The sequence below is a fragment of the Rhamphochromis longiceps genome, linkage group LG8 (assembly GCF_057381845.1).
Source record: "Rhamphochromis longiceps isolate RC_006_pf linkage group LG8, R_longiceps_female_GT1.1, whole genome shotgun sequence".
Lineage (NCBI taxonomy): Eukaryota > Metazoa > Chordata > Actinopteri > Cichliformes > Cichlidae > Rhamphochromis > Rhamphochromis longiceps.
In genome coordinates, this window is record NC_140564.1 from 13,182,852 (window position 1) to 13,236,139 (window position 53,288).

The 53,288-nt window shown below is 43.1% G+C and overlaps 2 protein-coding genes across 7 annotated transcripts; one reads left to right on the forward strand and one right to left on the reverse strand.

The window, feature by feature from the left end:
- Positions 1 to 1,436: 1,436 nt before the first annotated feature.
- Positions 1,437 to 29,021, reverse strand: tnrc6ba (trinucleotide repeat containing adaptor 6Ba). Of its 5 annotated transcripts, none has more exons than XM_085415781.1 (22): positions 28,886 to 29,021; positions 26,522 to 26,611; positions 25,890 to 25,911; positions 25,116 to 25,553; positions 21,570 to 24,485; positions 17,136 to 17,300; positions 16,724 to 16,920; positions 16,177 to 16,251; positions 15,822 to 16,028; positions 15,501 to 15,620; positions 15,175 to 15,300; positions 13,911 to 14,081; positions 13,324 to 13,443; positions 12,995 to 13,184; positions 12,634 to 12,801; positions 12,380 to 12,526; positions 10,617 to 10,760; positions 9,848 to 9,940; positions 5,600 to 5,803; positions 5,238 to 5,305; positions 4,239 to 4,378; positions 1,437 to 3,681 (listed from the first exon to the last, which is right to left on the reverse strand). In XM_085415781.1, the coding sequence occupies exons 2-22, from the start codon at positions 26,576 to 26,578 to the stop codon at positions 3,114 to 3,116; spliced, it is 6,336 nt and encodes a 2,111-aa protein (XP_085271907.1). In that variant the 5' UTR covers positions 26,579 to 26,611; positions 28,886 to 29,021; the 3' UTR covers positions 1,437 to 3,113. The 5 variants fall into 5 exon arrangements, with proteins under 5 accessions (XP_085271907.1, XP_085271909.1, XP_085271906.1 ...); XM_085415783.1 differs by lacking the exon at positions 28,886 to 29,021 and adding an exon at positions 28,233 to 28,520 and having other exon boundaries at positions 26,522 to 26,608; XM_085415780.1 differs by lacking the exon at positions 28,886 to 29,021 and adding an exon at positions 28,233 to 28,520.
- On the forward strand, positions 28,540 to 35,466 carry LOC146663184 (uncharacterized). 2 transcript variants are annotated; one of them, XM_085415787.1, is made up of 7 exons: positions 28,540 to 28,831; positions 28,910 to 29,119; positions 29,235 to 29,417; positions 32,010 to 32,141; positions 32,284 to 32,388; positions 32,471 to 32,620; positions 32,732 to 35,466. In XM_085415787.1, the coding sequence occupies exons 1-6, from the start codon at positions 28,684 to 28,686 to the stop codon at positions 32,602 to 32,604; spliced, it is 912 nt and encodes a 303-aa protein (XP_085271913.1). In that variant the 5' UTR covers positions 28,540 to 28,683; the 3' UTR covers positions 32,605 to 32,620; positions 32,732 to 35,466. The 2 variants fall into 2 exon arrangements, with proteins under 2 accessions (XP_085271913.1, XP_085271912.1); XM_085415786.1 differs by having other exon boundaries at positions 28,541 to 28,831; positions 32,471 to 32,600.
- The last annotated feature ends 17,822 nt before the right edge of the window (positions 35,467 to 53,288 follow it).

The following is a 53,288-nucleotide window of genomic DNA, read 5'->3' on the forward strand; positions in this document are numbered from 1 at the left end:
AACTGCTGATCTCTAGGGTTTACAGAGCATGGTCTGAAAAAAAGAAAATATCCAGCGAGCAGCAGTTCTCTAGATGACAATGTTGTGTTGATGTCAGGGTAGAATGGCTAGACTTTGAGCTCAAAGGTAGGCAGAAAGATTTCAAATAACCATATGCTATGCATGCATCTCTGAATGCGCAATACACATACACACAAAAGACCACGCCAGGTACCACTCCTGTCAGTTAGGAACAGGAAGACTAGGGGATCGATCAGAGCTGGACAACTAAAGACTGGAAAACAGCTGGTGTTGTGAGTCTCAATTTCTGCTTCAACATTCAGACATGAGAGTCAGTTTAGTGTAAACAACATGAAAGAATCAACCCATTTTGGCTTGTATCAGTGGATCACACTGGTGTGGTGTCCATCTACAGTGTACCCATCTTCTGATGGCTACTTCCAGCAGGATAAGGCACCACATCAGATCACCTCTAACCAATTTGGTTGACTGTACTCCACTCACCAGATTTCAATCCAACGGAGCATCTTTGGAAGGTGACGGGAAATCGTGGATATGCAGCTGACAAGTCTTCAGTAGCTGTGCTATCATGATAATATGGACCAAAATCTGTGGAATGCTTCCAGCACCTTGTTGAATTTGTGCCATGAAGAATTACGGCAGTTATGAAGGTAAAAGTGGATCCAACCCAGTAGTAGGGAGATCTAACAAATAAAGTGTCTATTCCAGTGTTTTCACAGTTTTTATCATTTAGATTTTATTTACTACATTAAAAATAAATAAATAAAAGTATCAGGCTGACATTCCTGTTTACTGAAGATTCATTTTATCAATTGAGTATCTAGCTAAAGAAAAAATAGCTAAAATCGAATTGTTTTGATTACAGGGTTGACTAATGACCCAACATTTTGATGCCATCTGACATTTCACCCCTGGAAATGTCAACACTTCATTTTATCCTATTAAGACATTTGATAGTGAGATCATAACTGGCGTATGATTTAAGTCAAAAGATGTTTTGTGAGTTCAGTGACCATGACCTTTTTTTTCTTTAAATGTTCCTTCCTATGTCAGAGAAAATCAATTTAGTTCATCAAATCGTAGACAAAAATACTTAGAAAACAAAATCCTGAAAGCACAAATAACAGTCTATGCCACCCTCGACTTCTCAAGAAAACTACTCAGAGGCACAAAGTGAAAAAAAGACAGTGCTTCAATTCAACCTTTATTATCTTGTTCTTTTCTGCTTTAAATTAATTTCCTCTCCTTTTATGTAACATCTGAAACAAAGGAAAACATCCTGAACAGGAGTGATAATAAAGACTGACTTAATTTAAAATGATACATAATAAAAAGAAACACAGTAAAACATAAAATGTCTTTAACGTGTCTGTAAAACACTGTTTCCAGCTCAGCTTGGTATGGTAAGATGTGGCATCTTAATAAAAATGCCTTCGGTTGGTTGCTTCGTCTTAAAAACAAAATATTCTCTTATTGCATTTAAAAGAAAAATATATATAAACGGAAACAAAAAGCGACTAAAAACACAACTTAGGAGACAAATGCAATAGTGCCAATGTTTTTGAACTTTTTAGCTATCACAACATCCAGTCAAGCACGCAAAAATGTGTACACACACGTACACACACGTACACACACACACACACACACACACAGTCTTTCTCTCAAATGTAAGCTGTCAGATTTACATCTATTCACTTCCCTGACTGGAGAAGATCAGTGTTCAAAGGCAAGCACGCACGCACACACGCGCACACACACACACACGCGCACACACATGAATCTCTCATGGACAAGAAAAAAGAAAAAAAGGAAAATAAACATTCAATGTTGCAGCAATAACACAGACACTCCCGATATAATTGTCATCATAATCACATCCTTCTCCATTCGGTCGTAACTGTCAACACTCAGTTCATGCACACACAGGCAGGCAGGAGGGCACCTTGTACAGCGAGTAAATATGTGATCATAGTCACCATTACATCATGACAATATATAATAACCAACTTGATTTCTTGAGTAAGAAAAAATACAATAGCGAGGTCAGTGTTTGAAGGGCAAATAAGAGGACATCTCTGGATTTCCACTGTTTTTTTCCACACATTTCTCATTTCTTCTAAAACAGAAAACAAACTGATAAACAACCAACGCACATCGACAAGGAGATACAATTTTGCTTGTCAAATATAAGAGCAGTGTGTAACTGATGAAAAGGTGTGACGACGCTGTTGACATGGAGGGTGGGTGGCCGCTGGGTGTTAGCCAAGGCCACTGCTGCTGTAACATTTAATTGTTCTTTAAGGTCTATGTAGTTGTGTTGTAGCTCTGTTTCAAACATGGAGGGATTTGTGGAAGGATGCGTCAACAACAAACCCAGAGGCATATAGTGCAAGTTTGGCTAATGTTGTTTTTTTTGTTTTGTGTTTTTTCCACCCTGGGTCCCATAGTGATGGCATATTCCCACCAATGTAGACGTGTCGGTACCTACTAAAAAGACTCTTTCCTTTTGCGCATCTCAAACGTTGCTGATCGTCCATTTGACTCAGTAGTGTGGCGCTGTCCCAGATTTTTTATAAAGTCCCGATCCTTCCCACTCTTAAGCTTCCAAAAGTGGGAACTCCGAAGTACGCCAGCCAGGTCTAAGAGGGCTCAGTCTGCATGTCTGACTTTTGAGATTTGACCATTAAATAGCAATATAAAATTAAAAAAAGTGGCACACTAAAAACAGCAATAGCTAAACTTGTTGACGTGTAGGACTCTGGCTGAGCCTGTCTACAGTGCATGCCTGAGTGATTGGGTCTCTGAATGCAGGTGTGTGGTCTGAAGTACAAAGACAAAGAGCTATCCAGTTACGTCCTAAAGAGTTTAATGGATTTCACCTTTTTCCCCCGGTTCAAGTTTTACTGTTGTCTTCATTTAAAGTTAGGCGGTTTAATGTCTGTGTGAAAGTAATGTGTGCATGTAGCTTGTGTGTAGTATGACTGTTGAGTGTCTATGTTGGATGACCAGTGTAGCTTTTTTTTCTCCACGTCAATGCAGAGCATGACGTGTTTCACCTTAGGTGTAAAACGTGTGTGTCAGCTGGCCCCTCAGATAGAGTCGCCCCCCCCGCCCAGGAGGTCCCCTGGAAGCAGCGAGGCGGGGCTGCCCATCTGGTGACGATCCTCAAGCGCCGGAGAAGCCCAGAGGCTACTGCTGGGGTACCCTGTCCCCCCCATCCCACCCACACTTCCCCACAGACCCTGCCTTCCGGCCTCCACACCTCCGGCCCCACCTATCCCGGTGCCGTTGGTGCTCCATTGGGTGAAAATGCCCAATCCGGGCCCCTGGGTGGCAGACTGGTCCGACGAGCTGCCTGTGCTTTCTAGACTTTGCCATGCAGAACTGGAAGACCCAGCTCCTCCATTTCCTGCCCCTCCGACTGTGGAAGCTCCATCTACTCCTCCTACCCCACCGTTTCCTCCTGCTCCACCTCTTTCACAGCTTCCTCCGTTACTGTTAGCCCCAACTATGGAGGCTGCTGTAGGCCCGGAGCCTTGGGAGCCGGCTGCAGCTCCTCCGCTTCCTGCTCCTCCAGCCTGGGAATGTGCAATGTAGCGAGCCACATCTTCCTCACTCATAAACTCCGCTAAGATGGTTGTGTTACCCAAAACACACCTGGGGTAAACAGAAAGTCCGTCATACACTTGTAATGAATGAAGGGCCTCAAAAGGCTTTTCAGCCTCAAAATGAACTGCAAACGAAAGTTTAACACTCAGTTTGTGATGTATAGTCTACACAACTGTGAAACACACAAAGTGAAACTATACCAGAATATGGTTTGCTACACATCACGTTTGCGAGCAAGTGAAAATGACTAGGCTTGTTCTTTCTGCAGGATCCAGATCACCTCTAAACTTCAGAACTTTATTGTAAAAACAACACTTAATGGTTTAACACTTTTCCAGGGATCAGTAACAGGGATCTTTGCAACTCTTGAAAGTCAAGCGTTATGATATTTTACAGAGAAAATGCTCAATTATGAAACAAACTAGGACAATATAATGCTGACCTTTAGATTTACTGGTAGATGGTTTTTTGTTGACGGTGAATAAAGGCAAGCTAGCCATTTGCTACCACTTCTAGTCAACATATTAAGCTAAGCCAAGATGCTACTTTAGTTTCTTTTACTTTAAGATTTACTTTAAAAAGATGTTATCAAAATAATTCCTTACATGTGAAGTGCACTCTGAGCCTTGGCTGCCTCTTGTCTGGAGCTGTAGCGAATCAGAGCAGTGCCCTGGGTCAGGCCAAGGTGAAAGGTCAACAACGGCCCGTGCTGCATGCAGATGGTTCTCAGAGTGGATCCATCAATCTGTAGTAAAAAAAAACCAAAAAAAAAAAAAACAAGCAGACGAAAGATCTTAAAAGGACAGTAATAGGTTAAGATGTCAAACAGACTGGGATTTTTAAATGTGCTATGTTTCAAACACTGAAACACAGCACTGCCAAAATCAGGGGCAACCATGATGGACCTTCACTGCAGTTTCAGGCTGTCTAAGTAGATTCTGTTGGGCTGGCTATAGAGATAGGTGGTGATTTCTGCGGTTCATAGAGAATCATGTAAGTCTGGATAATAATCACAGGTCTGTTTGGTGTGTCACAAGCATTTAGCTCCAGCTAAGATAGCTTTGGGGATCACTAGACCTTACAAGGTGTGCTTCCACAACAGCACCACACCAAGAATTAAGGAAGGCAACAGAGATGGTGATCATGAGGCCTTTAAAAAATATATATATAACTAAATAAATAAATAAATAAAACATTTGTTTAAAGATGCTTTGGGTGGTCAATACTGGACTCCATGTTCAGCAGAGAAATTTAGTTCAATTTTATTTATGCAGCGCCAAATCACAACTGTTGCCTCAAAGCACTTTAAGTTAAAGACTCTACAACAATACAGATTATTTAGAGGACTCAGTTCTACTTGTTCAGGCACATGATCAGGATTGGACGAGAGACCTCTCTGATCTGGCCTGGGAGTGGGAGTGCTAGAGATACCCCAAGAGGAGGTGGAGGAGGCTGCTTTAGCCTCAGCTCCCACTGCCGCTAATACAAATGTGAAATGGACTAATCAGTTTGAATTAATTAATAAATAGTTTTATTTGTTTTCTTCTCTGCATTTTGAGAAATTCTTTTTCTGCAGATCTGCCTGAATGTGTGTGTTTGTGTACCTGTGGCGTGAGGTTGCTGAGCACCAACCAGCAGGTTTCTCGAGAGCTGCCGTCACTCCAGGTCGAGCCTGCACAGAAAAGAAACCGAGGAGAAAAGTGGTCTTAGTAACAGGAGTCATCCATGGAGTGTCACTTTATTTTTCCTCCCAGTTTCTCAAAATAAATGATGAACAACTTTCCCACTGCATGAACTGAGCCTCACTTAATCTTCCAAATGAAATATAAATGGATTCTTTAGCTCAAAATAACACTTTCAGTAATCAAAGACATTTTTTTTTAAATCTCCTGACTAAACATTTTTAAAAATTACTGCGTTCAAAGACAAAAACCAAAACAACATGAAAAATTAGTCACAGCGTTACCAGTGCTGTTCGAGCCACTACTCCAGCTGCGGGCAGCCAATCGAGGGGCTCCTCCTGACCAAGGGGAAGGCGATGGCTGCTTTTGACTGGCTAGGCCTGGAGGTGGGCGGGATAACTGGGTCTGGCTGCTGCCACGACTGGCTTTCCAAGACTTAGGTCCAATGGGCTCTGGGGGCCAGCTGGTCTTGTATTCTGTGTACTTTGCTGTAGGAGACAAAAGGACACAGGCAAGACGGAGACTTTAAAATATCTGCAGACAGTGGATTAATGTAAGGAGCAACACATATATTCCATATTCTTTTAACTGGTTCATTACAAAGCTACTCCCTGATGTCCATGGTTTTCCAGGACTAGAATTTTCTTTTTTTTTTTCTTTTTCTTTTTTTTTAAATGACATCAGAAACAGCAGTATGCGACATTACGTGATGGCAGAGCTTCAGTTCATCCTTTGTCATTTTTTTTTTTTTTTTTTTTTTTTTAAATAAATAGGACAGGGGGAATGAATGAGAGAAAGAGGGGGAGAGAAAGAAAGAAAACCAAAGGGGAGAAGAGACGGTGAGAAGGGGGGGGAAGAGAGAGAGAAAAAAAAAAAAAAGAACTCCTGGGTCACCTGTATGGAGAAAAAAAACAAAAAAAAAAACAAACAAACAAAAACAAACAGAGGAGACAGCAAACAACAAAGAGCAACATAATAATAGAGAAAACAAAGCACCATCACAATAAACTAGCTAGTCATAGATATCAATATTTACTAAATAATAAACGATATTGTGCAGCACGCAAGATAGACAGCGCACAGTGTGCTTTGAGGCAGCAGCCAAGAAAGCTTTAGTCCGCGTCTGTGAATACCCATGTGTGCATACCTGTGTGGATCAGCATGCTTGCATTCCAAAGGTTTCTCCATGTAATGATCTGCTAGGGAGTGTGGGGGGGCCACAGCCCCGTCCTCCAGGGTGTGAAGCGGGTATGGAGGAGATCAAAACTCCAGACATCCAGAGGCCCCCAGAACACAAGAGACCATGGAAGACCAACAGAGGGGCAGCCGCGCCACTGTTCCAGTAAGAGCTGAGGAGAGTCCCAGATGAGGGCTCGCCCAGCAGCCGCGGAGCAGAAGCCAGGGGGAGTTGCAGTGACGCGCCCGTGAGCTCCGCCGGCCCCCAGCTGTGCCTGAGTGACCGAGCCCCAGGCCGAGAGGCCGGGGGCACCCCACCTCCAAAGGGGCCCGAGCGAGCCCCAGGCCCCAGGCCCCGACAAGCGGCCGCCAAGGAGTGAGCCGGTGTGTACCCGGACGCCCACCCCCAGACACAAAGAACCACCAACACACCGACACCTGAGGGAGTCCGCCACCGGCAGGGGAAGTGGTGGTGGGTGGAGATAGGCCTCCAAACCTTGGAGGGCCTGAGGTGTCCCCAGAGAGGTGGCGTCTGATACCCAACCTGACATATAGACACAGACATACAGGCACACACAGACACAAACATCCATTCCCACCCTCATGCTCTCATATGCACTCACTCCACACTCAACCAACGTGGAGACAGACATAAAGAGACGCTGTACACACGATCACACTCCCCAAGCGTACTCTACAAACTGGGTCTAGGTACCCTTGCCCCTGGAGGGGGGAATTGCACCCAGACCCAGGTGGTGTTACCCTTTTCCCTGCGGTGGGGAGAGGCAGACCACCCCAACTCTGCAGCAGCAGGGAGGCCCCACACCCCAGACCGCAGTCGGACGGCCAACTCCTCCTACTAGCCCTCCCGCTCCAGCAGGCCGCAGAGAATGGGGGTGGGAGAAGACTCCAAACCTCCCTCCACCCGCTCATTGTAGTGTTGATGCATATGTGTTCTAAGGTGCAATTAAAACCCAGGAGGGCATGGAGCTACCTGCCAAGGAGCAGCAGGTAAGCGCATAGTCCCTCCTGCTAGCCCTCAATGACTAAGTGTATTTAAAATTGAGAGGTGGGCAACGACGTCAGGGGTGAGGTATACACCCTGATGGTAATTTGGACTCCGTGATTGTGCCCACCCCCAAGATCCTATATGTATGTGTAATGAGAGTGTGAATAATGTGAATGTCTAAGTTGTGGGATAAAATTGAGGCAGAGGCAGCCAGAAGGGGACGGGGGGGGGGGGGGGGGGGGGAGCCTCCTCTGCACCCTGGTGACATACCCCCACTCCAAGGCCCTGCATGTGTGGGTGGTTGTGGAGGAGCGGGAAGAGGGAGGCAGCTGGAGATGGGGAGGGAAGGAAGGGAGGGGCAGGTAACCCCTCCCTGGGGCCAGCTCCCCCGCTGACCCCAGTAGGCACTCCCACCCTCCGCGACCCGCCAGGGAAGGGGGGCCCCCCGGCTCCACAGAGCCCTGGACAGTCCACCCAACCCCACCACAGAGAAAACTGCACCCACCCCACCATCCACACATCTTCCAGACTACATAAGACGGTAAACGCCCAGGCTGAGATCTTCCTCCACCTCTCCTGTATCTCCCCCTCCTGCAGAGAGTTCCTGAAGAGAAGAAAGCTCCTGCAAGATGTGACCATCCCCCCCACCAGTTGAAGAGCCCCCCAGGCGGCTCGACGCACCGGCGGCACCCTGCTCCAGGGCCGGGCCCCCATGCACCCACCCGCCCACAACCCCGGCAACACACCAACCAGGACCCAAGCCCCCGAGGCCCGGCCCGGGCCCCAGCCCAGAGACGGAGCGCCCCCAGAACCTCACGCCCATCCCGGACCCACCCAGGGGCAGCCAGGTTGCCAGGTCAGTAACCCACGTCCGTCAGCACAGACCCTCCCCTAGCCCCGCTGCACGCAGCCGCGAGGAAACAGTCACCTGAGAGCCAACAGAGCCCCCAACCGGACGTGACCGCTACCCCGGGTTGAGCTCCCCAAGGAAGATGCCTCCGGGGAACCCCCCGACGCCCTAAGCCTGTCCCTACCCCCTCACCAATCACAACAGTGAAGGCGGGACCAAACTATGACCCCCCACCCCCACTAGGTGATGGAGCTGATAAAAGGGGCCCAGAGCAATTGATCTAATGTGGTGGCAGAGGCTGTGTCAAGACTAATGTAATCTAATAGATAATTTCTATATTGGTTAGAATTAAGATTATTTTTATTTTTCCAGTTCATGAGGACTGTTTTCTTGGCTATGCATAGGGCAGTGAAGATCATATGGGCTATATTCTTTTCTGAAGTGACATTATCTAAGCTGCCCAGTAGACACACTAAGGGGGAAGTTGGGATGTTACATTTCAGACACTTTGATAAGTCTTCACATATCTCGCGCCAAAACTTTTGCACTGGTGGACAGAACCAAAGAGCGTGGATGTAATTGTCTGGTGTATTGCCTTGACAGTGTGAGCAGTTGTTGGAAGATGTAAAGCCCATCTTGAACATCCGATGACCTGTATAGTGCACTCTATGAAGTATTTTGTATTGTATTAATTGCAGACTGGGATTTTTAATTAATTTAAAAGTTTTTAAGCAAATCTGAGACCAGAAGTTTTGGTCTAGGTTGACTGATAAATCTGCTTCCCACTTTGCAGTAGGAAGGGATATTGATTCATCTAATTTAGAAAGTGTTCTGTATATTTTAGATAATAATTTGGGGGATTTAAGAGTAAGAAAATGTGCCGCACTTAGTGGTGTTTGTAATTCAACTTGACTGAGGTTAAATTTCTTTTTTACTATGGATTTAATTTGTTGATATTCTAAAAACCTTGTCTTGTTGATCCCATATTGTTCAACTAGTCTGTCAAATGGAATAAATTCTGTTCCCTCTAATATATGTTCTAAGTATTTAATTCCTTTACAACTCCATTCTGGGAAATTAATCATATTATTGTTTTGTAATATGTCAGGGTTATTCCAGATAGGTGTACGTTTGCATGGGATTAATGAAGACTCCGTTATTTTTAGAAACTCCCACCATGCTGTTAGAGAAAAGCTGATGGACTAGAATTTTCTAACATATTTAAGTGCCGTCCAGATTTCACTGCAAATTATCCAAGTATCTGCAGAATAACATTTAAACCTGAATCTGTTAAAATTGTGACCTTCAAAGCAATCAAATCCAATTCAAATGTATATTGGAAATTCTTTCACTGCTTCATTTACTTTCTCTTCTTGTAGAGTTTATTAAAAACCCGACAATTCACTATTACCAGAAATTATGAAGTAAAAATACAAACGTAGATAAATTAACCAAAAGCCTAGAAGGAAGATGGTATATATTCATGTGTATGGTTACCTGAGTTGTGTGCGTTGTTGAGAGGACTGTCTGAGGCACTGTAGGGCCAGGCACCAGGTGAAGGCAGCAAGGTGTTGAGAGGAGGGGTGGAATCTGCATACAAAGATAGTGAGAACCATAAAATGAATGATCATAAACGATGCAAAAACAGCCTCCATGGGTAACATATGTAGAGCTAAAGTTGCACCTTTCCAATGTCAAACTGCTTTTTATACATGCCAAGTGAACATCAGCAAAATTTGGAAAACAACATATGAATCCAATGAAGATTAATTTTCTATTTCATGTCATAAAGCGCTGAATCACCACAAAAGTGACACTCATGACACTTTTTATACCAAAGTTACAACAACATCCTGGAAAAAACCCAGTGACTCTCTCCGACTATGAAATCAATCACAGTGGAGGAAAACAAAACCTTCCTTTTAAACCTTTAGGAAAGCCATTAGTTTCAGTTTTAAGCACTTGTTTCCAATTAGTCAGATAAGGGAAAACACAAGAGGGAAAAATCTGTGTCAGCAGGCTGCGACCAAGTTTACTGTGAAAACAAACCCACTTGCACTGGCAGTAAAAACACTGATCTATGTGAAAAAACTAAATTGAACGTTCTCATACCTGCTCAGTAATGCAGATGAGATGAAAAATATAATTTTGGACTGCGCCATTGTGCAAAAAGGAGCCACAACTCCCTGTTTATATCTTTACTTGGTAGCAAAATATGAGGAGTGGTATCCATAAGAGTATCGGGTGTAAACACGCAAATGCTAACCTGTATTGTCTTGTAACAATTGGTGCTCTGTATCATTGAGAGTGGGTGGCACTGTGTTTCCCATCATGCTCCCTGGGGTCATGTAGGGGTCAGACTCAGGGTCAACACGGTCAATTCCTTTCCATGGCACACCAGGCTGGAACTCTAAAGAAAAAACAAACATGTGGTCCGTTAAAGCCTGAAAAGCCTAAACTTTAACCCTACAGGCTTAAAGAGGACATGAAACAGCACAATTTAGTTGGTTTTACACGAAATTAAGAGTTGTTCTTTTTTTCTGTTCATAGTAAATTACAAGTGGTTAGCTTATTACAGAGGGGAAGAAAGACAAATTAACAGGTAGTTGGCAGAAGATGGCGCTGACAGATGATTTGACAAGTTACCTTTGACACCTTATGGTTTATGTTTTCAAGCCAGTAAGCATGAAAGACATTTATGACAAAAAATTGCTCAAATAACAATTGGTGCTATACGGAGGTGTAGAGAGGTTGAGAAACACCACCTTATACAGGTATGGTAACTGCACAGGGATGCCACCCTAGCTCTACCCACCCTTACCAGATACTCTGCTGTGAGAGGGATATTTTGGGAGAAGCAACATGCTCGCTTTGTGAAGTCTGTGTGGAGACAGCCAACAGCAGGTACACTTATGCTAACAATAGCTTGGCTTTAGTTGAAGATGTCGAACTAAACTGACATTTTTTTAAAAGTTGCTCATTTTAAGCTGAAAATCACATCCACAGATGTTGTTTCAAGTGTTCAAAACTAGTATACCTGCTAGTTAGTAAACTACTTTGCAAACTTGCAGTAATTGGCAATTAAGTCAGGAGCACAGACTCTAAAGTGACCATTGGGTAACCGCTATTAGTTAAACGGCTAAATTCACATATAAGACTATTTTAAGACTTCGATTTTGTTGAAACAGAAGCTTTACTGTCCTCCTGAAATGTTGTTTGGTGTTGTGAATGTCATCTACTTTTCATGTGGACAGCTGGCAGTGACAGTGATGAAAATAAAATGTAACAAAATTAAGCATTGTGGTTATTCTTTTCACAATCATTTACTGAGTGTAGTCTATTAGAATCATGCTGAGTACAATGATCAAACTTAATTTTTTTGGCTTTTATTAATACTAATTAATTACTGTTTATAGCACTACCCGGCCATCTCCTTACAGCGCACAGCTAATTCTTGTGTTAGCTGGCCAGGTGGGACAATCTGTACACCTAACAAGGCAAAATTAAACAGAGGGGCCAGCCTTAGACTTCAGCTTGTTAGTCTGAGCCACCCTTTTCTGCACACAGTCCTCATTTATAAAGTGCTCTATAAACTCTAGCATGATGGCTAATGGGTAGATTCTCCCATTTCAGCTCAGCTGGCATCAACAAAGAACCACTTAAGAGAAAAGAGAAAAACTCATTGCTGTACTGAAGTGACCCCCTTAAAGTACTTTTTAGTTTTGGTTTCCTTGTTTTCCACTGGGTTAATGGTTCTGTCACTGTTTAGCTGACATAAACCAATGGTGGGCTATTAACAGCAACCAACCAACACAGTGATGTCACTGATGTCAAGATTTGCTCTAACAACTAACTTAAAACACTGAATTTTTAAATCTAGTTTCATAGACTGATAATGTATGACAGCTTTTTTTTTAAAGCAGGTGTCTATGATTAAAATTAGAGGTAATACATGTTGTGTTTCACGTCCTCGTTACATATAGTGCACAAATTTGATAATCATCATCTTGATTTAAGGTAGTCACTAACCAGGGGGCCAGCTTGGTGTGGAGGCAGGCTTGGCACACATCTTGTTGCCAGGGGTGCGATGCCAACTGTCACTCAGCCCTTCTCCAACCATCATGTCATACTGCGCATATGGTGAGCCCCCTGGCATCTTTATGGGGGTGACAGGACCTGGTAGGTAGGAAGAGAGCGATCACAGTAAGATGCGACTTCACAGCTAATCTTAACCCTTTCTGCCTGCACTATGAAATTACTTTCAAAAAAAGTTATAATCTCACCATTTTTATGAAACGCATTCTCAGATGAGGAAGTGTCTGGAGAACAGTTTCCCTCCATCATCCACTTGAAACGGGACTGCTGACCCCCTAGGTCCTTCATGGCTCCAGGCCCCCCCACCACAGAGCCACCCAGGTCCAGACCTGTAAGGTTCACCCCAGATCCAAACCCTGAAGAGAAATATTACAAAGGTTATTTTGTTTTAACACATATGTAGTAAAGTGAATCCACAGCTGCCATAAAACAAAAAACAAAAAAAACCAACCTACACTACATTCAGTTAATTTCAAAATTAAAAAATGTTTCAGTTTCATTGTTGAAACAGTTTTAGGATATTTTTTTATTTAAAAAGTAATTGTTTACCAGAGTATGGTCCTAGATTTTTTTGGTGCAGGTCAGCCACAGATGGTGCCAGGCCTGGGTGGGACATGGGATCAGCCACAGGCAGTTTAGGACCCCCTCCTCCACCATGGTGGGAGGGGGATAGTTTGGAGCTGCTGCTTAACCCCCCGACCTGCCTCTGCTGCTGGAGCACCGCCATAATCCTGGCCAGCTGAGATGATATAACAAAAAACAAGAACAATCATTGAAGAGGTGGAAGTAAAAAACAAAAACAAAACAAAACAAAACAAGAAGAGAGAAGTGTGTGTGTGTGTGTGTGTGTGTGTGTGTGTGTGTGTGTGTGTGTATACCTGCTGAGGGTCAGTCTGCTGACGTGTGTTTGGTGTGAACTTCCTCTGGTTTTGCAGTAGCTGCTGCTGCTGCTGTTGTTGTTGCGGCTGCTGCTGCTGTTGGAGGAGGAGCTGACAAGCCTGAATGGACATTAAAAAAGATGCAAAAGGACGTGAGATCGCAACATAAAGAAAAAAGAATTAAGAGCAATATTTTTGGAAGTTCACTGTACAAGCCAGAAAAAAAAGAGAAAAAGTTTGCTTCAAGACCAGTTTTAGGTCACATTTTGTTTTGCATCCTTCACACTGCAAAAGTATTTGAATGGATTTTACGGTTTCAGTGTTATAACAAAAAAAATTAATTTCCTTCTAGCTATTTGGCTACATAATTTCATATATATGCTGACTGTGTCACACAAATTATGCATGAAAATTAGTCACACATATGAGAAAGTAACAATCAGAGGGAATGACGCCTTGGTAACGGTGGTGTACGAAAAGTACAGATCAGATTCTCCAGTGGCTGCGTACAGCCTTGCCTATGCCCTTAGCAGATGTGTGCTGGAGCCCTGCAGTAGCCTTCAGAGACATATAATGCTGCTTCTCACCAGCTGAAACTGGATGTGGGGTGGGTAGATGCTGCTGAGCATTGCAATATGCTGGGGGGACAGCTGCGGAGGGAACACACCTCCCCCAACTCCTGCCACCCCTCCCACACCACCAACTCCCCCCATGTTTCCACTGGGAGGGGGCATCTGCTTCAGCACAGAGCCTGGCACCTAGAGACAGACAGCAGACGGGCACACCTGTTACCAAAGAAACATTTTGCTTTCCTGTAACTATAAGCAAGTACATTAGCTTCTTCCTGATCAACATTCAATCCCTTTACATGGTCTCATCAGTTGGTGACAGAGATGCACTGACTGAAAGCTTCATGAAATCTTTTCCAGTCTGAAACACTGATTTTTTTTTTTTTTTTTTGGTAAAAACTAAAACTGACTACATACATAATATTTCTAACTTTTAAAAGAAATTGTAATGTATGGCCATATTAAAATATTAACCATTTACTAACTCTTATAGTCTCGCTAAGTGCAGGGTGTTACAAGGCTTTTGATCGCTTTCACTTAAATGAGAATGTTAAGCAAGAGTTGCTTATTGTAAAAAATGAGAGATGACTGGACACCAACCAAGTCTACAGACAGATCAGCAGATCTATGAACATGAGGAATGATGTATGCTACATTAGCATATTACTTTTTACTTAAGACTCATTAAGTAATTACATAAGTAATGTATGTATCCATGTATGTATGTATTCTAACCGTACTAAACTGAGCAATGCCAGAAAATGCAGGGCTCTAGAATATGAGTATTTTGTTACATAACACCAGCTACAAGGCAAATCTGGCTTACAAAGAAAAGTACAGCCTTTACAGTTTCCAAGTTGAAATCATTCTGCATTTGTATCAGCTACATCCGATATAAACAATAAAAACAACATGGCACAAAATGAGAATGGTTTAATGTATGACGCAGATGTCAAACTAAATTTACACCACATAGCCCACTTTGATCTTCAAGTGGGCTAGATCAGTTACTCTCCCCTTTCTAATAGAGTAAAGACATTTAAGTAAACATTTAGTGCCTGAAATGTCTTAATATAAGAAGATGAAGTACAATTTCAAAAACAGGTCTCAGTTTTTCTAAATAATAAATGTGAAAACTTACAGAATAAGTTCTGGTAGCTCATTGCCAAGACTATCCAATATTTAAAACAATAATAATAAACTTTTATCGTAGATAGTGGAAAAACAGGAACTTTTCTGTCATTTAAATTTAAATCTATTAAATAAAAAAAAAATTTAATACCTGAGGTGACAGGAACTGATGAGGCACTTGCGCTCGTATCCCTGGTGACTGGTTTATCTGCGGGATACTTGGCTGATGTCTGGACTGAGCCATTCCTCCACTACTGCCAAAGATATTGTGACCAGCCTGCGATCAAACACAGAAAATTAAATGTCAGATGACCTACAGTGGAGGATGGAGTATGTGAAAATCTTAAAAAATTAAGCCGAATGTGACAGAAGGTGGATGTAAAACTTTTCATATTTATGAACATCTAATGAAAACAGAAGATTTATACAAGGACTTTAAAGACATTAGGGCAGAAACAAAAGGAGTGATTATCTTACTTGTCTAAAGGGGATAGAGTGGTTGAAGAGGGAATGGGGCTTGTAGACAGAGGGTGGAGAGTACAGAGAGCAAGGACCCTCCTCCCCAAGGCACCCATCCTGATTGATCAAAGGCAATGTCTGTCACAGTGACAGCCAGTGGAAGACCAGTTTTGGTGGTATATTATGGTGTAGGGGAAGTTTGAGGAAAGGAGAAATGAGGCAAATGGAACAGGCAGGAAGAAAAGGTAGAATCACAAGAGGAAAAAATTATGATAAAAGACAACATGTTATCTAGACATGAAAGACACGAGATACAAAGACATGGTAATGAGGCATCACCTTGTCATAATAAGCCCCAGCATCCCCAGGTGCTGCCTCTTTGGAACCAGGAGGACGATAAGACACCCCCACACCTCCTCCTCTTCCTCCCTTCCTCATGTCTCCATTGTAATCAGTCATTCCCATGCCTCTTTTATCCATCTCTATTTTCTTCTCCTGGATAGAACCTGAAGTTGGGTCAATGTTTGGGCCACTGGGATCATCATTCTGTCCAACAAAGAAACCCAATTTCACCATCATGAGCACTGCTTTTAACACTCACTGCACAGAACACTATAACGTGTCAAATGTAATTTATGTTAATTTTTAGTATGAATTCCTACCACAACAAGAAGTAAGAACGTTTCTATCTTACCATCAACCCCATGTTAGAGAACTGTCTGTTAATGGGGCCCATCCATGACTCTCCTCCACCAGCTTTCAATTGGCCCTAAGAGACAAATACAAGGAGAGCAAAGGAAATGACTTTAAAGATTTTTTTTGTTATAAGAATTCACAATAAAAGCATTCCAATTGTGGGACTAATTCACGTAAGTATGTTTACTCGCCTCTGTCAGTGCGCCCCAGGGCAGCTGTGGCTACAATGTAGCTTGCCATCACCAGTGTGTGAATGGGTGGATGACTGAATGTAGTGTAAAGTGCTTTGTGGTCCATAAGGACTAAGTAAAGGGCTATACAAATACAGGCCATTTACCATTTATTTTATCTCTCCTAAGGAATGTTGACAAGACTAAATGATGGCTAAATAAATATATTAAAAAAAAAAAAAAAATCATGAAATTACTTCAAATAATTTAATTGTTTTTTTTTTAATAAAACAGAACCTGTTAAGGACATCTGTCCTTCCACTTAATAATTGATTTTTCCTTTACAGAGATCAATTTTCCCCAACAGTAACCCACCTTACTGCTGGGCTTCTTCCCACTGTGGCTCTGACCCCAGCCACCATTGCTTCCCTGTCCCCAAGATGACCCACTTCCCTGGGAGCCAGTACTATTCCACATGCCGCCACCTTCCTCCTCATCCTCCCAGCTTGGGTTACGTGATGCTGCCACAGGGCTCTCTTTGTTCCCCCAGCCATCTTGCATAGTCTTTGAACCTGCAGAATAAAAGTTACAAGCCATTATCAGATTATGATTAAAGCCATTAGAAAATGACATTTATATAAATACAAACACTTTAGTTGTGTGTCTACTGCATCATGCATCATAACAAAACCCGGTACAACCAATGCAAACCTCAAAATCAGACTGTATGACTAACACTTGCGATTCGTTTCAAAGACGTGGTTTCGTTTAAAACTGATTTTCTGACCAGATTTGATGGGATTTGAAGAAGGGTTTCCCCAGCATGTTGTCTTTCCTCCAGCATCATCAGGGTCTCCCCAACCAGTCGGAGCATCACTAGGCTTCCCCCAAGCTGCTGTGCCATTGTCTACTGTAGGACTAGTTGGGGAAGTGCTCCCCCAGCCTGATGGACCTGCAGATACACATGGGCATGGTTAAGGTGAGAAACAAGAAAGAGGCTTCTTTTAATCAATGTTTATTTGTTTGTTTTTACAGGGGAAGTAAAAAAATAAGAGTCTACACAAAGGACACTTCTTTGAACAGTTCATGGCTTCATGTGGTCTGGCTCACTGATCCAAAAGTCAAAGTGTTTTGTCTGCAACCATACTGGCTTCCGCTATCAGTCAGCAATGACGCTTCACTGCTACTGTGGTTCCACAGTCACGACTGCAAAAACGTCAAGCTGCTGCTTGGTTGACTACTTTCCCATGGCTGAGCTGCTATCTTATAACACTAAACTTCAGTGATGACCTATATAGGGCTGCCACAAACGATTATTTTGATAGTCGACTAGTCACCGATTATTTTTGCGATTAGTCGACTAATCAGATCATCATCCATTAGACGTAAAACTACAGCTTATTGCACCAGCAGCATCTGCTTTTATATAACTATCATTAGCTTACAGCTTTAAGTGTGTAAGGTCTGTGCTAACTAAAAATAAAGACAAGATGATAGTTTATTAAATTTTAATGAAATTTGCAGATTGTTTCGGTGAAGTTTAATAAACTCCTTGCTATCTAAAATATAACAGGACACTGGAGTATATTCTGGAGCATCTCACACTTCTGATAATCAGCTGTCTGCTTGACGTTTATTCAGCTGTGTAAAAACTATAACTTTAATCTCAGACAAACTGATTTACTCAGGAACAAATAAAATACTAAAAAAAAAAGCCAAACAATAACATTTTAAGTTATCTAAGTGACTTATATATATTTAACCTGATTAGCGAAAGACGGCGGTGGGTTTGAAAACGATTTGCGGGGAGTCCGGTGTTCTCACGGCGCTAGTGAGCCTAGCCCCCGGCTCGCTAACGAGCTGGTGGGTAACAGACATCTCTGAAAACGTCGGAGCGCTTTTGAAAATATGTGGTGTCCTGGTAAACTGAGCAGATATTTGAGGTTTACACAGCTACATTCTCACCTGAAAATATGTTAAACGTTTATTTTGTGACCCAGAAAGAATAATAAGAGTAATATTAAAACTAACTAGCTGCCGCCATTGTTGGAAACTGAGCTGGGCTGCGCTATGAATTCTGGGACACAGCTGCTGCTTCTTCTTCTTCTTCTTCGGGGTTTAACGGTAGCTGACATCCTTGTACATGCAATGCTGCCATCTTCTGTTTCAGTCCGTTATTACACTCTTAAATCCTGCCACTTATTCCTCTTACAAAGCTTCAAACGACGCGTCGACTATTAAATCAGTCGTCGACGATTTTGATAGTCGACGTAATCGTGACTAGTCGACAAATCGTGGCAGCCCTAGACCTATATAACAGTTGCTCTAGCTGTCCCATTAAAACTGCACATTCAACAGTGGATTTCTGATTTGTTCACTTCATTCAAACAGTGATTTTTGGTGGCAAACTTCAGCTTCTTCAAATTGCTGTTTAAGCAATGAACAAATATCAATTTATACAAAGCAATTATACAGAAAACTGTTTTGTTTTGATTTCAGTACATTTAACATAATATCCTTGTGTTTAACCACAAGAAAATCTTACTAACCAATGGGATCACTTTTATTCCAAAAAAGATAAAAATAAATCATAGCACAAATCAGACCTTTCTCATTTTCACATTACAATGTGTAACAATGTATAAGGTGTGAACGAGTTCAGCAACTCTGGCTATAAAAAAGACAACAAAAACAAAACAAAAACAAAAAACAAAACAAAAAAACAACCAACAATACCTGATCTAGTTCACCTAGACACAATGCTTTCAAAGGAAGAAATGTTTCATCACTCATCTAAAGTGAAAACAATGCATTCAGATTAACTGTATCGGCTTTATCTGATCTAAAGTGGTCTGACCTCCACTTCAAGACTTCGCTGCAACAAGGCAACACTTCCTGCACAGAAACCCTGCTTGTGAACCACTTGAGAGTTTAAAATCCTCCAGTGTATACAAAATGGTCACCATTCAATTTAAATTTGGGGAAAGATAAAAGTCAAAGGGAACAAAAATCTGGTGAGTCGAGTGGGTGGTGATCAACAATGATGACTGGTATGCACGTGTGCCAGTGTACAAAGACACAAACTAAAGTTAAAGTGGTTTGTGCCAAATGCATTTCCTCAGATTAAAGGCTTTTTCACACCGGGTGCGTAAAATCTATATGAATATTTTTCTGCATTAAAAATATTTTTCAGGCTCGCCCATTCTTAATGCAGCCAATCACAACAATTGTGTATTTTCACTGATATGGAAATAGGGCTGCTCGATTATGGCAAAAATGATAATCACGATTATTTTCACTGAAATTGAGATCACGATTATTTGACGATATTTATTTAACCCTTTAAGACCTACTATAGAACCAAGTCCACCAGAGCTTATATATATATATTTTTTTACATGCTGTAGTGCCATTTGTGGGAGCATTTCAAGTTGCTATACATCAATACAACTGTTATAGCCCATATTTTAATAATATGTATGCATTAAGTCCATAGTAACTACATAAATTGCAAAAAAGTGCAATAAACTACAAAAAAAAATTGAAAATCGCTTTTGTTTTGTTTACATATATTTCTACTTGGAGAAATTTAAGAGGCTTATCCCTCAAAACTTTAAAAACAATAAAGTTGCAAAAAATTGTTTACAACAACAGGAAATTTATTTTGAGTGTCTTCATAGTTTTATTTTGGAGATACAGCAATTTTTATATACTGCAGGAAAAACAAAAAACAATCCTATGATGCAAATTTGCAAAGAAAACAGCATGTGCATCATTTCACTGTGGGAAGTGTTACGAACAGCTGATAGGAACGGCAAAGCGTGTTTCTGGAATATTATGTTTTTGTTCCTGCAAGCGCTTTTTATGCAATTTTTGCAAAGCTATATGTGGAACGAAACCGTGACCGAGGACAAGCTGATGGCATCAGATGTAAGTACAACTCCTCCGGTTTCATATGCAAAACAAATTATTGCGCTAGCTTACACGGTTCAGGTTCTACAGGGATTTAAAAATAGTTACGCAAAACGGAGCGTGCTGCTCTGACCGGCTTTAAAGGGTTAACAATGACTTTAAAAAAATAATATAAAATAGTGTGCAACACCACTGAAGTTTTTTTTTTTTTTACCTCTCTTTTCAACCAACGGCAGTCACTCTCCAAATAACTTCTGCTTAGCTTTCCGAGCTTCCCTCGGGTCCTCTTAATCAGCGGTCTCCAACCTTTTTTGCGCCACGGACCGGTTTATGCCCGACAATATTTTCACGGACCGGCCTTTAAGGTGTCGCGGATAAATGAGGGAGGGGCTAATAATCGGCTCAGTCATTTTTAATGATCGTTGAAAGCCCAGATCGTAATCGTGATTAATTGAGCAGCCCTATATGGAAATAATAAAATGATACCATTTTACCTCAGACACACAGCTAAACACACTCGGCTCTCTGAAATTGTGTTCCCAACTCTGCCAAGAAGTGTTCAAACTCGCCTATGACATCCTTTCATACGTAAGAAAGCCGTGATACATCTTCAACTCCTGGATCAAACCATGAAATTCTCCCTACTCCTGCCTTCCTGTGAGAACTGGATGAACCAAGAATTTGTTTCTTCATTTTCTTGTTTATAAACATCAGGACCAGCTCTTCATCACTTCATGTCAACCTCATTTTTTATTTCAGTCTTTAAAAAAAGAATTCTACAAAAATGCAACGCGCTTGGTGTGTATACAGGTTATTTGGCTGGTTCTGATCCGTAGAATTCTGAATTTCGCATTGTTTTTTTGCGCAGCACGTTCAGTGAGTAATGTCTTTATGCAGACTTGAGTCTGACCCTGAGGGAGACTAATTCAAAATGCACAAATAATAAACAGTGACAGAAATGATAAGCATGCGGCAGGTTGCATTCAGGTTTGAAAACTATAACTATACCACTAAAAAGTCCTGTTTGGAATCTGAGGCCAGCTATGATTACCAGCAATGATTCTCAATATCTAGGACAGATCAGTTTCCTCCATAAGTTTATCACTGCTCTTTGAGTACACTTTGACATGATGGCGGAAATGCAAACAGTCAGATAAAAGAAATTAACAGAGGTGAACAGGGAGACGAACTGGAACAAGAAATTGATAAAAAAAAAAAATTATCAGGTATTGTTGTGGATTTGTATGGGTTGAGTTATGGAACTTATGATTACACCCTGGTTAGTTAAATTAAATTCCTAATAACTTACCCATAGCGGAAGACTTCCCAGGTCCAGTGTTGAAGTCTCTGTTACCTCCAAGTGCTGCAGTCTGCCTGCTGGGCTGCTGCTGCACTGGAGGTCCCTGCTGTTGCTGTTGCTGCTGCTGTTGCTGCTGCTGCTGCTGTTGCTGCTGCTGTTGCTGCTGCTGGGCCTGGGCCGGGCCCTGGGCCTGGCCCTGGACTGCATGACCACTGTTCTTATCCCACAGGTTGACCGGTTTGTAATGATCTGGGTCTCCCCATGCTGATGTTCCATCATCTACTTCATTCTTCCGGCTTATGGACTGCGGCGAGGGTTCCTCCCAGCCGCTTGGTTCAGATCCACTTCCATCTCCTCCAGGGACACCAGGGATGGGCCCTGAAGTCCAGCCTGAGCTTTGGTTCTGATTCTGGGCTTGAGAGATGAGTTTCCTCCCCCCACCCCCTTGCATAGCCCCTTGGTCCATTGCTTGGTGCAGCTGTGGATGCTGTGATTGTTGCTGTTGCAGTTGTGCCTGTGGGCCTGTGATGGAGCCCGACTGGCTGTTTGGCATCTGGTGCATTTTGTTTCCTCCACTCCAACTTTGTTGGGGTTTGGACCCCATGCCTCCAACAACACCAATACCCCCTCCTCCACTTCCTCCACCACCTGTACCCCCTGCCCCCCAGGTCCTCCGGGGAGCACTTTCACCCCAGTCTCCCCACCCACCCACACCTAAATCCCCACCTGAGTGCCCTCCTCCATTCTTCCTCTCATCTCCCCACCCTCCTCCACCACTGTTTAATTTGGAGTCTTGCTCTCCCCAATTCTTACCTACCCCAGCCTTCTGTTCTGATCCCCACCCACCCCCTCCATTCCCACCCATGTCTTTCCACCCTCCTGTCCCTTTTTCATCCTGACTTCTTCCCCAGCATCCAGTCACAGAGTCACTTTGTTTCCCAAGATCACCCCATCCTCCTTTTTCTCCTCTACTATTGCCTCTGTATTCATCACTACCCCAACCTGTGGCTTCCTGGCAATCCCCAGCCCCCATCCCTCCTCCACCCCAGCCTGTAGCTTTCCCCTGTTGGCTAGGGCCTGGCACTACCCCTGACCCTATAACAGGTCCAGTTGGAGTCACTGGCCCAGATTGTGATACGCCAATATTTCTCATGTTGGGGCCGATAGGTGGTGGGGCTCTCCCAGACAAAGAAGCCCCACTACTGCTACTGTTGCTGCTGCTCTCCCAGCCCTCACCAGAGGACCCAGTGGATGGAACCAGGGAAGGGCTGACCCCTGGAGTCACAGAATCAGTGCTTAAGGTCCTAGGTCCACTAGAATATTGAGAAGGACCACCGAGAGAAGGTGGATGTTTTGATGTAGCTGATGAGGATCCACCTTTACTCTGTCCTGCATGTTTATCAATGTTCCATTCTGTGTTTTGGCGGATCTGTGTCTGGCCCCAGCCTGTGTTAGACAGGACCCGAGGATCCAGATCAGAGCGATTTAGCAGGCTCTGTAAGGCAGCTTCTGCATCAACTGCCTGCCAACGTGGTCGGCTGCTATTAGGCGCGCCCCCACTTCTAGAATTTCCACCACTGGACGACGATCCTCCTTGTCCTCCTACACCCTCACCCCATTCTCCCGTTTCACTCTCTCCTTTCTGATTGTCCCAGGCTCTGGTAGTAGTGGTGGCTGTTGAGGAAGAGGAGGAAGCAGTGGGCGGGTTCCCTGCTGTGCTGCCTCCACTACTGCTGCTGTTACTGCTGCAGGCTCCACTCATTCCCTCACCTCCTGGATTCGGTCCACCAACCCCACCAGAGTTTCCACCCCACTCACTACCAGAAATCCCTCTTTCACCACCATCTCCCGATAACCCCCACCCTCCCTGAGATACCCCAGAGGTTTGAGTCATGTTGCCCCCATTTCCAGCACTACCCCAAACATTAACCCCACTTGTGGAACTTGGATAACCCCAACCTGAAGTCCCATTATCCCCTTCTGCAGCTCCAAATACCCCCGTGCAAGTTCCTCCACTCTCCCAACCATCAGTCCTTGAGGCACCCTTTTTGGAGTTAGCTGCAGGGTAAGAAGGCTGGCCTCTCCATGAGGAGACAAGGCTGTGCTCTTCACTCATCCCACTTCCTCCCGCACCATGGTCCATTCCTCCCCCTATCCCTTCTCCCCCCGCAATTTTTGGTCCCGCTGATTTACTATCCCAATTCCCTCCACCCATTTCTCTGTCTCTGGATGGCATTTGGTGAAGTTGGTGCTGATGGGTGTTTGATTGATTCACAGATAAAGATGGGTGACCCCCCAGGACACCGGCTGCCCCTAGGGAAGCAGAGTTGTTGGCAGACCCGCCAGGGCCCTGATGGTGAAAGGAAGACTGACCTCCTTCACCTACAGCAGCGGGGCCATCCTGCTGCACCAGTGCAGGCCAGGCTGAAGGGTTGGCATTTGGATTGAAGTTGGCACCTGGAATCCCACTGCTGCCATCAACGGAGCCACTGGCATCATGGCTCCCTGGCACAGCGGGGGCTTTGGAAAGTGAGGAGGACTGTTGTAGCAGAGGCCCAGCTGCAGTTACTGCAATACCTCCTCCAAGATGACCCTGGGAGGCAGCCGTCACCCACGCTGAACTGCTGGACGACTGCATACATTCATTGGGCAAAGAGAACGAGGAAGTGGGTGAGGATTGGTTGCCAGAGGCACTAATGCTATTCACAGGCATTCCGTTGTTGCCGCTGCTCCCTCCATCACTGCCAGCAATACTAGGCCACTCCTCTAGGTCATTGCCATCAACAATCACCTTCTCCCTGCCCTGAGAGGAGGCCTGGCTGCCTGAGCTTGCCCCCCACATGGAATTTGCATAATTAGAAGTAGTAGTAGAAGCAGCAACTGATGATGAGGTGAGAGCCAATGAGGAGGCTGCTGTGCCGGAATCTGTAAAAGTAAATCCCACAAAAGAACAACTTTAGACTCTTCATCAGTTAAAAAAACAAAACAAAAAAAGAACAAAAAACATTAAATAATGCAGTAAATGACCTGTGCTTTGACAGAGCTATGTAACGCTTGCGGATCAGACAGTGCTTTACAACAGCGGTTTCCAAACATGCAGAGACACACCAGGTGGAGCTTCAAATGTTTACATTTGCTCCAAATGTTTGAGTCAGTCACATCAGACAGGAAACAATTCTGAGAATTCACAGTGAGGAAGCAGACATCTTCTCTGCTCTGTTCACACATGGCCAAGGTAGCACCCTTGACTAATAATACAAACAATACTGGTTTAATCACCCATCTCCTGTTTTCTGCTATGTGAGAAAACCATCTAGATTATGCATTAACTTGATTTTCCTGACATTTCCCAGAATTAATGTGTGACAATAGCCTCTATTTCACAAACACATCACAGGTTGCAGGCCTTCAATGCTTGCCTGCCATCGTGAGGAACTCCTTTTTCAAATTACTCTTTAGCAAGCAGACAGGAGACTCTACACCAAAAACACCACCCTGTGATTAGTTGACAAACCCGCTTTAATACTTGTGACCAACAGCATTGTTAACACTTACCTGAAACAGCAGCCATGTTTGCATTGGGGCCATCTCCTCCCACCCCCCCTCCCAGCAGCATGGAGGACAGTGGTGGCTGACCCCTCTTCAGTAGCACTTTATGGTCCTGCTGGCAGCGGAATCGTGGCGGCACTTCTCTCGGCATGTAGCGCGGTGGCTGCTGAGGCGCCTGAGCTCCGCCTCCGCTACTTGCACTGCTGTTTCCAGCAACACTGGAGCCGCCAGCGGTGGAGGAAGAACTGGTGGTGGAGGTGGGCTGTCCGTTGGCCACTGCCAGGCGCTTGGCATTGTTGCCGCCCTGTGATGGGGTGGCAGCACTGCCAGGGCCTGAGGTGGCTGGAGATGGGGAGGCAGAGGGGGTGGGTCCAGGGCTGGGGGAGGCAGAGCTGCTCTGGGTAGCAGAAGACTGGGCAGAAGCCGGCTTAGTCAAGTCTGGCACTACAAGAAGAGCAAGGAGGTGAGAGAGATATTTGTTTAAGCAGGTGCATTTTAAGAATGCAAGTTTTATTTACTTCAAATGTAACCTCTAATCAAGCATTTGCCAGAAATGGATAACAAACTGGACTATAAAACAAAGAAATCGCTGATGCAGATGAATGTGCTCTCGTTTAAAAATTAAAAAATGCATCAAGTGTTGTCCAACACATTATTAAGCTAGAGAAATAATGTTACTGTGACTGTGATGCCATCACAATCTTTTTAGACATAAAAATATTTAGGAGCAAACTAATATTTATATCAAACTCCATAAAAATACATCACTGTGCTGCTTACCTTTGTTTTTTTGCTCTGCAACCTAAAATGAAGAGAAGCAGAAAGTCGTGTTAAAATTTAGTTTGTTTTTTGTTTCTTTTTGAGCCAGACAAAGAAAGGAAACTGTTTTTTTTTTTTATATTATTAGTCTTTCACTATTCACATAATCTGTCAACATTTAGTCCTCACAAAATTAATGTAACATCTAAGGACATTTAAGGACAAGAGATTTCATTGCAACAAGTTCAACAGCTGCAGTGTTGACTGCAACTCCATAGCTTCAGGAAGCCCAAATTAGCCAAGATCATGAATCAGGTATCTTGTCAAACATAGTTAAATTGTATATACGTGTATACCAAAAATCTGAAATGGCATAATGTAAGATCAAAAATTCAAAATCCAAACTAAATGCTGTTGTTGAACCCACTGACTTAATGTGACAGTTCAAATGTGTCCACCTGAGATAAGAGAGCACACTGAAGTCACTTTAATAGAACCATACATATATCCATGCAGAACTGCCATTTTAAATGATATGGGTGAATGTGCACATATTTTACTGCCTGCATACTGTGTCAAGATACAAACGTTCATTTGAATTTGAGAATATCTGTCCTAGAGGACATGAAATCTGGTAATACAAACACACTCACCTTCTGAGAGGCTTCCCTTTTCCTTTTTTCGTCTTTTTTCCTTTTCTTGTCTTCCATGAACTACTGCTCCTGTCCTGATGCTCCTTTCTTCTGTAGAAAAAATAGCAGGCTATTCAAAATTGTAATTTTGTATCAACTATATTAGAACAAGCAACAGTTTGTTTTCATATTTTCTAGATTTTTCCTGTAAACCAAATTTATTCAAGGGAAAAAAAAAGAAAACATTTAATTCTAACTCCATATCAGACACAATCTCTGTCACTACACTTCCACTGGACAATTGGATAAATGGACCTTTAGGTCCTGTAGGTCCAATCAGTTAAGCTTGATTGACTGGACCTACATATCCAGGAACCCATAACAGATAAACTGAAAGTTTGAAATCTAGATTTGTTTTTGAGACAGTGTGCTGGCAGTTACAAACCCAGAATCATACTCTTTACTGGCTTTAAATAAATAAAATAAGAATAATAAAAAAAGCAGATTTCAGCTACAGCAAAGAGTGCATTGTCATTAGGATTCCCCATAGCTCCTCTATGATCCCTAGAGCAGGATGGATGTCAGGGACAAGCTAAACATGGTATTGTTAGATTTTTCAGTTTGAAGATGGAACAGCTGAGCTATACTACGATTTTTAAAAGAAACGAATGGTTTATACTGTTTATTTAACAGGGTGATAGAAATGTCATTCATTTCTATTAGAGCGGAACCAGGGAAGCGCCCGTAAATGCGCAAAATGTAAATCATGTATGCATTACAATATGGCAATAACCGCAACATTAGCATGTCTGGGTTCATGTTAGCACGTTAAAACACAAGTCGTTAGTTTTCTCCTTTAAAGGGGCTCGTTTAAAGAAAAACCCAAGCAATCTGGTATGCTCCGGCTGCCTCGGTCTTATGTTGGTTTCGTTTTTGCTTCGTGTCGTTAACACTTCCATAAAGCAGGATTCCTACATTTGGGGACAGCGACTTGTCATCGTCCTTGAAGCATTTATGATCTCAGGCCAGAAGTATCAGAAAGCCAGACATCATCACGATGTTATTTCAATCTGTCAGATCTGCAGTATAGTAAACCTTATCCAGCAGCTTATGCGTGACATACCTGTCAACGTTATTCCAAGCTCACCAGCATTCGGCAGCTAGCCCCACAGCACAAAAAGGTTTGAGTTTTGAGCTTAAATGGAAAGGCATATTCAAAAACCGAAGACACGGGTGAATAAATCCGCTTTAGCTGAAATAGTCAGACACATTCATCCTCGCCCCTTCAGGTTTACACAAGCGGCAAGTTCAGCAGCTGCTGCTAATAAAATATTTCGTCGAGGCTAACGTTAAGGAGGGGTTCAGACTAAAATACGTGGACACGGTGCACAGCAGACATTAACGAGTTCAAACCAACGCAAGTTCAGTAACTGCTCTATTAAGTGTACACAACGTTCTTGAACAGCAAACACATAAGAGGGCCAAATACCCAGCTCAGCTAACGCAGTGCCAAAAATACAGCTAAAACGGCGCTAATGCTACCGAACATTAGCCAGATAAGCTAAGGTAGCATTATCCAGTGACAGCAGCAATTACAAGTAGCCAGGTTAATGGCGCTAGCTTGGTTTGCAAGCGCCGTGGCATGGCATTCCATTAAGATGCAGCCCACTCGCATGCATTCAAACAACGTCCCAGTGCAACGCCGAGAAATGTAAAAAATTCACCCACTTACCTCGGGAATCACATATGAAGATACGCTAGCGTGCTAGCTAGCTTAGCTAAAGTGCTTCAGTGCGATTTTTTTCTAGCTTTTTGAGGCATTCGTCGAGGCTACAAGAACAGCGACGCCTGAGCGGAGAATCAAGTAAAGTGTCAGAAAATGAAAATACACGCGTAATAACGTACTGGTTCGTGAGCACTACCGTTATAATAGTGTAAACCCTAATGTGCAGAAGAATTTAAATTCAAAGCGCTGTGGAGTCAGTCGGGTGACGGGCGGCCATTTTGCTGCTCAGCATGAAGCGTCTCCAATGACCAGCCTGTAGCAGCTGCGTGGAAGCCCTCTGACTGGCTGGCTTCTGCCTGGAGGGATGCATAAAACAGGCTATTTGACCTCCATAAACTTCTGACAGTCAACTTATTGCTTATTTCGTAAGGGCTGCTTACAACTTTCTCTTCATAGCATGAGTCAGAGAAAAAGGGGAACGAGGAAAAGGAAAAACGAGGATGCCTCTGCAGGAGTAAAGGAGGGCGAGGACACCGAGGAGAGAGGACACAGGAAGAACATCCGCGCAACTAAGAAGTACATTGGAGCTCATGTTGGCATTCAAGGTAGGGCCTAATGTCGTCTTCTTGGAACCCTTTAAGATAAACACACTTACTTACACTTGTGTGACGTCACGTCCACAGGTGGGATATGGAAAGCCGTGGAGTCCTGTACAGAGATGGGTGGCAGCAGTTTCGCCCTGTTCCTGGGCTCCCAGCGATCGTGGAAGAGGCCTGCATTGGACCATACAGCTGCAGCAAAGTTTCAGGAGCTGTGTTCCCAACAGGGGTTTGACCCAGCTCATATCTTGCCTCATGGTTCCTACCTGATGAACTGTGGATCTCCTAAAGAGGGTCCGTCAGACACTGATTATTGTCTACCATTCCTTTCATGCCTAGTTATCTCTTATTATACTTTGCAGAATTATTCTCCGTTTTGGTCTAACCTGCATGCCATGTTTTCAACTAGATGTGTTTGAAAAGAGCCAGGCCATGCTGGTGGACGAGCTCAGCCGCTGCAACCTCCTGGGTCTCAGCCTCTATAACTTCCACCCCGGCTCCTCCCTGGGTACCATCACCACTGAGCAGTGTGTGGACAAGATTGCGAGCGCCATCAATTATGCTCACCAGCAAACACCATCAGTGGTTACAGGTACAGAGGGCCGCCAGAGCACCTGAAACAACCAGCAGTGTGTATCTACCTTGTAGTCATTGCCTTTTTGATGAAACCCATATGCAGAGACACTGCCAGAGGTAATAATAAAACTCATAGACTCCATCTAAAAGATGGACATAGGTTCCCAGTCTGAAAAGTGAAGCCAGTGCATTCTTTCTAATAACCAACAGGGGGCAGCAACTCTGGTTGCAGAAATTGTGGTTTCACGAATAAGACAACAACTGAAAATTCCAAGTTCCCAGTCGAAACTTTTTTGTGGAACGCCCCTTCAGCTCTGATTTCCCACTTGGAAAATTGAAGCAGACCAACATGCCCTGAGTTAGCAATCCAAGATGGCGGCACTGAACATAAAAAGCAATAAAACTATATAAATGTTTAATCTGTACTGCCACTGTACAGAGCACTGATCAGGCTAAAGAAAAGTATTAGCCATAATTGTCAGTGAAACCTGAATGGCCCCACATGGCTAAGAACCAAAACAAATCCTGTTTTTCCCAGCTTTTTCTGGATTTGACTTTGATCTCTGACCTCAGCAGGCACTATACCAGTGGGTTTATAGCTGGTTTGAAGTCTTATTTAAATACAGCATGAAGTTCATATTATAGAAAATGCATATGAAGGAGCACAAAATTGGGTAGACCTTAGTGTGGGCCTGTGGCAAGTAACTACCGTATGAACTTGCTCACCTGGTTTTCAAAACAGAAAGAACCCAATAGCATAGCAACAAAGCTCAGCCAGAGGTTTCATAACAAGACTTTACTAATTAATGACGCCATAGTGATTGTATCCATCTTTTATAAACCATATGTCATAAAGCACTTCTTTATTGTATTTGGTTCTAAATCCTGTGCTGTCCAGCAGAGGACTATAAATCATTGCCGTAAAGGTCAGTAGCTGCTCTGGCATACTGTAAACCAATTAGCAGTGCATGTCAATCTTACTAAATGTCCTATCCTCCCCGTTTCTAAAAGATGAGTTTTTAAGCCAAAGTACAAAAGGGAGATAAACAATGTAGCAAAGAACCAGTTGTCAAAAACTCAGTGATTTATGCCTTAATACACAAAGTGCTCCATCAAGCCTGTGTGGGTGGGCAGGGAAAGGCGTATGTACGTTTTTGTGTACACTCCAGTTATACATCTGGTCTCTGGTGAATACATATTACCGAAAGGCTTGACTAAACAGATATGCCTTTTGCAGACTTTTTAAAAGGAATCTACTGAATCTGCAAACCTTTAGAGTGGAGGCAGCACATTCCACACCAGCAAAGCCTACAAAAACGTGATCACCCAGAGGACTGTTTGTGGCGGCGCTTGTAGCATAGAGGTAGTAGAGTCAGGTCGGAGTTTTTCTAACACAAGAATCCAAAGAATCCCTACACAAAATATAACTTCATGTTGTTAAGCTTTCTGTTAGTGGACTAAGTCTCTTTATATATAGTTATTCTATACACTCAGTAAAACCTTTATTAGATAATCCATGCTACTGTGGGGCTGGACCCACTTTTGCCTTTAGAACTGCCTTAATACCATTTGAGTACAGTACCAACAATAAAGAAAATTCAGACCCTACCATCCAAACTCATCAGACCAAGTAATGTTTCTCCACTCTCCTGTTGTGTAGTTTTGGTGAGCTGATTTTAACCGTATCCTCAGTTTTCTACTCTTAGCTCAGAGGAGTGGGACCCATTCTGGTCTTCTGCTGTTGTAGCCCATCTACTTCAAGATTTGATGTGTTTTGTGTTTGTGCTCTTCTGCATATCATGGTTGTAACAAGTGGTTATTTAAATTACCTTTGCATGTCTATCATCTCAGAGCAGTCTTACCATTTTCCTCTGACTTCTGGCATCAACAAGGAATTGACACCCAATTGATATTTTTTCTTTTTTGGATGGTTCTCTGTAAACGATAGAAGTGGGAAAATCCTAGAAAATCATCAGTTTCTATAATATTTAGACCAGCCCAACCATGCGACATTCCAGGTCACTTAAATTTTTTTAATTCTCCCTGCATTGAGTTGCTGCCATGTGACTAATTAGATGCATATCTAATGAAGTGCCTGATGACTGGATTTTGATGCCTATCAACAGGAATGATGTTTGCATGGCACGTCTGTTAAATACAAAGCCATTTGAACTTTGCCTGACATTTTAATGTTAACGAAAGTTTGACATAAATGCCAGTGCAACTTTCAGTGGTTGGAGCTGTCACCTCCCATCAAGAAAGTCTGGGGTTCGACCCTGCTGATTGACTGGGTGCTCTCGCTCTCCAACTTTCTCCCACAGTACAAAGGTATGATGTCATGTTAGCTGTTCTGCGTTTGATAGGTTTAGATGTGAGCATAGGTAGCACATTGTGTGGCGTGATGGACGCAACCAAGAGTGTACCTGGGCCTTTTACTTGTTGACACCTGGGGTAAACCGTACAGCAGAATACAACAGCAAAAGCTGCGTTCAGACTCTGTTTGAAGAGATAACGACAGAGAAATATTACAAATGTATGAGTGTGTCATATTAAAAACCTTTTTTATTCTTTCTTTGTCTCTCGCTCTCCGGGCTTTCTGTGTGGTCAGTGTTAGAGAACATGAGTGGCCAAGGCAGTACGGTGGGCGGCAAGTTTTGTGAGCTAAAGAGCATCATAGACAGAGTGCGAGACCAGACCAGAGTAGGAGTATGTCTGGATACCTGCCATGCATTTGCAGCAGGTGAGTGAAACCTGATAGCAGCCTGTTAACCTCAAATTTGTTTTCTGTCCAACAGGGCTGTGATACCTTAAAATATTCAACCTGGCATAAGACGAGAGTTTCTTTCTGTGCTCAATTGTTGTTTTATGTCTCGTCTTGGGAGGATACGACCTTGCTGCAGAGGGAGGCGTGAAGGCCATGCTGGATGAGTTTGACCAAGAAGTGGGGCTCCACTACCTCAAGGCCATTCATCTTAATGATTCCAAAGGTATAGCCAGGGCATAGAGACAGAAAAATCACACATGCAAGTCTCTAGTTGTCTTTCCTTATTCTTTCTGTGTAACCTGAAGGTAAACTTGGCTGTAACCTGGATCGGCATGAAGATATCGGTAAAGGTCACATTGGAATCTCTGCATTTCAAGAAATTGTCAATGAGCCCAGGCTGGACAACGTCCCTCTGATCCTGGAGACACCCGGACGGTGAGATGGTTGTAGAAACTGTGGGTTTGTTTGTTGTATATGGTAATGTATTTTATTCATTTCCAAAACAGGAGCTGCTCATCCTTTTTTCAGGTTCCTCTTTAACATGGCTGCTATGTTCTTCCCCACAGGCCTGGATTTGAATACGCTGAGCAGATTGATCTTCTCCATTCCCTGTGTGAGAAAAAGTGAGAAAAGCACTACTGATGAGTCGGCACTGATAAACTGAACTCTGCAAACGCACTGTTAGCTGTGAAGAGAAGAGTTGTTTTTTGTCTAGTACCAAAGTGGAGGAGTGACCTGTTGTGTTATCTCTAAACACGGTCATATTATTAGTCGTTCACCACATGAACAGTTTCTCCAAATTACAAACTTCGTCTTTGAATGCGAGTTAAATAAAGGTGATGTTGGAAGTTTTTAATATGGCGTGGGGAGGAGTCTTGTTCCGAGTGAGCCTTTAGGGGGCAGCAGAAACACACAAATGTAACCCAAACCTAACGAGACTTTGGTTTCAAAGGGTGCGGGTAGAATAAGTGTGAGGAAATGGTTTGCACATTTATATTGTTTTTATAGTACACAAGAGGTTTGTTTTTAACTTTACGCAAAAAGAATTTAAAAAATTGCTGATAAGTGAAACAAACTGAATTAAACGGAGGAAACAAATTATTGATCAAAAGGTAAATAAACCTTTTTGGATGACATATTTCCAATGGCAACACAAACACAGGCATACAGATAGAATGATACGTATACCTCACTGAAGTTTCAAGCAACAATTTTGTTAAATACTAATTACATTTTGTTACTATGACTAAATTGCTGTAAGTTCTATACTTTTTAATCTGTCATATATTACTCAATTTTCTTTTAGATGCAGGCCTGCATGACAAAATTAGAAAGCGGTTTTATTTTCCTACAACGTTCAATTCTGTTTGCTTTAACTCAGTGCCTCATCAATGGGACCTGCTCCAGATTTACCAGTCAAATTCTGTATGCAACTATTACAGACCCTAACACATGACAATCGGCCATTTTTGAGATGGGGCCAATGACTGGAGTTTTAAAAACTGCTCATATCACATTACAAATTATATTCCATCGCCATTTGTAAAGAAGGGATAAATAATTACATTTACTTGACAGCTGTCACAAACACACCACACTCGCAACCACAAAGAACCCCCGTCTTCCTTCTCTGAATGCCTCCAGCTCTCAAATAGCAACACTCTGGAGCAGCTGTTGAGCCATAGGAGGTCATTAGTTAATTTTTTCACACCTACTCTATTTAACACCCTGTGGTGTGCATGCACACACACACATGCAAAGGAAAACATTTGCAAGCAGTGAAGGCTTAGAAATGTACAACAGCTTTCTATCTAAGCTGGGTGGGGGGGAGCATGAGAGAGTAAACAGACTGGGGGATAGGATCTAATGATATCTCTTGGCTCCATGGCTGTGCTGTGACTCATTACACTTAAAATAGTGCAAACAATACCAGATGCAAGTTTGATCATGAAGTTGAGTGTCTCATTGTCTATCTTAACTTTTTCCCACAGCTGAAATTTGAATTTCAGATAAAAGATATGATATGGAAGTTTGCCTGCGGGAGGTAAAGTGGAATGGGATACAGTAGTAATGAGAAGGATGGGGAATGTGATAGCTGACTTTAAACCTCATGAATGAAATCATAAAAATGTATTGGTTCAAATTCTTCATTTAGCTTTCATGTTCCAGCATTGCATCGTTATCTTATGGTTTGCAGTTTTCTGTCTCGCATCATTTAGTTGTGTTCACAGCAATGTTGTGCTCTCTCCACGTTCTCTACGACTGTGAGCTTGCACGTCTCACTCTTGTTTACGTTCAACATCAGTGATATTGCAATTTAAAGCCAATCTGCTTTTGTGCTCTATTTAACCGCCTCAAATAAAGTGTAAAATAAGCACAGGTCCAGACAGTTTGTCTTTCAGAGCAGCGTTAACAGAGACAGGAAGTGGAGGTGCCTGGCTCAAGAATGTCTCTGCTCTCAGGTCCCACCCAGAGGAAATGCCTGTCCGGCCTGTTAGAGTCTGCACGGGTGAAAAAGAAGTCTCCTGTTAGTGGAGTTCTGGTTAAGGATGGAAGGAGATTGAATGATGAGGAGAGCGTCCCTTGGCGAGGGATAGTTTAGATAAGCAGATGCTTGATGGTTTTCAGAGGCGTTCTAGTGATCTGGTTGGGTCAGGGGTTACAATCCGGAGAGGCTGAAGACTAAACAGTGAACACACATTCCTGAATTCTAAATTAATCATTTTATGGAGGAGGTGTGAGAAGGAAAACACTGATAGGACCATTAAGTGCCTTTCCATTATCTAATTATCTTAAGCTGTGTGGTTGCGTTCAGTTCTGGCTTACTGTGCGCCTGTGTTTTATGAGTGCTGGTCCAGCCGTTCCTTCTCCTCTTTGTCTGTCATTACACTGTGCTGCAAATATTTTCCACTGCAGCCTAAAGCCACTGATCTAATTATACAACTTTTTAAAGACTACCAGATATTTTTGTTTCTCTCAGTATCTTTCCCAAATCATATGTAAGTGCTTCTGAAAAGCCAATTGAAGAGCTCTCCCTGGACTAAGTTTTCATCAGCTTGCCAAAGTAAAGTTGGAAAGAAGTGTCAAACAGTTACAATGAAGACATTGTTTTTGTGTTAGACATCAGTGACTCGGAGGGAAAATCAGTGGAGCAGCAGCATGTACGCAGAATACTTTGCATGAATTTTCTATGTTATATTTTGTGGTGGATTTAAAAAAAAAAGACTTCTTCAGGTTCGTATACCTGCAGATAATCTGAGGAAGGTTTCCTTTCTTTGATTTTTGTTCTGTACCTGCTAACCCACAAATGGAAATCTTGTGCCTTTTTTGCATTTGCTCCGTTATTTTATTCTCCTTAAATTTACCCAGCAGGCATTGGATATGCTCTGTAAAACCAAGCTCCCTCAGTGGATAGCTCCTTTCGCCCAGGTGCATGGGTTTGGGGGCAACTTTCATGTCATAAAACCAATCCAGTAAAATTTATGCTACTGATTTAAAAAGGTTCAAGAATATGACAAATGTCATAATAATGATTACATAATATACCAAGGTACTATGCAATTTACACATTGATTTCATAGCTTGCAGTAGAACAACCTTTAGCATCAATAAGTTGAAAGTTGAAGCTTGTGATAGTTTTCTGTGTCACATTTATCAGTTTCACATTGTTGTGGAAGAATTTTAGTCTGTTCTTCTTGAGAAGTTCATTGTGTTTGGTGGAGATTCGGTTAAACACACCTCTCATAAGGTAACTCCACAGCATTTCAGTCAGGTTATGCTCTGGGCTTTCACTCGGCCATGGCAACAACTTGACTCTTTGGGACATTACCTTCACATTTGACTCTAGGAGGAGATCATGGTTGGTTCAGTGAATGCAAGGTGCTCAGGTCCTGTAGCTGCAAAGTCCAAATTATCACCTCTTCACCACCGTGCTTGACAGTTGGCATGAAGTGTTTATGGTAGACAGTTGCAGCTGTGTTGAGTTTTCATGCATTAAGGCCAAATATATCCATTTTGGTCTCATCTATATAAAGAACATTGTGGAAACCTAAGCTATGCTGCCATGTTCGTCTCAGAGAGAAACACATCTGAATCCTACAGACCAGCAAACTGGCACAATGTCTTCCTTTAAAGAGGTACTACTTTCCATGAGCAACTGCATCAAAGCATCAATTGCATCTGGATTTAAAATAAAGAAAATAACTATGGGATGCAAATGACACAGGGTCTATGGTCTGTCTGGGGACGCCACAAACCTCCAGACTTCAGATTCTGTGGTGATGGTACTCTATTCTCACTGTCTACAACAAAGAGTCCTGACTTATCATAGGAATCGAGATATTAAGTCCTATTAGATTCTTTTGAGTATTGCAGTCACAGTATTTTATTTCACACACTTTAGCTGCAAGGGCTTGGATTGTTTTGTGTTTTCTTCAGTGTGTGATTTTTATTACTTTAAAAAGGGGTTTCAGTGGGATCACAGGAAGGAATGCATTGACTGCAGTGTGCCGAGACAGAAGGCGATCCACGCTGAGGAATACCAGTACAGTGAAAACACTGGGAGAGAGAAATGAAAGCGAGAGGACTGTATGCGTGGCTCTTCTGTTGCAGTGTGGCTTGGGTTGCAGGCTGTGCCAAGCTCTCTATCCATCTCTCTATGCCCACAGTCTTACTCCATCTGCCAGTAGTTCCCAAAGAACTTGCCACACACATACACACACTACACACACACACAAAATCCTCTGTACTGCCGTGCACACAAGTTCCTACAAGTTTTAGAACTCACACAAACACACACACAGAAGAAATAAGAGCTGAAGGGCAGGGTGGAGTCCAGTCTGCTTTCTCAGCAAATCCTTTATTTTTGCACCTCAGCAGCAGCACAGGCATCATAAGTTACCTTCAAGATATGGCATTTCATTCCCTACTGTGAAAAAAAAGAAAGTAACCCTATGGGTCCTTGCATGCTATGTGTATTTTAGTAGATCCCTGCATGGTCAAACTGTGTGGGTTTCTTGTGGCATGAGTGAGAGTGTTGTAATGAGTGAGCAGCTGTCTGAGACTGAGTGGATGTGACTATAAACAGAAGAGCTGAAGAGGAAGGTTTATGACCTGTGGGCGCTGTGAAAACTCTGGAAAGAGCAGAAAAAATTGCTCCTCGCCTCTCCAGCGAGGTCACAGATATATAACGTAGTAGAAGACCTACTGTGGTTCTTCCCCTCATTCCTTGGATTTGTCCTTCTCCTCTCCCCCCCTTCGACCCCTTTCTTCCAGTTGGCTCAGGGTGAGGAATGCTACCCAGTGGTGGCTGGGCAGTGGGCCATGAGGAGACAGGCAATCACACAAGCAGGGTAAGAAAACGATGCGAAAAAGAAAAGGGCCCCAAACCAGAGCTGAGCTGGGAAAAGACTGAAAGTCACTGTAACAGTCGTACTTCTTCTTATCCGCTGTTGTTTCTGTGAGCTGATTAAGAAATGTAGTCCTAACTAAAATATCAGCGGCAACTGTCTACCATTCTTCACAGAGTCATCCCACAACTGCGCTTGGCTCCAGCTTTAAAACGGTGGAGAGCGGCTCTTTGACCTCTTTACGGACCTCTTTTTAACTTGGGGCGATCGTGGCTCAAGAGTTGGGAGTTCGCCTTGTAATCGGAAGGTTGCCGGTTTGAGCCCTGGCTTGGACAGTCTTGGTTGTTGTGTCCTTGGACAAGACACTTGACCCGTTGCCTACTGGTGGTGGTCAGAGGGCCTGGTGGCGCCAGTGTCCGGCAGCCTCGTCTCTGTCAGTGCGCCCCAGGGTGGCTGTGGCTACAATGTAGCTTGCCATCACCAGTGTGTGAATGGGTGGATGACTGGATGTGTAAAGCGCTTTGGGGTCCTTAGGGGACTAGTAAAGCGCTATACAAATACAGGCCATTTACCATTTGTTCAGTACAGCAGTGCAACACTGGTAACAGTCACCTTCACCTACAGAAAGTCCTCCTGGCTCACAAATGCCCTTTTACTCAATGCTTGCAAGTACTAGCTTGACCTTTTAATGCAACAGCTGCTGTGCTCAGTGTTATAGCATCATGCATTATCCCTAGTGGCAACAAATTACATTTAAAGGCATATGTGAAGAATTCAAGTGGCAGCCACCAGAGCTTAAAAATGAAGTCATAAGAGAAAATCGGCAGTTCCACTTGAAGCAGGCTCTGAATCCTCACACACTCCCATGATGACTCTACAGTACAAAAATACATGTTTACTGCCTTACACCAAAACTGCTTTGCTTGTGCGATCTTGTTTCTGTCTCCTTCCTAATATTTAAGGTTGTTGAAAGGAACAAGTAAGGGCTGCTAGCTTAATTGGTCAGCTGACCAGTTTTACCTTGCAGCTACTGTCAACCTCCAGCAAATGGTCCGAGAATGCACATTTTCCCCTAGTGCCACTGGGTCGCTGTTCAGTCTCTAGGCCCTCTAGATTTTATTTTTTGCAGTAAGTGAAATATAAATATTTTTCATATAAGGTCTACAGTCTGTGGATGTACCTTGCTAATCAGGCTAGTTAGCATTAGCTGTTAACTTAGAGGTCTACGCTTCCTGCTTGTCCAAAGAAAAACAACAAGTCAAAATGCCAGAACAGCAGACTTCAGAAAGATAGCGTATAAATCAATGGGTCATGCTGTGGTGGTTACATAAACCCTTTAAAAACAGTCTCTGGGAGAATTCCTGACTTTAGCACTAATCAGCTGTGGTATCAAATTAGACCGACAACTGTCATCATCATGTCAACGCAGCTATTTGTACTAATTTTGAAGCAACAGGCTTTTCCACTTGTTAGCTTGAAAACATCACATACTGTTATTTTTCACATTTAAATCCAAGCAATAACCATCACCCCCAATGTGACAAAATACAGCTCTCGCTCTTACTCACATGAAAGCAGTAAAACCCCTTTCTTCCTCATCACATTGAAATAGAAACCTCAATCAACAGCTATTTTCACACTTGCAACCTGACCACTTGCATTTACACGTTGTCATTTAAATGCCACCAGGGCAAACATACTGAGAAATAATTACAGTGAGTTGCAGACAGACGCCGGCACCCAGTGCAGTCCAGCTTAGATAACCACTTAGCAATCTGTCCAAACACTCCTGGAGCATGTTTTTGGTTAGCATGACTGGGATTTTGTTCATGCTTTAGATCAGAGGCACACCTGATGTGTTTGTGTGTGAGTGAAGGCAGCGCACACAGGTTCAGTCTTCTAGGTCAATCATCCATATGCAAAGACCACAGAGGTCACACACTGACATTTCTCACAGCACAAAGACATATGAGCCTTTGTTCTGATCTCCTATCGGGGCCTTGTACATCACTGACCAGTGGATTAACTGAGTAAACATTTAGTACAGTTTATATAAGCGTCTGTGTTGTCACACCTTTAGATTCACAGGCTTTGACAAAAGAATCCACACTCAACTGCATGTACACACACACATGCACACATGCACAGAAAACTGCGTTACTCTGGCACGTATTTGTGGTCTGTAAATAGCCGCCCTTCTCCTGTATCTTCCCCTTCCTTTGAGTCTTTTGAGAGTCTATGTGAAGCCACACATCATCCAGCTTCAGGGCTCGGCTCTCCCCGATAACCTGAAAGGTGACATTGCTGTGGTCACAGCCTGACATTTGGACATGGCAGTCGGAAAAACCCATCTGTGTGTATGTCTGTGACTGAGCAGAATAAAGGAAGATGTGTGGAAAGCTTAAAACAATGTATTATCAGCACTATTTCCCTGGTTTGAAGAGGAGACAAGAGTACTGGGAGGCTCGGTGTATGGTAAACACAGAGGTGGCAAAGGCAAAGAAAAAGTTTTGTAGTGAGTTTTCTGTGAGGACATTAGAAGGGGATAAAGACTTGAATCATTGCCTAGACCCAAAGAATGAGCTGGGAAGGATGTGCAGCAGGTTGGAGGATGGAAACATAGTAACAACTAAAGGGAGTCTGTTGAAAAAGTGGAAGGAGTACTCTGGGTAGCTCATGAATGGAGACAATGAAAGCAAGAAGAGGACATGTAGAGGAAAGTTAGTGAACCAGGAAGTGCAGAGGACTAGTGAGGAGGAAGTGAGGGCAGTTATGAAGTGAATGAAGAGTGGAAAGGTTGTTGGTCAACTTAATATACCTGTGGAGGTATGGTAAAGCTAACTGGCCATAACATAGAACAATACAATTACTGGAACAAGTTGTAGGTTAAGAAATGATGATCAGTGAGCAGCAGCGTGGCTCCATGCTGAGAAAAGGCATGACAGATGTGAGATTGAGAGTATTGATGGAGAAGTATTGAAAATGTAAGGAGAAGTTTCACTGTCTTTGTGGATCTAGAAAAAACAGATAATAGGTTGCCAAAAGAGGAACTGTGGAGGCTGGCAGAGAAGTATTTGAGGGTTGTGTAGGACACGTACGAGGACAGGGAGGCAGAGATGGAGGGTGGGACTATATCAGGGATCGGCTCTGAGTCACTTCTTGTTTACAGTGGTGATGGACAAGCTGTCAGACAAGGTCAGGACTATAATGTTTTCAGATGACATTGTGATTAGTAGTGAGAGTAAGGAGCAGGTGGAAGAGTCTGAAGGGTTGGCGGTATGGTGGAGGGAAGAGGGATGAAACTCAGCAAAAGCAAGATTGAACACATGTGCGTGAAGGAGAGGAGCAGCCAGGCAGGAGGAAAAGTGGAAAACCACAGAGAAGATTCATGGATGTAGTGAAGGAGGGGATGTAGGGTGAGCTGGAGATAGATGATCCACTATAGGCTCCACGGTGACAACCTCTAAAAGGATCGGCCAAAAGAAAATGAACAGTAAAGACTCCTCTTTCATGTGGAGTAATGTATGAGTCCATCATGTTTAGACCTTCGTCCATAATGTAGTCATGTCAGACACACTCTTTCTGTGATCACGGGAGTCTCACCCACCTGCTGTTCAAATCTTTTGTTTGCATGAGACAGCCAACCAGAAGAGGAGGGTGGCCTTAAAGATCAGCCTGTTTCAAACAGTAAATGAGCTGAGGCTCCGCAACAATAAAGTCTACAATAAGTTACGGTTCTATCTGTTGTTATTTTGTATTTTTGGTTGTCTTCTTTTTTTAAAGATTGATGTAACTTCTGTTTTTTCTGGTTCAGAAACAGGAAGATAACATTTTGAACCCTGCCTTCGTGGCACCGTTCAGTTAATTGTTTCTCCAGCTGGCTAAACAGAATTACTACAAAGATGTGACGCTCCAACATGCAGTGTTCAAAGGTCAGCAACCAAGCTATGAATGAAGATTAGGCTTGACCATAGAGACATAAAAAAATAGCTTTTAGTTACATAGCCATGTCTAAAAAGAATATAAGAGACCCTCCCATATCAAAGGAGAAGTATACCAGTATGTATGGTTCATATTCGTTGTTATCTTGAAATTCCTGAATAGAAAGACATTTTCTGTCATCTCTTAAGAGGTAGCTGTTTGGTTGACGTTTAGTTTGGTTCAGAATGCAGGTGAAATTTGAAATTACTTAAAGACTCAAAGATTGTTACATCTTCAGAAAATATTCTGTCCCCGCTTAAAAACTGGACATGGAACATGACAGTCTTTGTGAGGGCAACTTTGAGTTTGTGTATGCATGCGTACGTCTTAGTGTGGTTTCCTGTTTTAGACTGTACTGACATAAAGCATGGTCTCACAATAGCCCATTGTCCCGTCTCCCCTCCACGCTTCCTGTCAGCGCAGAATTCACGGAAATAAGGACACAGTGCAAACAAACAGCAGCGGCTACAGATCTCCACCCACTCTAGGGTCCTCCAGGAGGAACCCGTCCTCGACTCAGGGGGTGGGTGGTAGCGTTCCTGCCAGGAAGCTAATCAGCGTCGCATCCCACTTTGACGAATGCAAGAGAGCCACATTTACAGTGTGCATATGTGCGCGCTTGGATACGTGTGAATGTTGACTGATGAGGAATGGAGCAGGAGGTGGTGAAGGGTGGAGGGTGGAGTAGAGAAAGAAGAGTTGGGGTATGAAAAACGAAACCAGGAATTGTGGGGATTTCCAACAGAGGCCTCTATGGTTTGTAGTATATCAAACAGTGTGATTACACTTAGAGCGAGCTGGTTTTCTTTGGTGGGAAAGTAGACTTTGCACATTTTTGGGGGTTTGGGTGCATTGTGAAGACATGACTGCTCTCTTTTTCAAAAAGTAAATGTCAGTTTTTTATTAGACGTCTGAGAAAATCATTATGTTGCGGCTCAGTTTCACAGTCATGGATTATGGGTAAATTCTTTGGTCATCTTCACTGTCTTTTCCTTGAAGTCTGGGACTAGGATTCATCTGTGAGGCTGAGTTTCCCAAAAAGTGCAAGTAAAATGATAATAATACCACTCTGATAAAAAGCGAATAGTTTAAATAAGAAGCTCACAGTCTGCTAGCTTAACTACCTTGGCTCTGGCTGCATTCAACATATCGGCCTGCCAGCTCACTTCATGCTCAGCAATTTAAATTTTATATCTGATTTCATACACACAAAAGCCGCAGTGTTAAAATTACAAATTTAAATGTGCCTTACTATTTCTTGGCCACTGTGTTTAGGTGGTTGTATAGATTAAACAAGAATGCTGATGTTAATGTTAGTCAGCTCCAGGATAGTGAGGTCAGCCGTAGCTGATTTTGTTAAACGGTGCGGTCGGTCTTACCTTCATTTAAACACAACCAAGGCAAAATATATAATCACTGATTACAAGAAAATGTATTCAAATGAGGACAAAAGAAGAAAAAGATTTTCACACGACATTAGCCGAGAAATAGTGGGATTGCTAAAGAAACTTTCTATGGTATATATCTACGGTTAGAGAGACATATTATAAGGTTAGAGATAAAGTATAGAAAATGGGGAGAATATCTAGACCTCATAATATCATATCACACCAACAGGGCACTTCACTCTCAGACTGGAGGCTTAATTGTGGTACCTAGGATATTTAAAAGTAGAATCGGAGGATCTCTTCTGTAGAACCAGCTCCCTGTTTGGATTCAGGAGACCGACTCTCTCTACTTTCAAGATTAGTCTAAAAACTCTATTTTTGATAAAGCTAGGGCTGGATCAGGTAATCTTGAACCCTCCCTTAGTTACAGTGCAATGGGCTTGGCTGGAGCAGTCTAGGCCTGAATCACTGTTTGGGTGTCATTCACATCTTTTCACTCTGTGTTTATGCACCACTCTGCATTTAGTCATTACTTATTATTAAACTCAGGCTCTCTTTCACAGTTTCGCCCTGTCTTCCGTCCAAATCCAACCAGATATGGCACACGGCTGCGTCTCCCTGAGCCTGATCACGCTGGAGGTTTCTTCCTGTTAAATGGGAGTTTTTCCTTCCCACTTTTGCCAAGTGCTTGCTCATAAGGGTTTATCTGATTGTTGGAGTTTTTTCTCTATTATTGTCAGAAGAATGTTTTGATGTAATGCTACAAAATAAAATACATTTTCCGTAAATACTCAAAGCAGGAGCTTGGATCTCATCTGCTCGTATATTTGTGGGTATCTATGCATTAATGTGTATATAATGTACATGAGGATATATGTATATAATACTGTAATTTCTTCTATTTGCTTTTGTTTTATTATGGCTGAATTCTAATTTAAGTTAAAAAAAATTAATAGTGATGAAGCTTGTCTGACTGCTGCCAAGGAAGATTGCTGATGACTTGTTGGGCTGTTGAAAGGAGCTGTCTTCTGTTCTGATGTCCTGTATTTGGCTTAAAAAAATACTAAAAATTCTTAACACAGAAAATGAAATCTACACAGACAGAGTAGATCATGACCATTAAGGGACAGACAGTCGATGGTATTCAGCCTTATAAATATGGAACATTTATTGATTCAAATCTGACCTTTGCAGCAAACTGTCTATCATGGATATGTGTCTGTAAAGAACAGATACTCACTAACTCAGTCTATTTGTTAAATGGTCTAATAGACTGATTGTTGAGCCACAGCTGAATCCATCATCCCTGTACGCCAGACAGTCACACTGGCTGGCTGCTTTGATTTTACTTGACAGCTCGGTTCTAGTCCCAAAGTGCACAACAACAAGGCTTAAAAATAGCTTTGTTCCAGCAGTCATTAGTCAAAAGAGTCCGATTGTTATTTATCTCTTCATTATGATGCATTGTGTTTATCTGTTGTCTGTGTTTGTTTAGAACTTTATTGATCTTATTCTGTTCCACAGGGCAGCAGCTCAGTTCACTCACAGTCTGAAAAAAGCCATTTAGAGCAGTCTGAATGCCCCCCGGCTCACAGGGTTACTTTTAAACATCCTGACCTCATTATATAAAACACTGTGAGCATCAACCATTGTAACAGCACATATATGACAGAAAAGCATAACAGCTGATAGGTATTTATAAGTCTTTTGTGAGCTGATGTTTTCTTGCATAATCTGAAAAGGTGTTAAGTGCCAGACTGGCCCCACACACACATGTATACAAAACATAGACTCACAACCACATGAGCGCACAGGGAAAAACACACCCGTGCTGCCAAATCCACAGACACGCCAGCGAGTATAGAGATCCAATCAGGAAACAGTCTTGATGAAAACAAGACATTTGGGATTGTTTCCACTAAAATAGCAAGAAGGTCCCTGAACACATCATTCAGACAGAGTCATGGAGAGAGAGAGAAAGAGAGAAAGGGAGAGAGAGAGAGCACCTGTGTCCACTGCAGACTCCCCAGACAGACGTTTGGTTCCAGACTCCTGAAAAACACAGTAGCTGCTGTTATTCTAAGAGTCAAATTAGCGGACTGGACGCTAAAAGTTGGAGAGCCCTAATTTAAACCAGTCTGGCTGCTGTGGAGTAGAGAAAGGATTTACTAACTAGTGCTCAATGCCGACTGCAAAGTGCACCAGTGCAATAAAAAGAGTTATTGCTTAGACTGAGAATTTAAAGCGAATTAAGTTCGGCTTTGATTGAAAGTGAGAGTTCGAATCATAGCGAGCAGTGTCTTCTGGCAACAGGCCACTCAAAAATCAGGGTTAAGCTTTACTTTCCTTCTACGTTAGCAGTGTCCAGATGCTTTTTTGAGGTCTACCTTTATGGGTCAAGCAGCGGCAAAGTAATAAGATGACCCAAAACAAAGCCATTCCTGTAAGCACACTCATAATAAAAGCAGTACATATTTCTGTAATGTTGCGGCACATTTTGGGAGGGAGACCTTTTTTACTTTCCAAACCATTACTTATAATTTCAGAGGGCTGTTGTTCATTACCTGAAAATGTCTCTGGTCTCAAATGCAAATATGTTACAGTTCATGGCTGGCTTGAAAATGACTTTGGAAATTGGTCAGGTTTCTTGGGCTTTTGCTGCTGGAAATGGTTTCAGCGTTTCTGGCAGGCTTTTGCACTGTGTGAAAGTTGCTTCCTGGAAAGTCTTCCCAACTTTTTAGTCTGTGAATTATTCATCCTGCTTCAATTCACTCCACTCACACCTTCCTCCTTAAGCCCCCCGTATTCCCTCTTCTGAATGCTTTTTTTTTTTTTTTGCAACTTGACATCATTTCCACACATTGATGCCCTTTTCTTACTTTACTGTATGCTTTTTAAATGTCATTATGCCATAGGGTGTTTTGAATCTACAGTCTGCGTAGCCCCACTCCACTTAGATGCAGTTCTTGTACAAAACATGCATTTTACAATCATGGCAGATTTATCACCGAAATCTATATTTAGTTCGGATAGACCAAGAAAAAGATTGACAGGTCATTTCACACCTGTGTGCTTGAAGCAACTAAGCTGAGTTTATCAGTTCATGTTAGCTTGCTAATCAAACTAACAGTACATCACGAGCTGACTGGGGCTAAGGTTTTGAGAGCAAAAAGTCAGCATCCTAACACCTGTTAATTCAAATGCATGACTAACATTAAATTCGTATTGCTGTATGAGCTGGAAGCGTAGTTTGGGGGGTTTACACTTTTGACTGCTAAGCGAACTCGTGGACAAGCAAGATGGACAGCTTAGGCTTTCAGGATGAAGATGACACTCAACCTTAATTTCCCCTAATTTTCCATAATATCCACTCTTTTTTTGGACTCCAGAAAAAAAATCCCTGGTCAGCCAAGATCTCTTTTGCTTTCGTTTCCTATCGTTACATTATATCACATTACAAGTTTTATGCAGATGCGGTGCAACATTATGTAAAGCACTGGATACCATGATGTGAGATTCCAATAAATACAGCAGAGCTAGCATTAAGCGAGAAAGAATTGCACTTAATTGCATGAATCATAGAGTTGGTTAACTAATGCAACAATGCTGTAAAGCTTCACTCATCTTATAGTACTGGGTTGGGCATCCTTTTTGCCTTCAGAACTGCCTCTTTGTGGAAAAGATTTAAAGTGTGCCAGGAAAATATCCTCCACATTATCACATCACTGCCAGCCTGAACTGTTGATATACGGCATGATGGATCCACGCTGTCATGTTGTTTTTGCCAAATTCTGACACTGCCATCAGATGTTGCAACAAACACAGAGATTCATTGCAAAAGGCAGTGTTCAATCTTCTGTTGTCCGAGTTTTTTACTGAGCACGTATGAATTTACAGCCTTAGTTTCCTGTTCTGAGCTGGCAGGAGCAGCATCCAGTGTGGTCTTCTGCTGCTGTAGTCCATCTGCTTCAATGTGTTGAACATGTTGTACGTTCAGAAATCCTCTTCTGTGTAGCTTGGCTGTGATTAGTGGTTATTTGAGCTACCGTCACCTTCCTATCAGCTCAAGCCAGTCTAGAGATTCTCCTCTGACCTCTGGCATCATTGAGGCATTCATTTTTTCTCTTTTTCTGAACATTTTCTGTAAACCCTAAAGATAGCTGTGTAGATCAACAGTGTCTGAAATACTCAGACCAGTCCATCTGGCACCAGCAACATCTCTCATTTAAAATTTCTTAAATCATCTTTCTTCCCTATTCTAATGCTCAGTTTGATCTTTAGCAGGTCAGTTTGACCATGTCTACATGCTTGAACTGCTACATGTGATTGGCTCAGTAGATAATTATAAGAACGAGCATTTGAACACTTTACATTCATCTGAAACACATTTTGATACCTGTGTAACTAAAGAAGAAAATCTTACTTACTCTGATAAGTCAAGTTTGGGAAGAGGTGCATTAAAGTGTTATTAGTGCATTAACAGTGTATCATAAAAGGAAGCCTGCAATATATACAGTATAATATATACTGTAGTGATATTTTTCAGAATGGTTATTTAATCCAAACCCACGACAAACTATTTTTCTGTGATTGCTGATTCTTTCACCAGATGCATCAAATGCCATCATTTGCACACTCCAACTGACAAAGATCGCAGTCGAATATTTTCTTTTCCAGTCAGCACATGGAAGGACTCACTGAAGAAACAAGCCACAGGTAAATTAATTGAAGCCAGACAAGCGACTCTGACACTCTCTGACACCAAGTAAATCGTAGTAGGCAGTTAACAAGCGCGTCATGTGCTGATGTTTGCCGTCACACACCTACTTATGAGGCAGGAGGGTGGTTTGGTTGTGCATTTTCGAGTAAGACACAGACATAAATATAGTTTTTCACCCTCACTGCTGCCACTGGTGCTCGCAGGGGAAATATTTAGCTATAAAAACAATGAGAGGTTCACTCTGGTTCACGAGGGGAAAGGCTGCCGTCCCTCCCTCTGTCTTCTGGACTGCTTGTGCGGCGATACCCAACTTTCCCCGATCTTGCTCTCTTCTGTTTCCTCTTTGGATGGTTATAATTACCCCGTCGTCATGCTGAGGAAAAAGCAAAACAGTGATCTGTATCTACATCAAGGACTGGTGGCCATAGTTTAAATACAGGGCCCTTCATGCTGTACATATTTGTGTGTGTGTCATGTACAAAAAGAGGATCTCAGCATGTGAGTGCAGCAGGTTACATAATGTGTACTTGTATGTATTTTCACAGAATAAAGTGTGTGTTTGTCACATTCTGGAATCCCCTAAATCCCCAAAAGACCTAAACTCACACGTTTGCATGCATTCATTGGGGAAATGTACACTTCAGGTCATTACCCCAAAAAAGCTTTTCCAAACAAGGCAGCGATAAGCAAGTGCCAAATTGGGAATGTTTGGCCACAGAGTCACTGAAGTGTGTGTTTGCGTGTGACTCTCAAAGGAATCGACACAAGCTGCCCAGAGCCGTGATAAGTCGTGTTCTCATGTCAGTTTCTCGCCCCATGTGTTAATCAGAGGAGACATCACATAAATCACCATTTGATAAACCAGAAGGTTTAAAGACTGTACTGCCAGACTGAGCAGGACAGGAGGAGCGGGAGGTTAAAAATAAAAGCGGTAAGGCATCAAAACTCTTAAATCCAGGGATCGCGAGTTTTGAGAGGCGTACAAGCCGTGAGAGAGTTGGAAGGGGGGGGGGGGGGGGGGGGGGGGGCAGTGCAGCTTAGACCAAGAAAAATGAAAACCAGAGGGAGAGATTGTGAAAAAGCACTAAATTTGTAATCTTGCCTCCTTTCGGGGACATGGTCCTGAACGGCATCCAAAAACTTGTGAGCTTTTTTGAGCAAATAGCTGAGATGCCTCAGAACAGGGGTTGTTTATCTTGGGATGGGGTGAAGGAAGGAGACAGAAGAGAGATGTAAGGGAAGCCTAGAAGAGAGGGAGGGTGGCAAAAACATAGGGATGAACAGGAGGATCTGAGACTGTGTAAGAAAAAAAGATTAAAAATTGATGCAGAAGAGAGATGAGATGCTTGGGAAAGTGGTCTTTACAAAATAATAATAATAATACTCGGGCAAATCTACAGGAATAATATTTGGTATCTCGACCTCCAGCAACAATGAAGAGAGCAGTCTTTAAATCTAGACAACCAGCAAGCCCAAACAAAAATTTATTGGAAAAACAAATCTAGAAAACAGCCTCCACATGAGTCTGCAGATGAACAAAATACAATTTTTACTTGTAACATCTCAACAAGCTTTGCAAACTGAAGTGCTGACTTAATGCTGATAGTGTATCAACCGAGATAACTGCAGTTAAAAGTCCAAATCTATTAATGCTTTCTAACATGATTTCATCAGGCCAGTGCAGGGTGATAGCAGCAAGATACTGATTAATTACATTACGATACACAAAGGACATGGCTGTGGTGTTTAAACTGTGCTCAGTTTGTTATGAGGGACCCAAAATATGCCAAGAAAATATCTCCATCACCACCTGCAGCATGAACTGTTCATACAAGGCAGGATGGATGTTGTGAGCCTGTGTGAACTGTAGCCCCAGTTTTCACAGACAGTGTGGTCTTCTGCTCCTGGGCTGTAGTCCATCTGGTGTAGCCCATTCATTGTTGTGAGGGAAAACCCTAATAGATCAGCAGTGTCGGGGTGCTAAAAACCAGTTTGCACAGGTGTATTATGAATGGAAAAAGCTTCATTTAGAATATGAACTTTTTACTTAATAAAAAGAACAAGTTTTAGGATCAAAATATATGTAAATGGTTGACTGGTTCTTGTGTAGCCCTTATCTAGTCTACCTCAAGTGTTTAATAGAACATGCCTCGTTCAGCCATTCACACAAGCACCTGTTTTCCTGCAATCAACTACTTGATGTAAATGTAACATTCATACACATTTACACTCTGAATCCATCGGAGAGCAACTTGGAGTTTAGTATCTTGCGTTGGCATACAGAATGGAGTGGCCCAGGCTCAAACCACAGACTTCTGATTAGGTAGGTGATCTGCACTACCTCCTGAGCTAAAGCCTCCCCTATGTAAACATATAAGAACATAAATCATACTAGTGAACAACTAGTTACAACTTATAATGAAAACTTAAAATATTTTAATGCAGGTCTGAGTGTCTCAAACTATAAAAATGTATTGCAAATTAAAATTAATTACATTTTGTCCATCCATCCATCCTCATCCGCTTTATCCGGGGCCGGGTCACAGGGGCAGCAGCCTAAGCAGAGATGCCCAGACCTCCCTCTCCCCAGCCACCTCCGCCAGCTTATCCGGGGGAATACCAAGGCGTTCCCAGGCCAGCCGAGAGATATAATCTCTCCAGCGTGTCCTGGGTCTGCCCCGGGGCCTCCTCCCAGTGGGACATGCCCGGAAAACCTCACCCAGGAGGCGCCTAGGAGGCATCTTTGTCAGATGCCCGAACCACCTCAGCTGGCTCCTTTCGATGTGGAGGAGCAGCGGCTCTACTCTGAGCCCCTCCCGGATGGCTGAAATTCTCACCCTATATCTAAGGGAGAGGCCAGCCACCCTTCGGAGGAAGCTCATTTCCGCTGCTTGTATCCGCGATCTCGTTCGGTCACTACCCACAGCTCGTGGCCATAGGTGAGGGTAGGGACGTAGATCGACCGGTAAATTGAGAGCTTCGCTTTTACACTCAGCTCCCTCTTCACCACGACGGACCGGTGCAGCGTCCGCATCGCTGCAGCCGCAGCACCAATCCGTCTGTTGATCTCCGGCTCCCTTCTCCCATCACTCGCGAACAAGACCCCGAGATACTTGAACTCCTCCACTTGGGGCAGGAACTCATCCACGACCTGGAGTGGGCACTCCACCCTTTTCCGGCTGAGAACCATGGCCTCAGATTTGGAGGTGCTGATCCTCATTCCTGCTGCTTCACACTCAGCTGCAAACCACTCCAGTGCGAGCTGGAGGCCATCACCCGATGAAGCCAACAGAACCACATCATCCGCGAAAAGCAGAGATGAGATTCTGAGGCCACCGAAGTGAAAGCCCTCCGCCACTTGGCTGCGCCTAGAAATCCTGTCCATAAAAATTGTGAACAGAACCGGTGACAAAGGGCAGCCCTGGCGGAGCCCATCACCCACCAGGAACAAGTCCGACTTATTGCTGACAATGCGGACCAAGCTCTTGCAACAGTTGTATAGGGATCGAATGGCCCGTAGCAATGGGCCAGACACCCCATACTCCCACAGCACCTCCCACAGGACACCCCGAGCGACACGGTCGAATGCCTTCTCCAAGTCCACAAATCACATGTAGACTGGTTGGGCAAACTCCCATGCACCCTCAAGTATCTTTGAGAGGATAAAGAGCTGGTCCAGTGTTCCGCGACCAGGACGAAAACCGCATTGTTCCTCCTGTATCCGAGGTTCGACTAGCGGACAAATTCTCCTTTCCAGCACCCTGGCATAGACTTTCCCAGGGAGGCTGAGGAGTGTGATCCCCCTGTAGTTGGAATCTCGCCTCCGGAAATTGGCGGGTCATTCCCCTCATTCCCAGACTCTGCTTCCTCCTCAGAAGACGTGTCAGTGGGATTAAGGAGGTCCTCGAAGTATTCCTTCCACCGCCTGACAATTTTCTCAGTCAAAGTCAGCAGCGCTCCGCCAGCACTATACACAGTGCAGGTAGAGCACCGCTTTCCCCTCCTGAGACGCCTGACGGTTTGCCAGAATCTCTTCGAGTCTTTTTCCATGGCCTCTCCGAACTCCTCCTACACCCGAGTCTTTGCCTCATCCACTGCCCTCTCCGGGAATTGCTACCTTATCGTGGTAGAGGGGTTTATGTGTACCCTGTCTGGGGGCATTTGCCCCCTGGTCAACACGCCCTGGTAGGGTCTCCCATGGCAAATTGGTCCTGGGTGAGGGACCAGACAAAGAGCGATTCAGAAGACCCTTATGAGAAAAACATCGAGGGAACAGTTTACCCAGCCCGGGATAGGGTTACTGGGGCCCCGCCCTGGAGCCAGGCCCGGGAAATGGGTGCCTGAGGGCGAGTGTCTGGTGGCCGGGCCTTAGTCCATGGGGCCCGGCCGGGCACAGCCCGAAAAGGGGACATGGGCCCATCCTCCCGCAGGCCCATCACCCGCAGGAGGCACCATAGGGGTCGGGTGCATTGTGTGCCGGGCGGCGGCCAGGAGCGAAGGCCCTGGCGGACTGATCCCCGGCTGCCAAGACTGGCAATTGGGACAATTACATTTTGTGTAAAACAACACTTTGAAACAAAACACATCATAAACAACAAACAACGCAGTACAGTCTGGTTTGTTAATAAACTAAAGACCAAAGAAGAAAATCAAAACTACTGAACCCTAAACTCAATATATATTTAATTTAAAGTACAAATACTTTGTTTTTAATTAAAGAAAACATACATTCTCCCCTTCAGCAGGAAGTGGTGGTGCGGTCCAATTATCCCTCTTTGTATTTAACAGCTTCAAACCCTGGCCACCAGCTTCTGTCTGACAATGCCCAGGGATCATGGCAGGTGAGAAGTAAAAGAAACAAAGGTTAGTCAAAAATCCAACAAAGTAATGAACTGGTATGAATACATAAGTAAACTAAATGTGTGCGCTTACAAATAGAACAAATGTATCCAAACCAATCAGTAAACTTATTGGAAACTACATGTGTTATTGTGTTCAAATGAAGAAATGAAAATACATAGGAGTTACCGACTTTTGGAGTGTGGCCATGGGTTTGGCCATCACACAGCCAATGACCAAAAGAGGAAGTATTTGGCACTTCCAATGCATTTTAAACTGTAACTGAAAGTAAATGTCACCAAACAAATTCATTCTGTATTTTCCATGTTCAGACACACTTAATTCTATTTACACCACTGGGACAACAAATCACAGACATCCATGTTCACAGTAATAACAAAAGAAAAGTGTAACATTTCTCAGTAGCATCAATTCATTGTTAAGGCTATTTTTCATTGGGTCTGCTGAATGGAGAAACTTAATATTATTCAGTGATCTGTCAGTGTTTTAAGTGATGGTTTGCATTCCTACGTGCTAACTAAATATAATAAACTGTCATTTTTCCAAAATTTGTCACATTTGTAAAATGCGATTCTCCGTAAGAAACGCCAGTTTGACCACATAAACCAAAAGCATTCAAGTGAATATTTGCGAATGAACCTGATGCCTGTTCGCTCATCTGAGCAAATCTCTGTTGAGGCTGGCGTGAAGGCAGCAGCAGCATAAACAACACTTCATGCCTGGGAAGTGTTGGCAAAGGCAGCAGGTGACAACACAGACCAAACACAGCCATGCAGTCACTCATTCTCACACACACACACACACAAATCCTTGAATACCCCCGGGT

Excerpts from the sequence above, each read along its gene's own strand:
- tnrc6ba (XM_085415781.1), bottom strand. The coding sequence starts at position 26,578 with ATGGAAGACAAGAAAAGGAAAAAAGACGAAAAAAGGAAAAGGGAAGCC. Across the intron at positions 24,486-25,115 it reads AAACATGGCTGCTGTTTCAG|ATTCCGGCACAGCAGCCTCC; the intron begins GTAAGTGTTAAC and ends TTACTTTTACAG. Across the intron at positions 10,761-12,379 it reads CACACCAAGCTGGCCCCCTG|AGTTCCAGCCTGGTGTGCCA; the intron begins GTTAGTGACTAC and ends TTTTTTCTTTAG.
- LOC146663184 (XM_085415786.1), top strand. The coding sequence starts at position 28,684 with ATGAGTCAGAGAAAAAGGGGAACGAGGAAAAGGAAAAACGAGGATGCC. Across the intron at positions 29,418-32,009 it reads AACACCATCAGTGGTTACAG|TGTTAGAGAACATGAGTGGC; the intron begins GTACAGAGGGCC and ends CTGTGTGGTCAG. Across the intron at positions 32,389-32,470 it reads TCATCTTAATGATTCCAAAG|GTAAACTTGGCTGTAACCTG; the intron begins GTATAGCCAGGG and ends TGTAACCTGAAG.